The sequence below is a fragment of the Triticum aestivum genome, chromosome 3A (assembly GCF_018294505.1).
Source record: "Triticum aestivum cultivar Chinese Spring chromosome 3A, IWGSC CS RefSeq v2.1, whole genome shotgun sequence".
NCBI lineage: Eukaryota > Viridiplantae > Streptophyta > Magnoliopsida > Poales > Poaceae > Triticum > Triticum aestivum.
This window is the reverse complement of record NC_057800.1, coordinates 636,974,458-637,046,546: the sequence shown is the minus strand read 5'-3', so window position 1 is coordinate 637,046,546 and position 72,089 is coordinate 636,974,458.

Genomic DNA, 72,089 nt, shown 5'->3' with positions numbered 1-72,089 from the left:
TGTCACGGCTTATATTGAAGCGGACAACGAGACAGCACGACAAGATGCTTTGGACCAGTTGGATGAAAAGCGTGACATCGCAGCCACCCGATCGGTGATTTACCAGCAGGATCTTCATCGTTATCACAGTCGCCGAGTCAGAACCAGAGCCTTCCAGGAAGGAGATTTGGTGCTTTGGCTCATCCAAGATCAGATTGATATGCATAAGCTATCCCCACCTTGGGAGGGGCCTTTCATGGTCAGCAAGAATCTGCATAACGGGTCGTACTATCTGATCGATATTCGAGAGCATAAGGACTCACGTACATCAGAGGAAGAGACTAACATGCCGTGGAATATAGCTCATCTTCGGCCTTACTATACCTGAGCCATTGGCTATGCTTATGTACATACAATGTATATATTATGATTAAGTATAATAAACCGGAACCTCAGCTAAAGCGGGGTATCTGTTCTTTTACATCATGTGAGGTTACACGGAGTTGCTCTAAAGCGGCCTCTGGTTTACCCTTTGAGTTCGCTTTGCTAAAAGCATCGTGTTATATCACTTGGAGGATTGGTCATGTCCGAACCAATACCATGCCTCTTGATAGGCGAAAGCCACCATATCACTTGGGGACTTGGTCATGTCTGAACCAGTCATGCCTCTTGATCGGCCTAAGGCCACAGAATCACTTGGGGGCTTGGTCGAACCCAAACCATGACCACGCCATTTGGTCGGCATAAATGCCACAATAATCACTTGGGGACCTGGCTAACTAGAACCATAGTTACACCTAACGGGAGCTTGGTCGTGTTTGGCCATGGTTACGCCATTTGATCAGCTTAAATAAATCTTTTTTGGCAAACATTTTTGTCATTGCTTTTACTTTTCTTTGAAGGTTTTTTTTGCTTTTTATTGTGTTCTTTAAACCGACAAAGTTTTTTAACCAATCAATTGACGGAACACAGTTCACGTCAATCCGGAGACTATTTGTCCGGTTTGATCCTTGTAGTTAACATCCTCTTATGGAGTAACACGGTGTTCATTATAACCCGGCACGGTTTACATGGTAACCAGTGTCATATACATATACAGGAGTTGTTATTTCCTCCAAACAGTGTGGGTTTGCAAAAGCTCCGCTTCAAGGTTGGCCAAGCCAACTTCACACTCAATGGTGGCAGGTATTATGTATCTCATTTTTTTTGATCATATACTTAAAATTTTGTTTTGGATGTTTTGATTTTATATATACAAACATCATATTCCGCCTGACGGTACAACTGCGGTGGCACTTAATGAATTTCTTATTTCAGAAAGTATTTTGGAAAGTTCATTACCACAGGAAGAACAAGTTATGCGCGAAGGCATATCAACATCAAAGGTATCAGCTAGCCTATTACAAGGCAACATGGTGCCCATAATAACATAATTGTTTTTCACAAAGGAGAGACAGTTTTAAAACCGGCTTCCGGTTTAAGCTTGGCCACCAGCCTGGCCTGATGGTTGTGGGTCATCCTGCGCCGCTTCAGCTTCCGTTTCTCTACCCAGTGGCTGAAAATCCACAGTTGTCCAGTCGATTCCCATCAATGCTTGAAAAACAACTTCGTCATGGATTAGCGAAGACGGGTCAATATCGGGAGCGTAAGTATGCTTACGGATTGGAGGGATCAGGTTTTCCGATTCATGGATTGGTGCAGCTATTCGCTTGTTCTGGCTGTCATATTGGGCTTGATAATGAGACAAATCTGCTTCCTCAGCCAGTTGATAAGCTAGCAGACGTACCTCCCGGTTTATGGCTCGCAGATCCGCTTCACCAAATTCTGACCCGTCTTCCTTCAAACTGGGATAACCCTGAGCCGCTTCAATAGGATCAAAATCTGGCACCCAGGCTTTTGCCCGGATTAAAGCATTGATTGCACCGGTTCGAGCAGCAGATTTCTTCAGCTCTTCAACCCGGGCAGGAAGCACTGACAATTTCACCAAAGTATCTTGAATCAGAGTGGGCGCCGGTTTGTTATGAGACGCGGTACAGATGATCCGCTGGGCACCAGTATACAATTGTTCAACCAAGGTATAGGCGGCTTTAAATTTCTTCCGCACATCTGACCCCAAGTGACCAATGCGTGTCCCTGAAATACCATAAAAGGTTAATAAACCGGCGACTCGGTAAGAAGGCAGAACCAATTCAGAAGGCAAGCTGGCTTACCAAAGATAGCTGTGGTCATGGCATGAACGTGCCGCTTTATGCTGGCCAGTTCATCCGTCACTGGTTTCAGTGCAGCCTCAGCATCCTCTGCTCGTTTGATCAAAGCGGATTTTTCAGTGGCCCAATCCGCCCGTTTCTTCTTGAAGTTCTCCTTAAGTTGTTCCATGGCGCTTAAGGCACTGGCCAATTCCTCTTTTGCCTTGGAGGTTTCAGCCTGTTGGGTTTTCAGGTTTTCTCACAGATCGATGACTTGGCTTTCTTTCGCCTTCAGCTCCGCCTGCAGGCATACAGATATATGTTTCAACAAATCGGTAGAAGGATTCAAGTACCAACCACATAACAAGTTATGCGCTTGGCACTTGGGGGCTAATGCATATTCGATCTTCATCTTTCAATTGTTTACAAAGTCCCAAGCTCAATACAAGTATTCAACTTGGCACTTGGGGGCTAATGGCTATTTGATCATATGTATTCTGATGCGGCAGTTTCAATTACTTAAAGTACCGGTTTAACTACGCTATGTTGAACCGGCCCTTGGGGGCTACATCAGCAAATTTCAATGCATCAAGATTTATATTATTAAGTCCCGGTTTGAAAGAATAGTTCAAACCGGCCCTTGGGGGCTAGGAGAGTCAGCAAGAATAAAAGCATACAAGCAAGAAGGACCATATGGAAGTTACCTCATATTTATCTTTCATCATATTAACCAGACCGGCTTCGTAGTCACGGCTGGTATACAGCCGGTTCAGATAGCCGGAATGGATATCTTAGGCGTTCAGAGCAGAGTAAGCCGTCAGATCAGCGTTCCACGTGCCTTTGCCAAAAGCAGCAAATTCTTCCTTGGCAGAATGTTTGGATAAAGCGACAGGATTGCTTGGTTCAGTATGACCAGTGCCAGTAATGACAACCTCATCATCCTTGGTACCGCCGGTTTGCACTGGAGCTGTTAGCTTCTCAGTAGATTTTGCTGGACCGGTGGAGCTTTCAATCCGGATGGAACCTGTGGGCTGTTGGATAGGGCCTGAGGTATCAACAGGTCTCTCTTTAGCAATAAGATCATCATTTGGCCGCGGTGGATTGTTGGGAATATCCTCAGAGATAGCCGCTTCAGGAATGACATCTTCTTCGGCCGCTTTGTCCAGGCGGGCCTTCTTGCTTGGCCTAGGTTTGGCCCTGAGAAGAGTAACCAAATTAAATACAACATGTGTTCTAAGGCAATGTACTGCAAACATCACAATAAATATGGCTTACCCAAGCACCGTTTTGAGCGGCGGGAGCTGAGTGGCCGTTGATACGCCAGAAGATGAGTGGGAGATAACCTGGTAATCGGAGTCAGACGGATTAAGAGGTTGACAAAAGCAGCCCGCTTTAGGACAACACTGATAGGCGAGTTAGAGGCCTCGGAATGACGTTTCCGAACCGGACTGTTCGGTAAACTGGCGGAGGTAACTACCTGGCCGCTGTGCCGGGTGGTGCGGCGAGCCTCGTGTTATTGAGTCTTCATAAGAAGTTTAGGATCCAAATAAGCAAGAGGATGAGAAAATTTAACTTTCTGGTTTGCCTGACGGATTTTTTGTGAAGGCAAAGTTTCTGAATCGGAAGAGAGAATAATTACCTCTGCAACATCCGCGTGGCTGGCTTCAGCATCATCCTGACAAATATCATCATCAATAAGACGCATGAAAAATAAACCAAGTGAGTCAAGCTCTACCTCAAAGTCCAGGTTATCCACCTCATCATCAGGGGCCGGATTAGAAGGTGCAGTGGTTCTTTTCCTATGGACAGTCTTCTTCACAGCTTTAGTTTTTTGCCGGATTGCTCTTTCCGGTTTGTCTGCCTTCTCTGGTTTCTCCTGCGGCAGCTTTTTGCTCCAAAACGGATCATCGCCCTGATTATACAAACACTGATATTACAAACAATGACCAGACATGTCAATAACAGATTCAGCAAAGAGAAAAATCAAAGTCTTACAGCTGGCGGTTTGTTGGTGACACAGAAGGGAAGCAGGCCGGTTCTAGCGCAGATGTGCTCCAGTTCATTCAGTATCTTACGCACAGCCTCTGTGATTTCTTCACTGGAGAGCTGGAGTCTTGAATGTCGTAGTGGGTCATCCACACTATCAGTATATTCGCACATCAAACCGAAGCGCTGACTAAGGGGCAGTATGCTCCATGATATCCAACAGCGAGCAAGGTCAACCCCTGTTAAACCGTTGGCCATAAAGGCTCTGAGCTTTGACAGCTGAGGAGCATATTTGCTTCTCTCCTGGGTAGTCAATCGTTGAGGAAAAGGATGGGTATTGCTGAGCCGCTCCAGACGAAAACCAGGCAAGGGATTCTCGCCAGCAGGGGAGGTGTCTTTGCAGTAGAACCATGTCTGATTCCACTCCTTGGGGTGACTGTGCAGCTTGGCGTGAGGGTATGTGACCTCTTTCCTTTTTTGAATCGCCATGCCACCCAACTCCGTATTAGAGCCATCAGTAAACTCAGTACGGCGGTTTAGATGGAAAAGATCTCTGAATAATTCCACTGTGGGCTCCTCTTGAAAGAACACCTCACAGAGCACTTGGAAGTGGCACATATTTGTAACAGAGTTGGGGCCAGTGTCTTGCGGATGGAGTTGGAAATCAGCTAGAACATCCCGGTAGAATTTAGAACCGGGCGGTTTAAAACCCCGGGCTAAGTGGTCTACGAAAATAACAACCTCTCCTTCTCGAGGTGTGGGGGGCATTCTTTGCCAGGAGCCCTCCAATGGATGGTATCTTTGCTGCCCAAGGCGCCAATCAGGACTAAATCGTCCAGTTGATCCTCTGTGATGCGAGAAGGGACCCAATTGCACTCATACACTTGCTTGGCCATGATGGAATCTACAAGGTAGAAGATCCCGGTTCAAAAAGGCATTTGATCAAGATACGTTGGTATGGACACTTGTTAAACCGGAGACAACACTATCTGAACCGGAGTTTCATGAAGCAACCAACATCTGGCGGTTCAACAAGGGGACTAATGGTATATACCGGTTTGTAAAAAATTTCTACAAAGTTAAACCGCCTGATCTGAGCATTGAACAGTCAAGACTGCGTATGAGTAAGTACACAAAAACAGATTTCACAAGATTATACTATAGCTTTGGATCTGGAACATGTTTATGAAGGAGATAAATATTCAAGGCCCTAAAGGAGCAGTGCCGAATCAATAAGCGAAGGTACGGATAAGATCTATGGTCTTAATATGCGAAAGTGAAAACGGAGGATAAAAACTACTGCTACACAGAGCGAAGATTCACAGACTCGTCTAAGGATCTATCATATGAACAAGAAGCAAGCCATGAACAGTCGAGAACATGGAAACCCTAGAACAGATCTATGATGAAAGGGATAGAAGACTTACCGGAGCTGAGGAAGAAGCGGAAGGTCGCCGCGGTGCTCTGGTGCGCTCAGGGTGATGCAGTGGCCAAAGTTGGTGCAGAGGTCGACGACGGCGGCGAAGCTCCGAAGACTGGGTGAAGCGAGGAAGAAGAAGCAGAAGGGCAAGCAGGGGAAAAAGAAATGACCCTTCGGTCCTATTTATAAAGCAAGGGACATGGGTCAGGCGCGAAAATCAAGGAGCTGCAAGTTTGGAAACAGAGCAGTCGCCTCGATTATCGTAGATCTATTAAACAAGAAGGTATCACGGATAGTTTCTTTATGATAGATGACGTCACGCCGATTTACAGCAATCAGAGAAGATGACATCACGGCAGTTCACCAAACTACAAGAAGACGTTGAAGATGAAGTTTTGCTAAGGATTGACATGAACCTGTTCAAATCAATCTGGGGCCTAATGTTGGGGATATTACTACTGGGCGTAAACTAGCCTATCTGGGCCGGATTAACTTCATCAGTAGTTAAGCATGTTAAAGCCCATGAAGATAGATGAGAGCACGACACCCTATGGTTTGAAGATCGTGTCTACATGCCCAATGACCCGGAGATCAGGAAGTTGATTTTGCAAGAGGCACACGACTCACCGTATTCAATTCACCCAGGAAATACCAAGATGTATTTGGATTTGAAGGATATTTTCTGGTGGACAGGAATGAAGAAGGATATTGCGGAGTATGTAGCAGTTTGTGATGTATGCCAGAGAGTAAAGGCAGAGCATCAGAAGCCAGCAGGATTGTTACAACCATTGCCGATACCCGAATGGAAGTGGGATAAGTTAGGCATGGATTTTATCACGGGATTGCCCAGGACTCCTTCAGGCTATGACTCGATTTGGGTTGTAGTTGATCGATTGACGAAATTAGCTCATTTCATCCCAGTAAAGACCACTTACACCAGTGCTAAGTTGGCAAAGATATACATGACCAGGATCATATGTCTGCATGGAGTTCCGAGGAGTATCGTATCAGATAGAGGAACCCAGTTTACCTCAAAGTTCTGGAAGCAGTTGCATGAAACTTTGGGTACCAGGCTAGAATTAAGTACAGCTTTTCATCCATAGACAGATGGACAGACCGAGAAAGTCAATCAGATTTTGGAGGATATGCTGAGAGCTTGTGCGCTAGATTACGGATCTAGTTGGGACGATAATTTGCCATATGCAGAGTTCTCTTACAACAACAGTTATCAAACCAGTTTAAAGATGGCCCCTTTCGAAGCTTTGTACGGAAGGAGGTGCAGGACACCGCTGTCATGGGACGAAGTTGGAGACCACCAGTTGTTTGGACCTGACTTGATTAAAGAGTCTGAACAGAAGGTGAAGTTGACTCGCTATAGGCTCAAGGTAGCCCAGTCCAGACAGAAGAGTTATGAGGATTCTAAACGCAACAAGACAGTTTACGAAGTTGGAGATAGAGCTTATCTTCGAGTATCTCCACTTCGGGGAACAAAGCGTTTTGTAGTTAAAGGGAAGTTAGCACCACGATTTGTAGGACCATATCGAGTTTTGGATCGTATGGGAGAAGTGGCCTACAAGTTGGAATTGCCCGAAGGATTGTGAGGAGTACATGATGTGTTCCACGTTTCTCAGTTAAAGAAATGTCACGCGGAGATGGCTGACATACCGTTGAGAGATACAGTGCCTTTGGAAACTATTCAGTTGGATAACGATTTGACATACAAGGAGAAACCAATTAAGATCCTCGAGTTTGCCAGTCGAGTCACTCGCAACAAGGTTATCAAGTTTTGCAAGGTTCAGTGGAGCCACCACACGGAGGATGAAGCTACCTGGGAACGAGAGGAAGATTTGCTCAAAGACCACCCTCACCTATTTTCTAGCCAACCCGAATCTCGAGGGCGAGATTCATCTTAAGGGGGTAGGTTTGTAACATCCCAAATTTTCAATTTGGAATGTTATACATTAGATCATCATGCATATCATATTTTATTTTGCATTTTGGTTGATCCTAGAAATTCTACGCAACTCAATGACTCACGGAGAGAGTTGGGGATTTCGTTATTTTCATATTTGAGTTTTGTCAAATTTTGAGAATAGGATCATTTGGTTTTATTTATTTTATCATCGATTATTTCTAATACAAAAATATAAGAGAGGAAATAAAATGACTTTCCCAAAATAAAGAAATATTGAGGATTTAATAATAAAATCAAATAAGATTTTATTTCGGAGTTTTTTCGTGTTTTATTTGAATTTAGGAAAAAAGTGCGTTTTTCAAAATTGCATTTAGGGCCCAAATAAATGTTCACCTTGTGCGGCTTGATTTTAGAAGCCCGTGAAAATTTATTTCGGAATTTTTGGAGTCCGTTTAGTATTTCTTTTTACTTTTCTTCCGAGCGGAATAATTAAAAAAAATGAACCGACTTCAGGCCGTACCCGAGCGGGGCACTGCCCAGGGGCAGCCTTTAAATAGCGCCGCCCCGAGCCGCCCCAGCCCATCAGCCCCGCCTCGATCCGCGCGCGCCGCCGGAGCCGCCGCCGCCGATGACGATCCCGCCGCCCGAGGTTCGTCGCGCCTCATTTTTCGTGCCGAAAAAAAGAAAGAGAGAAAAAAAATTCGGCGTTCGTCGTTTTTCTTTTTCTCGGATTAAATCCATGATTTTTTTGATCGCGATTCCTGATCCAATTTTCGTTTTAGTTTAACTTTTCGCTCGTTTATCGGAATCAGGCGATTCAAGCGCCTAGAGTTTCGTCTCGAAACCCTCTATCCGTTTAACCAACTTAAACAAGTTTTTGTTACTGTAAAATTTTCCCTAGATCCAAATTACTAGAACGAATTTGTTTTCTTTCGCCGTTTGTCTTTCCTTGCTTCGTTCGATTTGATTCTTTTTGCCAACCGGAGTTCTTAAGTTGAACCTTCTGGTTAGATCTCTTATTTGAGTATTACCTATGCATTAGATGAGTACTTATTGTATGCTTGTTTGTTTGTCTATGATAGAATACCCGGAGTGCGCCGCCTGTTACTTCGAATCGTTAGGTTTCGCGGATCACCAGCAAGGCAAGTAACACTTTGATCATACCTTTTCTACTACCCAGTTTTATTGCATTAGATCAATCCTCACACATTGCATGATTAGGATCTAATTAAATTGTGGGATGGGAAGTAGATGAGGTAGTACCTATTACCTGTTTATTATCAAACCTTTGGGAGTTACTTCTACGTTTGCTTATTATGCCATGCTATGCTAGTAGACGTGGATTGGGTGAGTGAAATCCATGACAGATGTGAAATTGTTAATTAATGGTTTATCTAAGGTGGCAACTTAAACACACATCTGGGTGGATTGAGGCACCTGGGTATTCCAGGACTTGCCTGTTTTCTTTTGGACCGCCACCCAGGCTCAAAGGGATCATGAGACTATTCATACTAGAAACTTCCGTGTGCAGCCACAAGCTATTATGGGCTCTAGCATAGTTGACTAAGTCATGCGAACTCTTACAGTGGTAGACTAGCAGATGTAGGGGATGTAGGTGGTACGATCTACCCATCATAAGGTGCTAGCGTTTCTGAAAGACTATGTCTCGGTCATCCGTCTTCTCAAACACCATGTAGTGCGAGAAACCAAACAGAGTCGATCGAGTCTTGTGGGGAAAAGTGCGCAAACCTCTGCAGAGTGTAATAAACTAATCATGGTTAGTCGTGTCCCCGGTTATGGACATCTTGAGTATCTAGTACCTGGATTTTCATGTGAATCTCAACATGTTACTCTAAATAAATTTTGTTAGGTTTTGTTAATGATGATGCTTAATTGGGATTGAGAATGCTGTCAACCATTCTCAATGTTTAACAACCACCATGATAGTAATTAAATTTTATTTCTTTGAAGTAGGGAAAAATTGGCTTTACGCAAAACTGTAACCATAGAGCTTTCAACCAGCCAAATATGCATATAGTATAGCCGTTTCATTCCATTATTCTCTATGTGTTACCTTGCCAACATATTCCATGTGCTGACCCGTTTTCGGGCTGCAACGTTAATGTTGCAGACTTTTCAGACGACGATTAAGGAGTTTTTAGGTCGTGGTTCTATACTCAGTGATGCCGTTGGAGTTGATGGACTCACTTATCTTCCAAGCCTTCCGCTGTTATCGTTATTAGATGGCCTTAAGCCATATTTATTGTAATAAGTTCTCTATTGAGACACTTGATGTAATAAGTGTGTGATTGCTACTCTGCTATAAATCCTCCAAGTACTGTGTGGTGTCAGCATTACTGATCCAGGGATGACACCGGAGCACAGAGATCAGACTGTTTGAGGTCTGGTCGCTACATAGTGGCGCACCCTTGTGATCCGTAAATCGATCTTGCATGTTTTGCTTTGTCCTCCAATACATCTCGCAGGTCTGGCGTATTTCCCCATGCCTTGGCATTTTTATTTGAGTGGCGTTGGAGTGCGGGCTGGGCTTTTGGCTGAAATGCCTCTCTGTCGCGGCCACGAGGTGGCCGATCAGCCGCATCATATGCTTCCTCCTCCAGTCGGGGTAGCAACTTACGCTTTGGGTAACTCTTGGAGGGGCGTTTGAGTTTATATTCCTCGGCTGCAAGGACTTCAGTCCATCAGTCGGCTAGCAAATCTTGATCAGCTTGGAGCTGTTGTTGCTTTTTCTTAAGGCTATTTGTCGTGGCTATAAGCCGGCGCTTGAAGCGTTCTTGTTCGACGGGATCCCCAGGCATGACGAATTCATCATCGTCGAGGCTTGCCTCGTCTTCGGAGGGAGGCATGTAATCATCATTCTCCGCCTCTCCATCTGTTGCTCTCTCGGGAGGGCTGGTTTCTCCATCCTCCTACTCTAAATCTTGCTGGAGGGGATTATTGTTATCTTCGGCACTATCCGGAGTGCTGTTATCTCCTGTGCCGGTATCACCACTTTTGCCTTGGCGGGACTTAGAGCGGCGCCGCTGACGTTGGCGCTTGGGTTGCTTCTTGGAGGGGTCATCCTCCGCTGTCTCATCGCCATTGCCTTCTTTGGGTGTGTCCACCATGTATATATCATATGATGAGGTGGCTGTCCAGTGCCCTGTGGGCAGTGGTTCTTCTTCGCCTCCCGCATCGTCGTCCACACCGTTGATGTCTTCGGAGTCAAAGTCGAGCATGATCGTTGATAGTGGCTAATAAGTGGGTGGTGGGTGGGCGGTGAATTTCTTTGTCATCTGCATCCCAATCCTGCCAGACATAGTTCGGCCAGGACTCTCCTGACAGGGAGAGAGACCTTAATGAGTTCAGTATGTCGCCGAAGGGCGAGTGCTGAAAAATATCGGCGGAGGTAAACTCCATGACCGGCGCCCAATCGGATTCGATAAGCATAGGCGCAGGCGGGTCGGAGTCCGTGGTCGAGGAGGAATCCAGTAGTTCGGCGTCACGTCTCTCGTGAAGAGTAAGGTCGATACTCGGCTCAATCACCGATGAGAATGCGGCCTCCGTGGCGGGGTCTATCCACCCGCCCATGGAAGGCGCAGCTGGCTCCGAATTAAAGGTCGGAGCGGTTGCCGGTGCGATCTCCTGGACACTGTCCGATGGCAGAGCTAGATCATGCTCATCATGGCCGTGTGGCGCACTAGGCAGGGGCTCGAATCCGTCGAAGATCAAGTCTCCATGGATATCGGCCGTGTAGTTTAAGCTTCCAAACTTGACCTGATGGCCAGGGGCGTAACTCTCGATCTGCTCCAGATGGCCAAGCGAGTTGGCCCGCAGTGCGAAGCCGCCGAATACAAAGATCTGTCCGGGGAGAAAAGTCTCACCCTGGACTGCATTGTTGTTGATGATCGAAGGAGCCATCAAGCCTAACGGCGACGACACAGAGGAACTCTCAATGAAAGCACCAATGTCGGTGTCCAAACCGGCGGATCTCGGGTAGGGGGTCCCGAACTGTGCGTCTAAGGCGGATGGTAACGGGAGGCAGGGGACACGATGTTTTACCCAGGTTCGGGCCCTCTTGATGGAGGTAAAACCCTACGTCCTGCTTGATTTATTCTTGATGATATGAGTATTACAAGAGTTGATCTACCACGATATCGGAGAGGCTAAACCCTAAAAGCTAGCCTATGGTATGATTGTATGTTGTCCTATAGACTAAAACCCTCTAGTTTATATAGACACCGGAGGGGGCTAGGGTTACACAAGGTCGGTTACAAAGGAGGAGATATACATATCCGTATTGCCTAGCTTGCCTTCCACGCCAAGTAGAGTCCCATCCGGACACGAGACGAAGTCTTCAATCTTGTATCTTCATAGTCCAACAGTCCGGCCAAAGGATACAGTCCGGCTGTTCGGAGACCCCCTAATCCCGGACTCCCTCAGTAGCCCTTGAACCAGGCTTCAACGACGATGAGTCCGACGCGCAGTGTTGTCTTCGGCATTGCAAGGCGGGTTCCTCCTCCGAATACACCAGGGAAGAATTTCAATACAAGGATAGTGTCTGACCCTGCAAAATAAGTTCCACATACCACCGTAGAGAGAATAATATTTCCACAAATCTATTCTGCTGACACATTGTGGCAAAATGACATTATGCCATGGCCCGATGATTATTCGAACCCTTTCCTTTAACTAGACCCGCACATAACGCGAGGTAGTTCATTGACACGTCTTATCAAAGTAGAGATCGTGTCCTCCTTATTACGGGATTCTCATCAATACGGGCGTGGGTAACCCAACCGCACCATCGATTAAGATGCTTGGGGGATAAGCGAGTTTTACCAGGCTAGTGGGGGCGCATAGTTTCGGCCGCCCTTATAAAGGGATAAGGTTTAACCTTTTTCTACCCACACCTTCTTCCTCCTTGCTCATCCATTCTTGCGCACTCGAGCTCCAACGCCCAAGTCCACATCCTTCTCCTCAACCTTCTCCAAACATGTCCGGAGCGGGAGGCAAGTGTATGGCGTCCTCCGTCACGGAGGGACACATCAAAAAGCTGCGCGGGGCCGGATACCTGGCCGCGAATATCGCGCATCGGCTGCCCGCTGCGGGGCAGATCGTCCCTATTGGGGAACGTTGCAGAAAACAAAAATTTTCCTACGGTTTCACCAAGAGCCATCTATGAGTTCATCTAGCAACGAGTGATCGGATTGCATCTACATACCTTTGTAGATCACGCGCGGAAGCGTTCAAAGAACGGGGATGAGGAAGTCATACTCGACGTGATCCAAATCACCGGAGATCCTAGCGCCGAACGGACACATTATGATGATGCATTACCGAGTGGGCCCAGAGATACCTCTCCGTCATACAGAGTGACAAATCCCAGTCTCGATTCATGCCAACCCAACAGACACTTTCGGAGATACCTGTAATGTACCTTTATAGTCACCCAGTTACGTTGTGATGTTTGGCACACCCAAGGCACTCCTACGGTATCCGGGCGTTGCACAATCTCAAGGTCTAAGGAAATGATACTTGACATCCAGAAAAGCTACAGCAAACGAACTACACGATCTTTGTGCTATGCTTAGGTTTGGGTCTTGTCCATCACATCATTCTCCTAATGATGTGATCCCGTTATCAATGACATCCCCATGTCCATAGCCAGGAAACCATGACTATCTGTTGATCAACGAGCTAGTCAACTAGAGGCTCACTAGGGACACATTATGGTCTATGTATTCACACATGTATTACGATTTCCGGACAATACAATTATAGCATGAATAATAGACAATTATCATGAACAAGGAAATATAATAATCATTTTATTATTGCCTCTAGGGCATATTTCCAACAGTCTCCCACTTGCACTAGAGTCAATCATCTAGTTACATTGTGATGAATCGAACACCCATGGAATTCTGATGTTGATCATGTTTTGCTCTAGGGAGAGGTTTAGTCAACAGATCTGCTACATTCAGGTCCGTATGTACTTTACAAATCTCTATGTCTCCATTTTGAACACTTTCACGAATGGAGTTGAAGTGACGCTTGATATGCCTGGTCTTCCTGTGAAACCTGGGCTCCTTGGCAAGGGCAATAGCTCCAATGTCACAGAAGAGAGTCATCGGGCCCGATGCATTGGGTATGACTCCTAGGTCGGTAATGAACTCCTTCACCCAGACTGCTTCGTGTGCTGCCTCCGAGGCTGCCATGTACTCCGCTTCACATGTAGATCCCGCCATAATGCTTTGCTTGCAACTTCACCAGCTTACTGCCCCACCATTCAAAATATACACGTATCCAGTTTGTGACTTAGAGTCATCCAGATCTGTGTCGAAGCTAGCATCGACGTAACCCTTTACGACAAGCTCTTCGTCACCTCCATAAACGAGAAACATTTCCTTAGTCCTTTTCAGGTACTTCAGGATATTTTTAACCGCTGTCCAGTGTTCCATGCCGGGATTACTTTGGTACCTTCCTACCAAACTCACGGCAAGGTTTACATCAGGTTTGGTACACAGCATAGCATACATGATAGACCCTATGGCCGAGGCATAGGGGACGACACTCATCTTTTCTCTATCTTCTGCCGTGGTCGGGCATTGAGCCAAGCTCAATATCGTACCTTGCAATACAGGCAAGAACCCCTTCTTTAACTGATCCATTTTGAACTTCTTCAATATCTTGTCAAGGTACGTACTCTGTGAAAGACCAATGAGGCGTCTCGATCTATCTCTATAGATCTTGATGCCTAATATATAAGCAGCTTCTCCAAGGTCCCTCATTGAAAAACACTTGTTCAAATAGGCCTTTATGCTTTCAAAGAATTCTATATCATTTCCCATCAACAGTATGTCATCCACATACAATATGAGAAATTCTACAGAGCTCCCACTCACTTTCTTGTAAATGCAGGCTTCTCCATAAGTCTGCATAAACCCAAACGCTTTGATCATCTCATCAAAGCGAATGTTCCAACTCTGAGATGCTTGCACCAGCCCATAAATCGAGCGTTCGAGCTTGCACACCTTGTCAGCATTCTTAGGATCGACAAAACCTTCCGGCTGCATCATATACAGTTCTTCCTTAAGATAACCGTTAAGGAATGCCGTTTTGACGTCCATTTGCCATATCTCATAATCATAGTATGCGGCAATTGCTAACATGATTCGGACGGACTTCAGCTTTGCTACGGGAGAGAATGTCTCATCGTAGTCAACCCCTTGAACTTGTCGATAACCCTTAGCAACAAGCCTAGCTTTATAGATGGTCACATTAGCATCTGCGTCTGTCTTCTTCTTAAAGATCCATTTATTTTCTATGGCTCGGCAATCATCGGGCAAGTCAGTCAAAGTCCATACTTCGTTTTCATACATGGATCCTATCTCGGATTTCATGGCTTCCAGCCATTTGTCAAAATCCGGGCCCGCCGTCGCTTCTTCATAGTTCGAAGGTTCACCGTTTTCTAACAACATGATTTCCAAGACAGGGTTGCCGTACCACTCTGGTGCGAACGTGTCCTTGTGGACCTTCAAAGTTCAGTAGGAGCTTGATCAGAAGTATCTTGATCATCATCATTAACTTCCTCTCTAATTGGTGCAGGCACCACAGGAACATTTTCCTGAGTTGCGCCACTTTCCGGTTCAAGAGGCAATACTTCATCAAGTTCTACTTTCCTCCCACTTACTTCTTTCGAGAGAAACTCTTTCTCTAGAAAGGATCCATTCTTGGCAACAAATATCTTGCCTTCGGATCTGAGGTAGAAGGTATACCCAATAGTTTCTTTAGGGTATCCTATGAAGACGCATTTTTCCGACATGGGTTCGAGATTTTCAGGTTGAAGTTTCTTGATATAAGCATCGCATCCCCAAACTTTTAGAAACGGCAGCTTAGGCTTCTTCCCAAACCATAATTCATACGGTGTCGTCTCAACGGATTTCGACGGAGCCCTATTTAAAGTGAATGCGGCAGTCTCTAAAGCATAGCCCCAAAATGACAGCGGTAAATCGGTAAGAGACATCATAGATCGCACCATATCTAATAGAGTGCGATTATGATGTTCGGATATACCATTACGCTGAGGTGTTCCAGGCGGCGTGAGTTGTGAAACTATTCCACATTTTCTTAAGTGTGTACCAAATTCGTGACTCAAGTATTCTCCTCCACGATCTGATCGCAAAAACTTGATTTTTCTGTCACGTTGATTCTCAACCTCACTCTGAAATTCCTTGAACTTTTCAAAGGTTTCAGACTTGTGTTTCATTAAGTAGATATACCCATATCTACTCAAGTCATCAGTGAGGGTGAGAACATAACGATAGCCACCACGAGCCTCAACACTCATTGGACCGCACACATCAGTATGTATGATTTCCAATAGGTTGGTTGCTCGCTCCATTGTTCCTGAGAACGGAGTCTTGGTCATCATACCCATGAGGCATGGTTCACATGTGTCAAATGATTCATAATCAAGAGACTCTAAAAGTCCATCTGTATGGAGCTTCTTCATGCGTTTGACACCTATGTGACCAAGGCGGCAGTGCCACAAGTATGTGGGACTATCATTATCAACCTTACATCTTTTGGCATTCACACTATGAATATGTGTAGCATTATGCTCGAGATTCATTAAGAATAAACTATTCACCATAGGAGCATGACCATAAAACATATCTCTCATATAAATAGAACAACCATTATTCTCGGATTTAAATGAGTAGCCATCTCGTATTAAACGAGATCCTGATACAATGTTCATGCTCAAACTTGGCACTAAATAACAATTATTGAGGTTCAAAACTAATCCCGTAGGTAAATGTAGAGGTAGCGTGCCGACGGCGATCACATCGACCTTGGAACCATTCCCGACGCACATCGTCACCTCGTACTTCACCAATCTCCGCTTATTCCGCAGCTCCTGCTTTGAGTTACAAATGTGAGCAACTGCACCGGTATCAAATACCCAAGAGCTACTACGAGTATTGGTAAGGTACACATCAATTACATGTATATCACATATACCTTTCGTTTTGCCGGCCTTCTTGTCCGCTAAGTATTTGGGGCAGTTCCGCTTCCAGTGACCACTTCCCTTGCAATAAAAACACTCAGTCTCGGGCTTGGGTCCATTCTTTGGCTTCTTCCCGGCAGCTTGCTTACCAGGCGCGGCAACTCCTTTGTCGTCCTTCTTGAAGTTCTTCTTACCCTTGCCTTTCTTGAACTTAGTGGTTTTATTCACCATCAACACTTGATGGTCCTTTTTGACTTCTACCTCTGCTGATTTCACCATTGCAAATACTTCAGGAATGGTATTTTCCATCCCCTGCATATTGAAGTTCATCACAAAGCTCTTGTAGCTTGGTGGAAGCGACTGGAGGATTATGTCAATGACCGCGTCATCCGGGAGATTAACTCCCAGCTGAGTCAAGCGGTTATGTAACCCAGACATAGTGAGTATGTGCTCACTGACAGAACTATTTTCCTCCATCTTACAGCTGAAGAACTTGTCGGAGACTTCATATCTCTCGACCCGGGCATGAGCTTGGAAAACCATTTTCAGCTCTTCGAACATCTCATATGCTCCGTGTCGCTCAAAACGCTTTTGGAGCCCCGGTTCTAAGCTGTAAAGCATGCCGCACTGAACGAGGGAGTAATCATCAGCACGTGTTTGCCAAGCGTTCATAACGTCTTGGTTCTGTGGGACGGGTGCGTCACCTAGCGGTGCTTCTAGGACATAATCTTTCTTGGCAGCTATGAGGATGATCCTCAGGTTCCGGACCCAGTCCGTATAGTTGTTGCCATCGTCTTTCAGCTTGGTTTTCTCTAGGAATGCATTGAAGTTGAGGACAACGTTGGCCACTTGATCTACAAGACATATTGTAAACATTTTAGACTAAGTTCATGATACTTAAGTTCATCTATTCAAATTATTCAATGAACTCCCACTTAGATAGACATCCCTCCAGTCATCTAAGTATAACATGATCCGAGTTGACTAGGCCATGTCCGATCATCACGTGAGACGGAATAGTCAACATCGGTGAACATCTTCATGTTGATCGTATCTTCTATACGACTCATGCTCGACCTTTCGGTCTTCTGTGTTCCGAGGCCATGTCTGTACATGCTAGGCTCGTCAAGTCAACCTAAGTGTATTGCGTGTGTAAATCTGTCTTACACCCGTTGTATGTGAACGTTGGAATATATCACACCCGATCATCATGTGGTGCTTCGAAACAACGAACTGTCGCAATGGTGCACAGTTAGGGGGAACACTTTCTTGAAATTATTATGAGGGATCATCTTATTTACTACCGCCGTTCTAAGTAAACAAGATGCAAAAACATGATAAACATCACATGCAATCAAATAATAATAGTGACATGATATGGCCAATATCACATAGCTCCTTTGATCTCCATCTTGGGGCTCCATGATCATCGTGTCACCGGCATGACACCATGATCTCCATCATCATGATCTCCATCATCGTGTCTCCATGAATTTGCTCGCCAACTATTACTTCTACTACTATGGCTAACGCGTTTAGCAATAAAGTAAAGTAATTTACATGGCGTTTCTCAATGACACGCAGGTCATACAAAAAATAAAGATAACTCCTATGGCTCCTGCCGGTTGTCATACTCATCGACATGCAAGTCGTGATTCCTATTACAAGAACATGATCTCATACATCACATATATATCATTCATCATTCATCACAACTTTGGCCATATCACATCACAAATCACTTGCTGCAAAAACAAGTTAGACGTCCTCTAATTGTTGTTGCAAGTTTTATGTGGCTACAAAAGGGTTCTAGCAAGAATGTTTTCTTACCTACGTAATAGCCACAACATGATTTGTCAACTTCTATTTACCCTTCATAAGGACCCTTTTCATCGAATCCGCTCCAACTAAAGTGGGAGAGACAGACACCCGCTAGCCACCTTATGCAACTAGTGCATGTCAGTCGGTGGAACCAGTCTCACGTAAGCGTACGTGTAAGGTCGGTCCGGGCCGCTTCATCCCACAATACCGCTGAAGCAAGATAAGACTAGTAGCGGCAAGAAAGTTGACAACATCTACGCCCACAACAAATTGTGTTCTACTCGTGCAAGGAGAACTACGCATAGACCTAGCTCTGATACCACTGTTGGGGAACGTTGCAGAAAACAAAAAATTTCCTACGGTTTCACCAAGATCCATCTATGAGTTCATCTAGCAATGAGTGATCGGATTGCATCTACATACCTTTGTAGATCATGCGCGGAAGCGTTCAAAGAACGGGGATGAGGAAGTCGTACTCGACGTGATCCAAATCACCGGAGATCCTAGCGCCGAACGGACGACACCTCCGCGTTCAACACACGTACGGTCAGCATGACGTCTCCTCCTTCTTGATCCAGCAAGGGGGAAGGAGAGGTTGAGGAAGATGGCTCCAGTAGCAGCACGACGGCGTGGTGGTGGTGGAGCAGCAGTATTCGGGCAGGGCTTCGCCAAGCTCGTGACGGAGGAGGAGATATGTTGGGGGGGAGGGGCTGCGCCTTGGATGTGTCTTGCAGCCCTCCCCTCACCCCTCTATTTATAGGGGAAGGGGGAAGGGGTCATGCCCCCTCTAGATGAGATCTAGAGGGGGGGCGGCAGCCAAGGGGAGGGGGGCTTGCCCCCCAAGCAAGGGGGCGCCCCCCTTTAGGGTTTCCCCCAACCCTAGGCGCATGGGCCCTAGGGGGAGTGGCGCCCCAGCCCACTTTGGGCTGGATCCCTTCCTCATACAGCCCATAAGGCCCTCCGGGAGAGGTGGCCCCTCCCGGTGGACCCCCGGAACCCCTCCGATGGCCCCGGTACAATACCGATATGCCCCCGAACCTTTCCGGTGACCGTATGACAACTTCCCATATATAATTCTTTACCTCCGGACTATTTCGGAAATCCTCGTGACGTCCAGGATCTCATCCGGGACTCCGAACAACTTTCGGATTACTGCATATACATATCTCTACAACCCTAGCATCACCGAACCTTAAGTGTGTAGACCCTACGGGTTCGGGAGACATGCAGACATGACCGAGACGACTCTCCGATCAATAACCAATAGCGGGATCTGGATACCAATGTTGGCTCGCACATGCTCCTCGATGATCTCATCAGATGAACCACGATGTCGAGGACCTAATCAATCCCGTACTCAATTCCCTTTGTCAATCGGTACGTTACTTGCCCGAGACTCAAACAAGGTATCCCAATACCTTGTTCAGTCTCGTTACCGGCAAGTCACTTTACTCATACCGTAATGCATGATCCCGTGATCAACCACTTGATCACATTGAGCTCATTATGATGATGCATTACCGAGTGGGCCAGAGATACCTCTCCGTCATACAGAGTGACAAATCCCAGTCTCGATTCGTGCCAACCCAACAGACACTTTCGGAGATACCTGTAATGTACCTTTATAGTCACCCAGTTACGTTGTGACGTTTGGCACACCCAAGGCACTCCTACGGTATCCGGGTGTTGCACAATCTCATGGTCTAAGGAAATGATACTTGACATCCAGAAAAGCTACAGCAAACGAACTACACGATCTTTGTGCTATGCTTAGGTTTGGGTCTTGTCCATCACATAATTCTCCTAATGATGTGATCCCGTTATCAATGACATCCCCATGTCCAAAGCCAGGAAACCATGACTATCTGTTGATCAACGAGCTAGTCAACTAGAGGCTCACTAGGGACAAATTATGGTCTATGTATTCACACATGTATTAAGATTTCCGGATAATACAATTATAGCATGAATAATAGACAATTATCATGAACAAGGAAATATAATAATCATTTTATTATTGCCTCTAGGGCATATTTCCAACAGTCCCTACCCCGAAACCTCACGAGAGGGTAGTTTTCCTCCACCACTTCTTCCGCGGACTGGGGTTTCCCCTCCATCCATTCGTCCGCGGTCTCATGTTCTACTACGGGCTGGACTTTCATGATCTGGCCCCGAACTTCATCCTCAACATTTCGGCGTTCATCGTCGTGTGTGAGGCTTTCCTCCGCATCCGGCCCCACTTTGGCCTGCGGCTGAAGACCTTCAGTATTGAGCCGAAGGTGGTGGGAGGCCAACAAGCAGAATGCGGCGGAGCCATGGTGGGCAAGATGCCCAATGTTATATGGCTTGAAGGCTCCTTCGTGGAGACCATAAAGGGGTGGCAATCGGTGTGGTTCTACATCAGCGAGCCGCGCGACACCAACTGGGTGGCTGCCCCCGAGTTTCGATCCGGTATCCCCACGCGGCTCACCTCCTGGAAAGAGAAGGGCCTATCCTGGGGTTCATTGGTGGAGCTGGACAGACTCCAGGAATGTATCCGGAATATGGCAAGCAAGAAGCTCAAGCTTGTCAACATAATCCAGGTCATGCTCATCCGCCGGATCCTCCCGTGTCAACAACAGGATTTCAACTTGTGGGAGTTCGACCCAGCCCAGCACCAGACTCTGAGCGAGCTCTTCGACACGACGCACAAGGACGTCTGGAGGGTGATGTTCAAGGGCGCCGAGGTCCCTCCCTCTCTCACCGAGGACCGCGGGCTAAGCACGAAGCGTCGAGCGCATTCGGTGAGTTCTATACATCCGGTAGGATATTTATTTCCCCTAGCTTAACCATGTGCGGGGTCTGAGTGTAACGCCCCGTGACCGATGTGCCAGGTGTCGTGCAGTTATTCGTTGTTGTTGCCTTGTCATTGCTTGTGTGTCATGTATTGCATATCATGTCATCATGTGCTTTTCATTTGCATACATGTTTGTCTCATGCATCCGAGCATTTTCCCCGTTGTCCGTTTTGCATTCCGGCGCTCCGTTCTCCTCCGGTGGTCATTTCTACCTTCTTCTCGTGTGTGGGGATTAAACATTTCGGGATTGGACCGAGACTTGCCAAGCAGCCTTGGTTTACTACCAGTAGACCGCCTGTCAAGTTTCGTACCATTTGGACTTCGTTTGATACTCCAACGGTTAACCGAGGGACCGAAAATGCCTCATGTGTGTTGCAGCCCAACACCCCTCCATTTTGGCCCAAAACCCACCTAAACCTTCTCCATCATCTCGGTTGTTCGATCACGATCGCGTGGCCGAAAACCGCACCTCATTTGGACTCTCCTAGCTCCCTCTACCTATAAATATGTGCTCCCCTCCCGAAATTCGCGGATGAACCCTAACCTTCGTCCTCCTTGCGCCGCCGGACACGTCCGCCCGGCGGCCGGACATGTCCACCCCGCCCGGCCACCTCACTCCGACCTATCAGCTTCCGCCATGTCACTCTAGCGTCGATTCCACCAACCAGGCGCCGCCACCTCATCCGCGCCGACCCCCCCCTCTCTCCTCCCCGCGCCAGGCCCGCCGCGGCCCATCGCGGACCCGCCCGGGCCCGAGCCGTCCGCCGCCACGCCCGAGGTGCCCGAGCCCCACGTGCCGCCCACGGACCCTGCCGCGCGGTCGCTCGCCGCCCACCCTCTCCGCCGGCGACCATCGCCGCCCGCGCCGGCTCCGCCTCACAGCGCCTCCGCCGCCGCCATGGGCACCCCCGCCGCCGCTCGTCGCGGATCCGATCGGGCCGGACCGGATCCGGCCGCCCCCACTTCTCCGGAGCCGCCCCGCGCCTCCCTGCCTTCTTTCCCATCTCCAGCGAGTCTCTCCGGCGAGATCCGTGCTGCATCGAAATCCGTGTCCCCGAGTTTCCCACGTTTCAAATGCACATGTTCGTCGCATCATAACTTTGCATCCATAGCTCCGATTCATGCATATAGCATATCAAAATGTTCATCTCAGAGAGTACATCATTTCATTCCATTGCATCATTTTCATTTGAGTTCATCTTGATGCCCGAAATGCTGTTAGAAGAGGGCTACTTGAGTTAATTGTCAGATCTGCTACTCCATTTGCATATTTGTCATTTTTGCCATGATTATTGTGTGCATGTTATGCCCATGAGCTCTACATATGTTTTGTTAAGGGTTTTGCCATCTTTCCAGATGTGCAGCCCATGTATTTTTATGATGTGTGTGGTGACTAGCACAAGCTTGCAAAGTGGTGCACTTGGTAATTCTGTTTTCAGGGACTTAGCATTTCCACTAAGTCCTTGAGCTGTTTATCTCATACGGCCATATGTTCATGTTGTTTCCTAGTGATCCGTGCCTCTTTTGAGGATGATCAGTAAGGATGTTTTGTTAATCTTATAGTGCTCTGTCCATCCATGTCTTTGTTTGAAATTATGGAGCACCCTAGCTTGAGTCAATCGAGCTCTACTTTTGCTATTTCGTGAATCTGGGCAGATTGTCTACTTGTTAGCGATTTTGCCGAGGATGTTGTAGTTGATCCGTGCATGCTATGTTATTGTTCTTACCATGTCTAGCTTGCATTTTGTGTATTCTTGATGGGTGTATGCTTAGATTGCCATGCCTTGTTCTGTAGTGAGTGCATCGAGCTCGTAAACATGCCTACTTGATATCTGTTTTAGCATGCTCCAGTTTTCACCAAGTCTGAGAACTGATTGTGTTTTTGCCATGTTCACATGCTTGCAATTGTATTTTCTGATCCCTTTTGGCTCAAGGTCACTAAGGGACTTTTGTTAAGCTCTTTGAGTAGCTCCATGACATGCTTTACTTTGCCATGTTCAGGTCCTGTAGCATATAGTTTTGATACTCTGAAGAGTGCTACCTGATCTAAAATTCCAGACAAGTGTTAATTTCACCAAGTCTGAGATCTGTTTACCATATGCATTTTTGCCATGCTTGTTTGAACCTGTTAATGGATGAATTGGCCGTAGCTTAGTGCTAGACTTTTGTTAAGAATCTTGAATGGATCCCTGCCATGTATTTTGATGCCATGTTTGGGTGCTGTAGCATGTTCATCTCATTGCATTTAGATGGCTACTTGCTGTAAATCGCAGAACGTGGCCATATTTGAATTGCTTGCCATTTCCAAACCGTAACTCCGAATCCGGCGTTCTTTATATCGTTTTCAAGTGATTTCATCTCATCTTTCCAGTGGAACACTTGGATTTCCAAGTTGAGGCCAGGTTCATGCATCCCTTGTCAAATCTTGCATATGCATCCCGCATCGCATCCCGCATAGCATACCATCTTTGCATCATATTGTTTGAGCTTTGCACGTGGTTGATTGTGTTCCGTTTGCTTGTTTCTCTTGTTTGGGTAGAGCCGGGATACGAGTTCACTAACGAGGAGCCTGTTGAGTTTGCTTTCGAGGATCCAGTCAACTCTGACAACTTTGCAGGCAAGATGACCATACCCTCAAAATCACTTCTATCTTTGCTTGCTTAGTTGCTCGCTCTTTTGCTATGCCTATGCTGCGATACCTACCACTTGCTTATCATGCCTCCCATATTGTTGAACCAAGCCTCTAACCCACCTTGTCCTAGCAAACCGTTGTTTGGCTATGTTACCGCTTTGCTCAGCCCCTCTTATAGCGTTGTTAGTTGCAGGTGAAGATTGAAGTTTGTTCCTTGTTGGAACATGGAGATGTTGTTCCTTGTTGAAACATGTTTACTTGTTGGGATATCACAATATCTCTTATTTAATTAATGCGAGCTTGCAGGTGCCGATGAGTCCGTGCAGATGACGCAACCAAGCTCAAGGAGGAGCTCGATGAAGATCTTGTCCTTTGTGTTGTTTCGTTCTAGTTGATCAGTAGTGGAGCCCAATTGGGGTCGATCGGGGACCTTGTCGCATTTGGGGTTCTTCTTTTATTTTGGCTCCGTAGTCGGGCCTTGATTGTATTTGGATGATGTAATGCTTTATTCAGGTATTTGGGTGAAGTGGCGATTGTAAGCCAACTATGTATCTCTTTCCCTTATGTATTACATGGGTTGTGTGAAGATTACCTCACTTGCGACATTGCTTTCAATGCGGTTATGCCTCTAAGTCATGCTTCGACACGTGGGAGATATAGCCGCATCGAGGGCGTTACACTGAGCTCCATGCCTTTGACAGGACTGGGTGGAGACGTCGGGGCAGATTAACTGTCTGGCCCCTCTGCCCGAAGACACTGCGGATGCTCTCCTGATGGAGATGCTGACTCTGGATCCTTACAAGGTGCCGGAGAAGACCAAGAAGGCCAAGGGAACCGGAAAGAGTTCCCGACGCCAGGTGTTATCGGACTCATCGTCCGATAACTCCGCGACACACTCCTCCCCCGAAGACGAGGAGGATGATGAAGATGCTCCCCCTTCAGTCGGGGGAGACAAGAAAAGGAAGGTCGCCCCGACCGGGGGCGGGGGGGGGGGGGGGGGGGCGAAGGGTCCAAGAAGGGGAGGACCCTCCTTCCAGACTATTCCACCACCACCGCTGAAGGCGAAGACGAGTGGCTGCCTAGAGCCGAGCCCCTGGCGAAGTCGTAAGTATTCGAATACTAGAGTAACTCATAGCATACCTTTGTCACACTGCTTCTCCTAACGCCGAATCATGATTATGTAGACCGCCACGAGCCCGTATCGACGTATCCTTGTCGGACGGCTCCCTGGGCTCGTCGGATATGGATAGCGATCCACTTCCGACCGCCACCTCCCCTTGCCCTACGGACAATGCCGAGGTATTGTCTCAAGAGGCACCGGGTCGAGGGGAGACAGTCCCGGAGGCGCCTCAAGGCGACCTTCCGGACTCCGGGAGCAGAGGGAGCAAGGCTCCCGAGGGCTCGATTTCGGCCCTCAGCCGAACACCGCGCCGGAACCCCCGGTGGTTCCGGACTCGGGCAGGCGGCCTCCTTCCAAAAGGGGCAAGACGCCTGTGCCGGTGACCTCTGTCCATCCAGAGGCATCGGACAATCTGCTAGGAGCGCTTCGCAGCGCTTCCATCAATGAAGAGCACCACACTATTATGAGTGCGGTGGTCCAGAAGGTTCAGTCTGCCAAGAGCGAACTGACTGAAGCCTGTGCCAGCCTTCTAACAGGTTTTGAGGTAGGTTTTTGAAATATAGGAAAATATTACCGCATAGACAGTAGCCCCTGATGCTCTGTTAGGTGTTCACAAAGAAAAGCCAAACAGAGGATCAAACAATATTGCAGGAGTCTAATATAAGTATGTCTATATGCGTATGCAGGCTTCGCTGCTGGCCTCTGCCGCACTGACTGCGGAGGTCGCCGCACTAAACCAGGACCTCAAAGGGTCCAAGGAAGAGCTATGGATATGTATAAAAAGAATGCGATTGCAAAATGACAGGATCATCATAAATTTGCCAGGGGCCACGACCGAGGTGGCGACCCTGAAGCAAGCGCTATCCAAGGCCGAAAACAAAGCGGCCAAGGAGCGCACTGAGCGGGAAAGGCAGGAGGCTCGGGTGGGCGAGGTGCAGCAAGAGCTCCATGCTCTCGTAACGAAGCACGAGGAGTTGGAGCTTGACTTGAAGACGCGAGAGTCCGAGCTTGCCGCGGCCCTCGAGAGCGCAAAGAATGCCAAGGCCGAAGCCCAAAAGACCCTCCAGGAGATTGGTGCGATGAAGAAGATAGCGGCGGGTAAGGCATTCTATATGCAAAGCAAGCATGTGAAAGTAAATTACTTGTTACTTACCCGAATCCGGAGCTCTCCAGGAGCATTCGCAGATTTTCCCTGCAGCGTGTCGGATGCCGCACAGTTTACCAGGCCGAGGAGGGAAGCTCAACGAAGAAGCTATTCTGGTCTCAGTATACTGGGACCGAACACCCGATGCCTCTGAGCGACCAGCTGAAGTAACTGGTTGAGCTGCACAAGGCGGCCGAACAGGCCATGAAGGGCTTTATAGTCCGGATGTGGCCTGGCGACGCCCTTCCCAACAGCTACTTCGGCCTGGTGAGGCAGCTTATGGATGCCTGCTCATGGCTGGAAGTCATGAAGCGGTCCTTCGAGGGAGGTGCTCAGGACAACGAACAAGGCAATCGGACTATAATGCGTTATCACTCTCACTTAGCCATAGAATTCTATGATTTTAAATTTCGGCGAAGCCCCTAGTATTCGGAAGGCCGAATTTGGGGCGCGATACACGCCTTAAGCCGGACAGGGCCGACTCCTCGCTCTAAGCGGCATAAGTCTTTAGGGACTCGAAACCTCTTGAACAGCGACCAGTCTCTCGCCTTATCATGACAGTCAGTTTTAGCTTTCTCTACTGAGGTGCTTAGCCCAGCAGAACTGGGGCACAATCACAGTAGTTCTCCCAGTGCTACCTTAGTCGATATAGCGGAACGTAAGGTACCAAAACATGGGAGCCAGGCAAACCCAACTATTGACCCAAGACATGATTCGCAACTGATGCACATAATGCTATAAGTTCGGGGTGCCGCACTGTCGAAAGTGTTCGGACTTCTCATGCCGTATTATGGGGTATGCTTAAGCCCCTAGAGTATTGGCCGTACCAGAGTGTACGGGTGCTAGATGTCGTGAATGAACATATATATAAAAAGGAAGAATGCAATAATTGTCTTAATGCTATGCATTGTTTATTCAAAAAGGTGCGTTAAAGCGGAATGATACAAGTAGTGCGATAAGCAAAAAGTAGGACTGTTTGACATGTCCCTTCCAAGGGCAAGCTGAGGAATAGTATTAAAGCAAATATTTCACTCGTTATTGTAATCCACCTGGGAGTTTCGTGGTGTGACGTCGCTTTCTGCCTCCTTGGTTGCTGCATCATGTGTTCGGCAACCATGCTGCCGGACAGGGTTTCCAGAGATTAAAGTCCTGAAAGAGAAAAATAACAAAGTGGGAAGCCCCTAGTGCGGTTTAAGCCGCGACATGGAGTGTGCCGCAGTCGTGCCCCCTCCCTGCCTGTGCCCATGGTATTTTTAATGCGTAATTATGTATGTGTGGCACGGATTTCACCGTCTGGCTGGGACCGGGGTGGGGGCCGCATTGTTGTGCGAGCTCGGAACGTGCCAGGCGGTCCTGTTGCTGATTACTCCGGGCGTGCTTGAAGGTGTCCGGGTCCTTAATCGCCGACCTAGTGGATTGCCTTAAGAGGCTGATTTGTGCTTCTGCTGCGAGGGCCGCAGTGTGCTCCTCTATGCAGAGAGAGCTCTCTGTGTTTCCATTGACTGTGATGACCCCCCGAGGTCCTGGCATCTTGAGCTTCAGATATGCATAATGCGGTACCGCATTGAATCTCGCAAATGTGGTTCGCCCGAGGAGTGCATGGTAGCCACTGCGGAACGAGACTATGCCGAAGATTAACTCTTCGCTTCGGAAGTTATCCGGAGAGCCAAAGACCACTTCCGGTGTTACTGAGTCTGTGCAATGGGCCTCTACACCTGGTATGACGCCTTTAAAGGTCGTTTTAGTGGGTTTGATCCTGGAGGGGTCTATACCCATTTTGCGCACTGTGTCCTGATAAAGGTTCAGGCTGCTGCCGCCATCCATAAGGACTCGAGTGAGGTGAAATCCGTCAATGATTGGGTCTAAGACCAATACGGCGAATCCGCCATGATGGATACTAGTCGGGTGGTCCTTGCGGTCGAAGGTGATCGGGCACGAAGACCATGGGTTGAACTTTGGGGCGACTGGCTCCAACGCATATACGTTCCTGAGCGCACGCTTCCGCTCCCTCTTAGGGATGTGGGTTGCGTATACCATGTTCACCGTCTGCACTTGTGGGGGGAACCTCTTCTGTCCTCCGGTGTTCGGCTGCCGGGGCTCCTCATCATCATCACTATGTGACCCCTTATCTTTGTTTTCGGCATTTATCTTGCCGGCCTGCTTGAACACCCAACAATCCCTGTTGGTGTGGTTGGCTGGCTTGTCGGGGGTGCCGTGTATTTGGCATGAGCAATCGAGTATACAGTCCAAACTGGATGGGCCTGGAGTGCTTCTTTTGAATGGATTTTTCCGCTCACCGGGTTTAGAGCCTTTGAATCTGGCATTGACTACCGTATCCTCGATATTGTCGTTGTTAATGCGGCGCTTTTGTTTGTTGCGTCGTGATCTACCATTCCCATCCTTGGTATCCGAAGTACCATGGTTCTTTGATATGTTATTGCTGCGAGCCAGCCAGCTGTCTTCTCCCGCACAAAAGCGGGTCATGAGTGTCGTGAGGGCTGCCATAGATTTCGGCTTTTCCTGGCCAAGGTGCCGGGCGAGCCATTCGTCGCGGATGTTGTGCTTGAAAGCTACTAGGGCCTATGCATCCGGACAGTCGATGATTTGATTTTTCTTTGTTAGGAACCGTGTCCAGAATTGCCTGGCCGATTCCTCTGGCTCCTGAATTATGTGGCTCAAGTCATCGACATCTGGTGGTCGCACATAAGTGCCCTGAAAGTTGTCGAGGAATGCGGCTTCCAGATCTTCCCAACAGCCGATGGACTCTGCTGGCAAGCTGTTGGGCCAATGCCGAGCTGGTCCTTTGAGTTTGAGTGGGAGGTATTTGATGGCGTGTAGGTCATCACCGCTGGCCATGTGGATGTGCAGGAGGAAATCCTCGATCCATGCCATGGGATCTGTTGTGCCGTCATATGATTCTATATTTACGGGTTTGAAACCCTTTGGGATTTGATGATCCATTACTTCGTCTGTGAAGCATAAGGGGTGTGCGGCACCTCTGTACTGGGCTATGTCGTGACGCAGCTCAAATGAGTCTTGCCCGCTGTGTTCGGCCTGGCCCGGCTTACTTTTACTGTACCCAGCGTGACGATTATCGTCTCGCATAGTGGTGCGCCCTCGTGATCCGTAGATCGATCTTGCATGTTTTGCTTTGTCCTCAAATACATCTCACAGGTCTGGCGTATATCCCCATGCCTTTTTATTTGAATGGCGTTGGGGTGCGGGCTGAGCTTTTGGCTGGAATGTCTCTCTGTCGCGGCCACGAGGTGGCTGATCAGCCGCGTCATATGCTAGGGATGTAGGTTTTGGTGCTTCCTCCTCCAGTCGGGGTAGCAACCTGCACTTTGGGTAACTCTTGGAGGGGCGTTCGAGTTTGTATTCCTCGGCCGCCAGGACTTCAGTCCATCTGTCAGCTAGCAAATCTTGATCAGCTTGAAGCTGCTGCTACTTTTTCTTAAGGCTATTTGCTGTGGCTATAAGCCGGCGCTTGAAGCGCTCTTGTTTGACGGGATCCTCAGGCACGACGAATTCGTCATCGTCGAGGCTTGCCTCGTTTTCGGAGGGAGGCATGTAATTATCATCCTCCGCCTCTCCATCTGCCGCTCTCTCTGGAGGGCTGGCTTCTCCATCCTCCTGCCCTAAATCTTGCTGGAGGGGTTTGTTGTTGTCTTTGGCACTCTCCGGAGTGCTATTATCTCCGGTGTCGATATCACCACTTTTGCCTTGGCGGGACTTAGAGCGGCGCCGTTGACGCCGGTGCTTGGGTTGCTTCTTGGAGGGGTCATCCTCCGTTGTCTCGTCGCCATTGCCTTCTTTGGGTGTTTCATATGATGAGGTGGCTGTCCGGTGCCCTGTGGGCAGTGGTTCCTCTTCGTCTCCCGCATCATCGTCCATACCGTCGATGTCTTCAGAGTCGAAGCCGAGCATGTCAGTTAAGTCGTCGACAATGGCTACTAAGTGGGTGGTGGGTGGGCGGCGAATTTCTTTGTCATCCGCATCCCAATCCTGCCGGACATAGTTCAGCCAGGATCCTCCTCACAAGGAGAGAGACCTTAATGAGTTCAGTATGTCGCCGAAGGGCGAGTGCTGAAAAATATCCGCGGAGGTAAACCCCATGATCGGCGCCCAATTGGATTCGATAGGAATGGGCGCAGGCGGTTCGGAGCCCGTGGACGGAGAAGGATCTGGCAGTTTGGCAACACGGCTCTCGTGAAGGGTAAGGTCGATATTCGGCTCGATCGCCGCAGAGGATACGGCCTCCGTGGCGGGGTCTATCCACCCGTCCATGGATGGCGCAACTGGGTGCGATCTCCTGAATACGGTCCGATGGTAGAGCTAAATCGTACTTATCGTGACCGCGTGGCGCACAAGGTAGGGGCTCGAATCCGTCGAAGATCAAGTCTCCGCGGATATTAGCCATGTAATTTAAGCTTCCAAACCTGACTTGGTGGCCAGGGGCGTAACTTTCAATCTGCTCCAGATGGCCAAGCGAGTTGGCCCGCAGTGCAAAGCCGTTGAACACAAATATCTGTTCGGGGAGAAAAGTCTCACCCTGGACTGCATCGCTATCGATGATAGTAGGAGCCATCAAGCCAGACGGCGACGACACAGAGGAACTCTCAATGAAAGCACCAATGTCGGTGTCAAAATCGGCGGATCTCGGGTAGGGGGTTCCGAACTGTGCGTCTAAGGCAGATGGTAACAGGAGGCAGGGGACATGATGTTTTACCCAGGTTCGGACCCTCTTGATGGAGGTAAAACCTTACGTCCTGCTTGATTTATTCTTGATGATATGAGTATTACAAGAGTTGATCTACCACGAGATCGGAGAGGCTAAACCCTAGAAGCTAGCCTATGGTATGATTGTATGTTGTCCTACGGACTAAAACCCTCCGGTTTATATAGACACCGGAGGGGGCTAGGGATACACAAGGTCGGTTACAAAGGAGGAGATATACATATCCGTATTGCCTAGCTTGCCTTCCATGCCAAGTAGAGTCCCATCCGGACACGAGACGAAGTCTTCAATCTTGTATCTTCATAGTCCAACAGTCCGGCCAAAGGATACAGTCCAGCTGTACGGAGACCCCCTAATCCAGGACTCCCTCACCCCATCTTCAGCATCTTCACGGGCTTTGTATTTTATGAACCGCGAGCGGTATGACCCAGCCCCTCCTGGGGGGGTCATACCTAATACTTATATCCCCAACACACGGCACCTCCGCGACCTACACATGTTCAGCTCGGTGACGTTCTTCGTACTCTTGATCCAGCTGAGGCCAAGGGTGAGTTCCGTCAGCACGACGGCGTGTTGATGTGTTGATGAAGTTACCGACGCAGGGCTTCGCCTAAGCACTACGACATATGACCGAGGTGTAAAACTGTGGAGGGGGGCACTACACATGGCTAAAGATCAACTTGTGTGTCTATGAGGTGCCCCCTCCCCCGTATATAAAGGAGGGAAGGAGGAGGAGGGCCGGCCACAAGGGGCGCGCCCAGGGGGGGATCCTACTCCTAGTAGGAGTAGGTTTCCGCCTTTCCTAGTCCTAGTAGGAGAAGAAGGAAGGAGAGGAAGAAGAGAAGGAAAGGGGGGCGCCCCCCTAGCCCTAGTCCAATTTGGTTTGGGCTAGGGGGCGCGCGCCACACCTTGGCCTGCCTCCTCTCTTCCACCATTAGGCCTGTGAGGCCCAATAACTTCCAGGGGGGTCCAGTAACCCCCGGTACTCCGAAACTTATTGGAAACGACCCGAACCATTCTGATGTCCGAATGTAGCCTTCCAATATATGAATCTTTATGTCTCGACCATTTCGAGACTCTTCATCATGTCCGTGATCTCATCCGGGACTCCAAAAAACCTTCGGTGCATCAAATCACATAACTCATAATACATATCGTCATCGAATGTTAAGCGTGCGGACCCTACGGGTTTGAGAACTATGTAGACATGACCGAGACACATCTCCGGTCAATAACAAATAGCGGAACCTGGATGCTCATATTGGTTCCTACATATTCTACAAAGATCTTTATCGGTCAAACCGCACAACAACATACGTTGTTCCCTTTGTCATCGGTATGTTACTTGCCCGAGATCCGATCATCGGTATCATCATACCTAGTTCAATCTTGTCACCGGCAAGTCTCTTTACTCGTTCTGTAATGCATCATCCCACAACTAACTCATAGTCACATTGCTTGCAAGGCTTATAGTGATGTGCATTACCGAGATGGCCCGGGATACCTCTCCGACAATCGAAGTGACAAATCCTAATCTCGATCTATGCCAACTCAACAAACACCATCGGAGACACCTGTAGAGCATCTTTATAATCACCCAGTTACGTTGTGACATTTGATAGCACACTAAGTGTTCCTCCAGTATTCGGGAGTTGCCTAATCTCATAGTCATAGGAACATGTATAAGTCATGAAGAAAGCAATAACAATAAACTAAACGATCATAGAGCTAAGCTAACGGATGGCTCTAGTCCATCACATCATTCTCTAATGATGTGATCTCATTCATCAAATGACAACACATGTCCATGGCTAGGAAACTTAACCATCTTTGATTAACGAGCTAGTCAAGTAGAGGCATACTAGGGACACTCTGTTTGTCTATGTATTCACACATGCACTAAGTTTCCGGTTAATACAATTCTAGCATGAATAATAAACATTTATCATGATATAAGTAAATATAAATAACAACTTTATTTATGCCTCTAGGGCATATTTCCTTCAATTATTGAGTCAGATTGCTTCAACCATGCAAAAGGAGGAAGATAAATTTGGCCCTGATAGGGCTTGTGATAACGGAGTGCAAACAGTTAGCCAACAATTTAGTTAGATGATCATTAATGCTACTATTAGGAAGCTTAAATGAGGTGAAAATTGTTTAGCTAATACTTCTCTTAATTCTAGGTCTTCTTCCTATTTGGATTCTTCTTTCCCGGACTTTATTTTATCTTTGCTATTAAAAGATCTATCGATCATATGATGACTAAAGTTCTGTTACACTAAAAAACAAAGTAAGTACATGTGTGGCTGACTACAAAGTAGCAAAGAAAATTTGTATGTGTCAAAATGCACGATGCCCCACTAATGTTCTTTCTGAGAAACACATGTAATTGTATTCATACTCGAAATCATTAGAGGTACAATGTTCTGGATACAAATCCAAGAAATTACATAGTAATTCCTACAACTAAAAATAAAAATATTTTTTTGGAGATATCTTCTCTACGATATATATCTTTGCAAGATGAATTAATTCTAACACATCAGTAAAGAGACATAAATTGGATCGAAGCAGCAAGATTGCCACTCGTTCACAAGCACAAACTTGATTACTAATAAAGGTTTATGAAAGCCCCTTTAGTATCCCATCCAAATGTATGGGAAGCCAATATCGATTACAGACTTGGGTCGGGGACAATCCCCTACAAGTGCAGGCTGTCTAATCACAAGATCTTTACTATATCGTTGAGGAAAGATTCCAATTTCACAAAGAATTAACCTGAGAGAGGAAATATGTCACAATAACATAAACTCATCATATGTGAATAAACAGATCTGTGAGGACACAAACCTCTCTGGTTTCATGGTATCACCATGGTACAGAGAGAAATGTATTCTTAAAAACACCACCACATAAATGTTGTCGAAGACCGTAAAACTCTCAAACCCGAGGTCCCTGGCCTCTCAAGACCAAGATGGGAGCTAAAGGCGAGGGGACTGGGTAAATATCCAGTTGTGAGCTCTCTCCTTCCCTCTATAATTTTATTTTAGGGGCTTTCCCCTCTATCTTATGGCATCTAGAGTCCAAATGGGCTTGGCCCAGTCCATTTGGGTCTCGAGGTGAACGCGAAAATACATAGAGTGATTTTAATGTGGTAGCAGTTTTAGCCTAGTCCACTGCCTACCTGAGTTCATGCGACCTGAGGTGAAGAGTGATTTGTGTCTTTTGGTGTGTATTTAATTCTGGTCAGGAATTGAGCATAACTTAGATGGTTAGAGCCCTTGGATAGAACCAATACATTTAGTCAAGACTTAGATTTAACATGATGCTAGTATATTTTTCTAGATTCAGTTCATTCTTTCTTTTGCTATTATTTCCATGGTAGGCCCGTCCATGAACAAGGCGTGTTAGATCATCTCCAACCAGGCCTCCTATTTCACCTTTTATGTTTGGGTGGATGGTCCATATAATGATCGTAAGTCAGGGAGAACGAAAAAGTGCCACCCACACAAGCCCTCCAAATTGCCCCGCCCATATTCCTGGGTTGTCCACAAACCCCCAAAACCTAGCCATATGCGGAAGGAACTGGGAGTGTCCGGACGTGTCTGGACAAGACGACACATCGGATCTGGCCCACCCCGGACAACTTTCTCTTCTTCTTTTTTCTTTATCCATCATCACCATTCATATGCATTTGTCCAGACAACTGATGGATCAAATGGGGGGGTGTGGTTGTGTCACTTCATGCACGGTCAAATGAGGTTTCCCTGGGACATATGTCGTTGTGTGCTCACGGCAGATGCCATGGGTAGGCTTATCGAACGTGGTTGGGGTCAGAGGACGTCGGGGGGTTCCGGAAGCGAGATTGGGGACAAGTGCTGCGAGACACACGATGTACCCAGGTTTGGGGCCCTCCGTGGGAGGTAACACCCCTAGTCCTGCCGGAACTGCTATATGGATCACAAGAAGGATACAATGGTGCTCCTGGAGCTGTGTTGGGTGCAGGAGGAAGAAGGATCTAGAGCATAATTGGTTTGATGCCAAAAATTGGCATGCCAAATTTTGGCAACTGCCAAATATTGGCTAGAGATTGGTTGCTTGCCAATTCTTGTTGCCAATCTCACAAAAAGTTGCCAAATGTTGGCAACTTTTGTTTTTGCCAAATGTTGGCTTACCAAATATTGGCAATGCCAAATGTTGGTAGCAAACCAATTATGCTACTAGCCCTCCTCTTCCCCTTGCGTATGAGTGTGTGTGTGGAACGAACTAGCCGAAGGAGTCAAAGACCCTTTGCATGGAGGGCCCCTGGGGGGTTTTATAGGCTGGCTCCCCAGGGTACAAGGGTAAATCTACACGGGCGCAGGGCCCTGGTGTCATTGCCTGATGCCAGACAGTGGGGCCCGTCGGCTGCTCGCCACTGTGGTGTGTCGTTGCCTTCGTCATGGAGTGGTTGGCACTTTGAGCATAATTGGTTTGATGCCAAAAATTGGCATGCCAAATTTTGGCAACTGCCAAATATTGGCTAGAGATTGGTTGCTTGCCAATTCTTGTTGCCAATCTCACAAAAAGTTGCCAAATGTTGGCAACTTTTGTTTTTGCCAAATGTTGGCTTACCAAATATTGGCAATGCCAAATGTTGGTAGCAAACCAATTGTAGCTACAGGACTGCGCCGAACCATCGCCGCCCGCCCCGGTCAGTGGTAACGGGGTGAACAGTTCCCACGAACCTCCTGGTCAGCGATGTGATGTGCACTGTAGCAACACTCTCCCCGTTGTGGGGAGAGTCGTCTCGTCGTACGGCTGGATGGGCTGGGCGCTGACCCGCTGTCCGCCGGTTGTGGTCAGCCGGCCCGTGGCGTCCTGCCACGCCCAGCCGGACTGCCCGAGCCGGCGGGCCGGCTGGAGAGCTTAGCCGGATTGAGGGGCTCTTACCGCTCCAATGTTTTTGAAAACTGGTAAGTGTTGATGCACCTACCCGAGGGTCATCCCTCCGACAACATATGCCCATCTTGATGGCCCACCAAGTAAAATGAAATGTATATTATATCTTAACTGAAAAATGGAAAAGAAGACATGACCCAGGGAGACGAAATGTTGTGTACTAATCTTCTTCGGCCGAGGTATGCTCACCGCCCCCTTCATGCTTCATTATCAGTTAATAAAAACACCTTTTCATATATAAAAGGCATGGTTACCGTGTCCCCGACCAACTTCTTTGGATGAACCCTTGATAGTTCTGCAAGTAAATGAAGTATACTAATCCTCTTGAGTTCTGACCATCTTCCTTCTTTGAGATGTGTTGATTTTTTCTTCTAATGGTGATGGTATGTGGCGGCGAAGAATCAGAGATTGGAAGATTGTTTCAAGATTCGCGAGAACTTTTTGTGTATAAATTAACAAATGATTTGTTGTGTAGTACAAATAGTGGTGCATGGGAATACAACTAGTACATGTCAGGTTATGTAACTTTAGGTACGAGAGAGAGTGAGGGAGTGGGAAAAGGGCGGTTTCATGGAGTAGGGCATTTTGGAGACCGAGCCCCATGGAGCCCTTTATTTTGAAAAATTCAAATTTCATAAATTTCACTTTCAAAAAATTATGAAAAAAATTTACATGTATGCAAGGATGTAAAGTGTATGTGTCAGAAATGACAGGATGAAATTCCTTGAACCATGAGCTGCACAAAACAAACCAAAATCAGGGACTTTAAAGATGAACAGTACATATGTTAATAAGCCTCAGATTTGTCTTTTTTGTGTAGCTCACATTTTTATGCATTTCGACTTGAAATTTTGCACACATGTACATTATGTATCTAGGTATATGTGTATTTATTTTCAGAATTTTTTGAAACTGAAAAGTTTGAATTTTGAAGTTTTCAAATAAAGGCCTCCATGGAGCTCGGTCTCCGTTTGGCATTTTCGGGTTTCATGCCTTCTCTCCCCCAAACAAAAAATATGTATTTTATTTCATTGTCACATTTTTTAATGATTCATAACTTTTGAACCAGATATCCATTTTTGAATTTTTTATATTTCTGAATTCAGGTCGATAAGACCTTTAAAACAATACCGATCTTGGATACACTTTGTCTAGTTTGAATTTCATTGTTTTAGTTAGTTTCACATTTCAAGTAAAAAATTCATTTTGGAAAACTGATTTCATTTTTTTTCACAAAGATGATTTCACTTAGTTTAAAACACTGATTTCACTCATGAAAAACACATACTTCAGTTGTTTCAAAGAATTGGTTTCACTAGTTTTCAAAAAACCAATTTCACTCATTTTAAAAAATAAATTTCACTCGTTATAGAAAATATATTTTTTGATAATTAAGAGATAATGTTCCACTTATTTAAAATATATATTTAACCTATTTAAAATATATATTTCGCTCATTCCGAAAAACTAATTTCACTCACTTTAAAACATCAATTTCACTCAAAAAAAGATAGGTTCAGATATTTTCTAAAGAAACTCAACAAAAAACTCACTAAAATAAGAAACTTCACAAAAACTCATTTCAATTATTGGCTACCCCGAATTTCCCTTCTTCAACTAGTTTCACATTTAAAAAATTGGACACTCATTTCAAAATATTAATTCACCCATTCCATAAAAATCCCTCATTTCAAAACCGATTTCACTCATTTCAACCGACTGCACTCATTTTAGAAAACAGATTTCACTCATTTCATTTGAAAGATATGTTTTAATAATTTTCAAAAGCCAATTCCACTCATTTTATAAAATTAATTTCACTCAATTGAAGAATTTGATTTCACTCGTTTGGAAAAAAATATAATTTCACTTATTAAAATATATTTCACTCAATTTCAGAATACATATTTCACCAATTTTAAAAAAACCGACCACAATCATTTGAAATAAATAATTTCACTCACTTGAATTGTTTCACATGAAATCTGCTTCACATATATGAAAAATGATTTCAGTCATTTTATAAACTTATTTCACTCATTTCAAAAACAGATTTTACTCATTTTTAAAAAATGAATTCACTCATTTCAAAACACTGATTTCACACAATTTCAAGAGATAAATTTGCTCATGTCAAAAACGAATTTCACTTGTTTCAGAAAATAAATTTCACTTGTTTCAAAAAACAGAGTTCACTATTCAAAATATAACTGAAATGGAAATATGATTTCTCGAATGGGCACAAGCATGTGTATCATTCATGAAAGAAGGGTGGGAAAGATTCCAAGGTGTGCCAAAACATTATTTACAAGTAGTTACAATTGGGCTTTGCCCAACTCCACCCTAAGGAACTAGAGAGGCTACTCCTGATCCATCCACACAGGCTCTCAACCTCACTCATTAGGCTAGCCTTGGCCCAGAGTCTACCCTCATGCTCGATTTGGTCTATACATGTCGACACCGAGGGCACTGCCCCATTGAAGACCACGTCATTTCGGTGTTTCCAAATGGACCACATTCCCAGAATGCACTTGGCTCGGGTGTCCCATCGACGTGCTGGCTCCTGATCCTGCCTGATGCACCAGTCCAGAAGTGATTCATTCGCTCTTGGCTCGAATCCGGCCCTGCCTGAGTCTACCTGAAACCAGTGCCAGATCTGCTTGGCGAACACACAATGGACCAACAGGTGTGTCATGGTCTCCTCCTGCTGATCGCACAGCGGGCACGCGTCCTGATGGGGCATTCCATGTCTCGCCAGTCTGTCGAACGTCCAACATCGGTCTTTGATGGCAAACCAAGTGAAGAAACGGCATCTGAGCAGTGCATTTGATTGCCAAGTGAATTCTGCCGTTGGGGATTTCTCCATACCCATGAACCTCGCAGCGTAGGCAGTCTTAACAGAGAAACGGTTATCTCCCTCCCATGCCCAGCGTATTTTGTCCTCGAGGTCGTCCTGGAGATGGACCAAGGCTAATCGCTGCCAGAGGCGAAGGAACTGCTGGAGGGTGTCAGTCATGAGGTCGGGTCCAATATCTCTCACCCAAGCATGGTACCTCATAGCATCCGAGACGAGCCTAATTCTCCTCAGCCTCCTTGGTATCCTGCCGTACACTTCTGGAGCGAGCTCACGTATACAGAAGCCATCAATCCACCGGTCTTCCCAGAATAAGGTGCTCTTTCCATCTCCCACCGTGGTATGTGCCACCGCCTGATAAAGTGCCAGTGATTCCACGTGAACTAAGATCTGGAACTCGGACCATGGCCTGTCAAGGTCTGCGCGTTGAAGCCATGGCCAGCGCGCTCGCAGCGCCTTGTTCATCCAGCGAAGGTTCGGGATGCCATGCCCTCCAGCCCATTTGGGCCGACATACAATGTCCCAAGCCACGTTGCAGTTGCCTCCCTTCGCTTCCTTCTTGCCACACCACAGAAATCCTCTACAAATCTTGTTCATGGCTGTCAATGTCTTCGGGGGGAGATCCAAGGCCAGCATAGAGTGAATTGGTACTGCACATAAGACCGACAAAACTAGGATGAGCCGGCCACTCTTTGGCATCATAGCTGCTTTCCAGTTGGGTAGGTACCCAGCAAGTTGATCGACCAAATATTAAGTTGTTCAGCCGTGTGTTTCCGCAAGGTGAGAGGGAGCCCCAAGTAGGTGCACGGGAAGCTCGCAGCCGTGCAACCAAGGGCCTAAAATGCCATTTTTGTTTCCTCTTGAGAGCATCTAATTGGCACAACTGCACTCTTGTTCATGTTCACTGCCAGTCCAGAGGCTTGACCAAAAAGGTCAAGGATTGCTGCACAAGCCCGCACCTCCGTCTCTGTTGGTTTGAAGAACAACATGACATCATCCGCAAATAGAGAAATCCTCTCCTTCAGCCCGGATCTAGCCAGCGGGGCAAACATTCCTTTGTAGGTAGCATACTTGAAGAGGGCGTGCAGGGGTTCCATGCAAAGGATGAAGATCATGGGCGATAGGGGAGCACCTTGCCTCATACCTCGGCAACTCAATATAGGCCTGCCGGCCACGCCATTTGTCATCACCCTGGTGGTGGAGATCGCCAAGAGCCCACATATCCATGCAAATCCACCTCTCTCTGAATCCCATTCTTAAGTACTTCAAGCACGGATGGAGTCGAATGCCTTGGAAATGTCTAGCTTTAGCATAATTGTGGGGATTTTCAGCGCGTGCAGCCTTCTAGCGGTGCATTGGACGAGCATGAAATTATCATGTAATGATCTCCCTCGAATAAAAGCACTCTGGTGTGGCCCCACCAGTTTTGGAAGATCCTCCGCAAGCCTAACTGCCATTGCTTTGTCAAAGATCTTGATCGCGCTGTGCACAAGACTCACCGACCTGTAATCCTTGATATCTGTCGCACCCACTTTCTTTGGTAAAAGTGTCACAATGGCTTTGTTGATCGCCGCCATACCTCTCATATCTCCACTGTAGAATTGATCGAGAGCTCTCATGAAATCATGCTTGATTATATGCCAGCATGCCACATAAAAACGGCCATTAAATCCATCCGGCCCAGGGGCCTTATCCAGAGGCATGTCCTTGACTATCCTCTCAATTTCCTCCATTGAGAACGGTCTCTCGAGATCTGATAGATCGAGAGTGGGTATGTCCAAAGCATCCAAGTTCAGGGAGCATGCCCTCGTAGGAGCAGATCCAAGCAATCCGGTGTGGTAGTCATCCACAGTGTCAGTGATGCTATCATGGCCAGAAAACACCTCATCATTGTGTTTCAGAGTGGTGATGATGTTTTTCCTTTGTCGATGGCGAGTCTGCTGATGAAAGAACTCTGTGTTTGCATCTCCCTCGCGCAAATGCAGCAGTCGGGATCTCTGTCTAGCAATCGATATGTCGAGGGAGCTGAGACCTAGCAATTTCTTCTTCAAAAGCTTCCTGAGGTTATGCTCTTGGTCTGATAGGGATCTAGACTCTGCGGCCACATCCAAGCGGCTAATGACCTCCATGGGGATGCTCAGCTGCAGGCGCACATTGCCTATCCACCTATCACTCCAGCGCTGTAGAGCAAGTGTCGTTGCATGCAACTTGTTATCCAGTACGAGGAAATGATTCCCTATCGAGGGAATGGAGCTCCAAGCTTGCTCCACCGTGTCATCGAAACCTTTCGCCTTCGCCCAAAAGCTCTCAAAGCGGAATCGTTGTCCAATGTGGAACTACACATCGAGATCGAGGAGGAGAGGGCAATGATCTAAGATGGCCGAGCCAAGTGCCTCGAGCATGCTTGAGGGGTATATGTCTTCCCAAGAGTTTGTTATGAATATGTGATCAATCTTCTCCATAGTGGGCTGGCGCCGCTCATTGGACCAAGTGTATCGTCTCCCGTTGAGGTATAATTCCTTTAGCTCGAGCCTGTTGAGGAGTGCCTTAAATTTGGCCATCATCTGCCTATTTAGATTGGTATTGCTCTTGTCCTCCAGATTGACAAGGAGGTTGAAATCACCAACTAGCGCCCAAGGGCCCGCGTGCAAGTCCCTCACATCACTTATCTTGGTCATAAACTCCACCTTCTCCGCATCGCCTTGGGGGCCGTACACCCCAGTGAGCCACCACATTGGGCCCTCATCTTGCCTCACAAGTGTCGTGATCATATTAGGTGTTGAGTGTGGATTGGACAGAGACACCACCAAGCTATCCCAAGCCAAGAGCACACCTCCTCGAGTGCCAACCGCGGGAACATAGAAAAACTTGTCAAATTTATTCCCAAGACAGTGCCTTACAATGTCACTTGACAACACCTCCATCTTCGTTTCTTGGAGGCACACAATGCCAACTGAGGGAGTCCTGGATAAGGGGGTCTCTGGACAGCCGGACTATATCCTTTGGCCGGACTGTTGGACTATGAAGATACAAGATTGAAGACTTCGTCTCGTGTCCGGATGGGACTCTACTTGGCGTGGAAGGCAAGCTAGGCAATACGAATATGTATATCTCCTCCTTTGTAACCGACCTTGTGTAACCCTAGCCCTTTCCAGTGTCTATATAAATCGGAGGGTTTTAGTCCGTAGGACAACATACAATCATACCATAGGCTAGCTTCTAGGGTTTAGCCTCTCCGATATCGTGGTAGATCAACTCTTGTAATACTCATATCATCAAGAATAAATCAAGCAGGACGTAGGGTTTTACCTCCATCAAGAGGGCCCGAACCTGGGTAAAACATCATGTTCCCTGCATCCTGTTACCATCCGCCTTAGACGCACAGTTCGGGACCCCCTACCCGAGATCCGCCGGTTTTGACACCAACATTGGTGCTTTCATTGAGAGTTCCTCTATGTCATCGTTGTTAGGCTTGATGGCTCCTACTATCATCGATAGCGATGCAGTCCAGGGTGAGACTTTTCTCCCCAGACAGATCTTTGTGTTCGGCAGCTTCGCACTGCGGGCCAACACGCTTGGCCATCTGGAGCAGATCGAAAGTTACGCCCCTGGCCACCAGGTCAGGTTTGGAAGCTTAAATTACACGGCCGATATCCGCGGAGACTTGATCTTTGACGGATTCGAGCCCCTGCCGTGTGCGCCACGCGGTCATGATAAGTACGATTTAGCTCTATCATCGGACCGTATTCAGGATATCGCACCGGCAGCCGCTCCGAGTCTCAATTCGGAGCCAGTTGCGCCATCCATGGATGGGTGGATAGACCCCGCCATGGAGGCCGTATCCTCTACGGTGATCGAGCCGAATATCGACCTTACCCTTCACCAAGCTTTTAAATCTAGGCCGATACGACCGATATATAGGCCGATATATCACTTTTGGGGCTCTACCGATATAAACATAACATATCATTTGGTAAATATCATTTTCCAACATATCATCCGGTAAGGACCGAAATATCGATTGGTATGTCCGATATGTCCACCGATATTGAACGATACGTAGATGGCAACAATTTTTTTATTAGAAAACAGTGAAATAACATTATGCATTTACAACTTCATTATACATAATCAAAGTCATGCACAATGTTTTGTACAAATGCATATATATCATGTTGTTTTTAGTCATGGAGTAAGGATTTTGTGAGTCCTTCCTTATTAGTTTCTATATCAACAACTTACTAAACTAGGAATCTAAAAGTGTTATGTTAAAGCATTGAGATCATACATTTTCTTTTACTAAAAGTAAATGTTTTGAGCAAGAATAATGAAAAAAACTAGACTTGGTTTCTCCGATATATCTACATATCGTCCCATATATCACCCGATGTCCGATATCCGATATGTCGAAGCCAAACCGATACGAACCCGATATCCGATATTTTGAAGCTTGCCCTTCATGAGAGACGTGTTGCCAAACTGCCAGATCCTTCTCCGGCCACGGGCTCCGAACCGCCTGCGCCCGTTCCTATCGAATCCAATTGGGCGCTGATCATGGAGTAGATCCGTGGATATTTTTTAGCACTCTCCCTTCGGCGACATACTGAACTCATTAAGGTCTCTCTCCTTTGTCAGGAGGATCTTGGCCGAACTATGTCCGGCAGGATTGGGATGCAGATGACGAAGAAATTCACCGCCCACCCACCACCCACTTAGTAGCCATTGTCGACGACTTAACCGACATGCTCGACTTCAACTCCGAAGACATCGACGGTATGGACGACGACGCGGGAGACGAAGAGGAACCACTGCCCACAGGGCACTAGACAGCCACCTCATCATACGATATATACATGGTGGACACACCCAAAGGAGGCAATGGCGACGAGACAACGGAGGATGACCCCTCCAAGAAGCAACCCAAGCACCGGCGTCAGCGGCGCCGCTCTAAGTCCCGTCAAGGCAAAAGTGGTGATACCGGCACCGGAGATAATAGCACTCCGGACAGTGCCGAAGACAATAACAATCCCCTCCAACAAGATTTAGGGCAGGAGGATGGAGAAGCCATCCCTCCAGAGAGAGCGGCAGATGGAGAGGCGGAGAATGATAATTACATGCCTCCCTTCGAAGACGAGGCAAGCCTCGATGATGACGAATTCGTCGTGCCTGAGGATCCCATCGAACAAGAGCGCTTCAAGCGCCGGCTTATAGCTGCGGCAAATAGCCTTAACAAAAAGCAGCAACAGCTTTAAGCTGATCAAGATTTGCTAGCTGACAGATGGACTGAAGTCCTGGCGGCCGAGGAATACAAACTCGAATGCCCCTCTAAGAGTTACCCAAAGTGCAGGTTGCTACCCCGACTGGAGGAGGAAGCACCAAAACATACATCCCCGGCGTATGACGCGGCTGATCGGCCACCTCGTGGCCACGACAGAGAGACATTCCAGCCAAAAGCTCAGCCCGCACCCCGACGCCATTCAAGTAGACATGCGAGACGTATTGGAGGACAAAGCAAAACATGCAAGATCGATCTACGGATTATGAGGGTGCGCCACTATGTGAGACGATAATCGTCACGTCGGATACAGTAAAAGTAAGCCCAGCCAGGCCGAACACAGCGGGCAAGACCCATTCGAGCTGCGTCGCGACATAGCCCAGTACAAAGGCGCCGCACACCCCTTATGCTTCACAGATGAAGTAATGGATCATCAAATCCCAGAGGGTTTCAAACCCGTAAATATAGAATCATATGATGGCACAGCAGATCCCGCGGTATGGATCGAGGATTTCCTCCTGCACATCCACATGGCCCGCGGTGATGACGTACACGCCATCAAATACCTCCCACTCAAACTCAAAGGACCAGCTCGGGATTGGCTAAACAGCTTGCCAGCAGAGTCCATCGGTTGTTGGGAAGATCTGAAAGCCGCATTCCTCGACAACTTTCAGGGAACTTATGTGCGACCACCAAATGCCGATGACTTGATCCACATAATTCAGCAGCCAGAGGAATCGGCCAGGCAATTCTGGACACGGTTCCTAACAAAGAAAAATCAAATCATCGACTGTCCGGATGCAGAGGCCCTAGTAGCTTTCAAGCACAACATCCGCGACGAATAGCTCGCCCAGCACCTTGGCCAGGAAAAGCCGAAATCTATGGCAGCCCTCACGACACTCATGACCCGCTTTTTTGCGGGAGAAGACAGCTGGCTGGCTCGCAGTAATAACATATCAAAGAACCATGGTACTTCGGATACCAAGGATGGCAATGGCAAATCACATCGCAACAAACATAAGCGCCGCATTAAGAACGACAAATACCGAGGATACGACAGTCAATGCCGGATTCAAAGGCTCTAAACCCGGTCAGCGGAAAACGCCATTCAAAAGAAGCACTCCGGGCCCATCCAGTTTGGACCGTATACTCGATCGTTCGTGCCAAATACACGGCACCCCCGACAAGCCAGCCAACCACACCAACAGGGATTGTTGGGTGTTCAAGCAGACCGGCAAGATAAATGTTGAAAACAAAGATAAGGGGTCACATAGCAATGACGAGGAGGAGCCCCGGCAGCCGAACACTGGAGGACAGAAGAGGTTCCCCCCACAAGTACGGACGGTGAACATGATATACGCAACCCACATCCCCAAGAGGGAGCGGAAGCGTGCGCTCAGGGACGTATATGCGTTGGAGCCAGTCGCCCCAAAGTTCAACCCATGGTCTTCCTTCCCGATCACCTTCGACCGCAGGGACCACCCGACTAGTATCCGTCATGCCGGATTCGCCGCATTGGTCTTAGACCCAATCATTGACGGATTTCACCTCACTCGAGTCCTTATGGATGGCGGCAGCAGCCTGAACCTGCTTTATCAGGACACAGTGCGCAAAATGGGTATAGACCCCTTAAGGATCAAACCCACTAAAACGACCTTTAAAGGCGTCATACCAGGTGTAGAGGCCCATTGCATGGGCTCAGTAACACTGGAAGTGGTCTTTGGATCTTCGAATAACTTCTGAAGTGAAGAGTTAATCTTCGACATAGTCCCATTCCGCGGTGGCTACCATGCACTGCTCGGGCGAACCGCATTTGCGAGATTCAATGCGGTACCGCATTATGCATATCTCAAGCTCAAGATGCTAGGACCTCGGGGGGTCATCACAGTCAATGGAAACACAGAGCGCTCTCTCCGCACGGAGGAGCACACTGCGGCCCTCGCAGCAGAAGCGCAAAGCAGCCTCTTAAGGCAATCCACTAGTTCGGCGATTAAGGACCCGGACATCTTCAAGCGCGCCCGGAGTAATCGGCAACAGGACCGCCTGGCACGTTCCGAGCTCGCATAGCAATGTGGCCCCCACCTTGGTCCCAGCCAAACAGCGAAATCTGTGCCACGCGTACATAATTACGCATTAAAAATACCATGGGCACAGGCGGGGAGGGGGGCACGACTGCGGCACGCTCCAAGTCACGGCTTAAACCGCACTAGGGGCTTCCCGCTTTGTTATTTTTCTCTTTCAGGACTTTAATCTCTAGAAACCCTGTCCGGCAGCATGATTGCCGAACACATGAGGCAGCAACCAAGGAGGCAGAAAGCTACGTCACACCACGGAACTCCCAGGTGGATTACGCTAACAAGTGAGTTTTTGCTTTAATACTATTCCTGATCTTGCCCTTGGAAGGGACATGTCAAACAGTCCTACTTTTTGCTTATCGCACTACTTGTATCATTCCGCTTTAACGCACCTTTTTGAATAAACAATGCATAGCATTAAGACTATTATTGCATTCTTCCTTTTTATATATATGTTCGTTCACGACATCTAGCACCCGTACACTCTGGTACGGCCAATACGCTAGGGGCTTACGCATACCCCATAATACGGCGTGAGAAGTCCAAACACTTTCGACAGTGCGGCACCCGAACTTATAGCATTATATGCATCAGCTCCGAATCATGTCTTGGGTCAATAGTTGGGTTTGCCCGGCTCCCATGTTTTGGTACCTTACGTTCCGCTATATCGGCTAAGGTAGCACTGGGATAACTACTGCGATTGTGCCCCGGTTCTGCTCGGCTAAGCACCTTAGTAGAGAAAGCTAAAGCTGACTGTCATGATAAGGCGAGAGACTGGTCGCTGTTCGAGAGGTTTTGAGTCCCTAAAGACTTATGCCGCTTAGAGCGAGGAGTCGGCCCTGTCCGGCTTAAGGCGTGTATCGCGCCCCAAATTCGTCCTTCCGAATACTAGGGGCTTCGCTGAAATTTAAAATTATAGAATTCTATGGCTAAGTGAGAGTGATAGCGCATTATAGTCTGATTGCCTTGTTCGTTGTGCTGAGCACCTCCCTCGAAGGACCCAACAATGGGAACAAGAGTGCTTAGGTTTATCCCAAACACCCCAGCACTCGTGGCGTGGGGGCAGAAGCCGACGACTAGCCATCTCTTAGATTTGATAAACAGCCGAACAGAAGGCAATATTTTAAATTCAGACAAGCGTTGCATAATACAGGATTACACGAGCAAGTTCATTCAAAAATTACATCTTTTGCACACTCGTCCGCTACAAGACGGGCACCCTTCAGGACACCCTCATAGTACATCTCGGGGTGGCGATGCTCCTTGCCCTCCGGCGGCCCTTCCTTTACCAGCTTTACGGCGTCCATCTTGGCCCATTGCACCTTCACACGAGCGAAAACCCGGCGTGCACCTTCGATGCAGATGGACCACTTGATGACTTCCAGCCGTGGGCAGGCATCCATAAGTCGCCTCACCAGGCCGAAGTAGCTGTTGGCAAGGGCGTCACCAGGCCACATCCGGACTATAAAGCCCTTCATGGCCTGTTCGGCCGCCTTGTGCAGCTCGACCAGTTGCTTCAGCTGGTCGCCCAGAGGCATCGAGTGTTCGGTCCCAGTATACTGAGACCAGAACAACTTCTCTGTTGAGCTTCCCTCCTCGGCCCAGTAAAACTGTGCGGCATCCGACACGCTGCGGGGCAAATCTGCGAATGCTCCTAGAGAGCTCCGGATTCGGGTAAGTAACAAGTAATTTACTTTCACATGCTTGCTTTGCATATAGAATGCCTTACCCGCCGCTATCTTCTTCATCGCATCAATCTCCTGGAGGGCCTTTTGGGCTTCGGCCTTGGCATTCTTTGCGCTCTCGAGGGCCGCGGCAAGCTCAGACTCTCGCGTCTTCAAGTCAAGCTCCAACGCCTCGTGCTTCGTTACGAGAGCGTGGAGCTCTTGCTGCACCTCGCCCACCCGAGTCTCCTGCCTTTCCCGCTCGGTGCGCTCCTTGGCCGCTTTGTTTTCGGCCTCGGATAGCGCTAGCTTCAGGGTCGCCACCTCGGTCGTCGCCCCTGGCAAATTTACGATGATCCTGTAATTTTGCAATCGCATTCTTTTTATATATATTCATAGACTAGGTACTACTTACCTTTGTTCTCCTCGAGCTGCCTCTTGGCAAGGCCGAGCTCTTCCTTGGACCCTTTGAGGTCCTGCTTCAGTGCGGCGACCTCCGCAGTCAGTGCGGCAGAGGCCAGCAGCGAAGCCTGCATACGCATATAGACATACTTATATTAGACTCCTGCGATATTGTTTGATCCTCTGTTCGGCTTTTCTTTGTAAACACCGAACAGAGCATCATGGGCTACTGTCTATGTGGTAATATTTTTCCTATATTTCAAAAACTTACCTCAAAGCCTATTAGAAGGCTGGCACAGGCTTCAGTCAGTCTGCTCTTGGCGGACTGAACCTTCTGGACCACTGCACTCATAATAGTGTGATGCTCTTCGTCGATGGAAGCGATGTGAAGCGCTCCCAGCAGATTGTCCGGTGCCTCTGGATGGACAGAGGTCACCGGCACAGGCGTCTTGCCCCTTTTGGAAGGAGGCCGCCTGCCCGAGTCCGGAACCACCGGGGGTTCCGGCACGGTGTTCGGCTGAGGGCCGAAATCGGAGCCCTCGGGAGCCTTGCTCCCTCTGCTCCCGGAGTCTGGAAGGTCGCCTTGAGGCGCCTCCGGGACTGTCTCCCCTCGACCCGGTGCCTCTTGAGACAATACCTCGGCGTTGTCTGTAGGGCAAGGGGAGGTGGCGGTCGGAAGTGGATCACTATCCATATTCGACGAGCCCAGGGAGCCGTCCAACGAGGATACGTCGATATGGGCTTGTGGCGGTCTACATAATCATGATTCGGTGTTAGGAGAAGCAGTGCGACAATGGTATGCTATGAGTTACTCTAGTATTCGAATACTTACGACTTTGCCAGGGGCTTGGCCCTAAGCAGCCACTTGTCTTCGCCTTCAGCGGCGATGGTGGAGTAGTCCGGAAGGAGGGTCCTCCCCTTCTTGGACCCTTCGGCCCCCCCGGTCGGGGCAGCCTTCCTTTTCTTGTCTCCCCCGACTGAAGGGGGAGCATCTTCATCTTCCTCCTCGTCTTCGGGGGAGGAGTGCGTTGCGGAGTTATCGGACGATGAGTCCGATAACACCTGGCATCGGGAACTCTTTCGGGTTCCCTTGGCCTTCCTGGTCTTCTCCGGCACCTTGTAAGGAGCCGGAGTGAGCATCTCCGTCAGGAGAGCGTCCGCAGTGTCTTCGGGCAGAGGGGCCGGACAGTTAATCTGTCCCGACGTCTCCACCCAGTCATGTCAAAGGCATGGAGCTCAGACCCCGCACATGGTTAAGCTAGGGGAAATAAATATCCTACCGGATGTATAGAACTCACCGAATGCACTCGGCGCTTCGCGCTTAGCCCGCGGTCCTCGATGAGAGAGGGAGGGACCTCGGCACCCTTGAATAGCACCCTCCAGACGTCCTTGTGCGTCGTGTCGAAGAGCTTGCTCAGAGTCTGGTGTTGGGCCGGGTCGAACTCCCACAAGTTGAAATCTCGTTGTTGACATGGAAGGATACGGCGGATAAGACCTGGACTATGTTGACAAGCTTGAGCTTCTTGCTTGCCATATTCCGGATACATTTCTGGAGTCCGTCCAGCTCCACCGATGAACCCCAGGATAGGCCCTTCTCTTTCCAGGAGGTGAGCCGCGTGGGGATTCCGGATCGAAACTCGGGGGCCGCCACCCAGTTGGTGTCGCGCGGCTCGGTGATGTCGAACCACGCCGATTGCCACCCCTTTATGGTCTCCACGAAGGAGCCTTCAAGCCATATAACATTGGGCATCTTGCCCACCATGGCTCCGCTGCATTCTGCTTGTTGGCCTCCCACCATCTTCGGCTTGATATTGAAGGTCTTCAGCCACAGGCCGAAATGGGGCCGGATGCGGAGGAAAGCCTCACACATGACGATGAACGCCAAAATGTTGAGGATGAAGTTCAGGGCCAGATCATGAAAGTCCAGCCCATAGTAGAACATGAGACCGCAGACGAATGGATGGAGGGGAAACCCCAGTCCGCGGAGGAAGTGGTGAAGGAAAACTACCCTCTCGTGAAGTTCCGGGGTAGGGACGATCTGCCCCGCAGTGGGCAGCCGATGCGCGATATTCGCGGCTAGGTATCCGGCCCCGCGCAGCTTTTTGATGTGTCCCTCCGTGATGGAGGACGCCATCCACTTGCCTCCCGCTCCGGACATGTTTGGAGAAGGTTGAGGAGAAGGATGTGTACTTGGGCGTTGGAGCTCGAGTGCGCAAGAATGGATGAGCAAGGAGGAAGAAGGCGTGGGTAGAAAAAGGTTAAACCTTATCCCTTTATAAGGGCAGCCAAAACTATGCGCCCCCACTAGCCTGGTAAAACTCTCTTATCCCCCAAGCGCCGTAATCGATGGCGCGGTTGGGTTACCCATGCCCGTATTGATGAGAATCCTGTAATAAGGGGGACCCGATCTCTACTTTGAAAAGGCATGTCAAGGAACTGCCTCGCGTTATGTGCGGGGCTAGTTAATGGAAACAGTTCGAATAATCACCGGGCCATGGCATAATGTCATGTTGCCAAAACGTGTCAGCAGATTAGATTTGTGGAAATATTATTCTCTCTACGGTGGTATGTGGAACTTATTTTGCAGGGTCGGACACTATCCTTGTATTCAAATTCTTCCGTGGTGTATTTGGAGGAGGAACCCGCCTTGCAATGCCGAAGACAACACTGCGCGCCGGACTCATCGTCATTGAAGCCTGGTTCAGGGGCTACTGAGGGAGTCCTGGATTAGGGGGTCTCCGGATAGCCGGACTATATCCTTTGGCCAGACTGTTGGAATATGAAGATACAAGATTGAAGACTTCGTCTCGTGTTCGGATGGGACTCTACTTGGCGTGGAAGGCAAGCTAGGCAATACGGATATGTATATCTCCTCCTTTGTAACCGACCTTGTGTAACCCTAGCCCCTTCCGGTGTCTATATAAACCGGAGGGTTTTAGTCCGTAGGACAACATACAATCATACCATAGGCTAGCTTCTAGGGTTTAGCCTCTCCGATCTCGTGGTAGATCAACTCTTGCAATACTCATATCATCAAGAATAAATCAAGTAGGACGTAGGGTTTTACCTCCATCAAGAGGGCCCAAACCTGGGTAAAACATCGTGTTCCCTGCCTCCTGTTACCATCCGCCTTAGACGCACAGTTCAGGACCCCCTACCCGAGATCCGCCGGTTTTGACACCGACACCAACCTTTGCCGCTGAGACCACTTGGTATATGGCATTCCGCCGCGCCGGAGAGTTCAAGCCTCGGACGTTGCACACAAGAACTTTAGGTGGTTGCATAGACATGTTGCAAGCCCACCGGTCCACCAAGGAGAGAGGCGATCAGCCCTCCACTTCTATCTCCACTGAGTCCTCTACTAGCAAAATAGATTCATCCCAGCCGAAGAGAGCCAAAATTGCCTTCACGTAACAGTCCGTGAGTGGGCAATCAAAGACTGCCGCATATGCTTTTAGAGCTTCATCCCCAATGATCTCACCCTCATTGGCCAAGCACAGTTTTCGGATGAGGACGACTTGCTGCTTGGACACCTTACTGCCGCGAGCTCCCTTGGCCAGCCTAACACTACGCCTCGGGGTGTTTACTTGCAGCCTCTTTTGGTGCGGCCGCCTCTACTTTTTGGGGAGCTCCCTGGCCCGCGGCTGGCTCGGCAGTGGGGAGAGAGCAAGGCAGATCTCAGAGCAGAGCATGCTGACTTGGGAACGGGGGAGGGAGTGGCCCTTGGAGTTGCAGCAGCGGCCGTAGCAGTTGCAGCAGGGGGAGCGTTCGCCTCGCCAGAAGCATTAGAGAGGCTCACGAGGAACCAATCCTCCGTACGTGTGCATGGGGGCGTCCCATCCCCATGCATGTGGGCCACGGGGGGAGTGGTGGGGTCCTCCGAATCCACCAGGCGAGAAAACTACAGGGAACCCAGCTGGTTCAAGCTGGCTGGGCTCGAGAAGAAATCTTCCTCGAGAGTCGCGTCTGGCTGTCCAGGCCTATCTTCCTCGGGGAGGAAGATCCCCCAATCGCCAATCCGCACTGCCCCACGCGAACTGATCTATCGGCTTGTCGTATGCAGTAGGAGGGTTTGATACGTCTCCAACGTATCTATAATATTTGATTGCTCCATGCTATATTATTTACTGTTTTGAATGTTTATGGGCTTTATTATACACTTTTATATCATTTTTGGGACTAACCTATTAACCCAGAGCCCAGTGCCAGTTTCTATTTTTACCCTGTTTTAGGGTTTCGAAGAAAAGGAAAATCAAACGGAGTCCAATTGACCTGAAACTTCACGGAACTCATTTTTGGAAGGAAAGAAGCCCAGAAGACTTGGAGTGCACGTCGGGGGATCTGCGAGGAGGTCACGAGGCAGGGGGGGCGCCCACCCCCCTGGGCGCACCCTCCACCCTCGTGAGCCTCTCGTGGCCCACCTGACGTACTTCTTCCGCCTATATATCTCCATATACCCTAAAAACATCAGGGAGCACAATAGATCGGGAGTTCCGCCGCCAGAAGCCTCCGTAGCCACTGAAAGCCAATCTAGACCCGTTCCGGCACCCTGCCGGAGGGGGCAATCCCTCTCCGGTGCCCATCTTCATCATCCCGGTGCTCTCCATGACGAGGAGGGAGTAGTTCTCCCTCGGGGATGAGGGTATGTACCAGTAGCTATGTGTTTGATCTCTCTCTCTCTCGTGTTCTTGAGGTGATACGATCTTGATGTATCGCGAGCTTTGCTATTATATTTGGATCCTATGATGTTTCTTCCCCCCTCTACTCTCTTGTAATGAATTGAGTTTCCCCTTTTGAGTTATCTTATCGGATTGAGTCTTTAAAGATTTGAGAACACTTGATGTATGTCTTGCCGTGGATATCTGTGGTGACAATGGGATATCACGTGATTCACTTGATGTATGTTTTGGTGATCAACTTGCGGGTTCCGCCCATGAACCTATGCATAGGGGTTGGCACACGTTTTCGTCGTGATTCTCCGGTAGGAACTTTGGGGCACTCTTTGAGGTCCTTTGTGTTGGTTGAATAGATGAATCTGAGATTGTGTGATGCATAACGTATAATCATACCCACGGATACTTGAGATGACATTGAAGTATCTAGGTGACATTAGGGTTTTGATTGATTTTTGTCTTAAGGTGTTATTCTAGTACGAACTCTAGGGCTGTTTGTGACAATTATAGGAATAGCCCAACGGATTGATTGGAAAGAATAACTTTGAGGTGGTTTCGTACCCTACCATAATCTCTTTGTTTGCTCTCCGCTATTAGTGACTTTGGAGTGACTCTTTGTTGCATGTTGAGGGATAGTTATGTGATCCAATTATGTTAGTATTGTTGAGGGAACTTGCACTAGAGAAAGTATGAAGCCTAGGCCTTATTTCCTATCATTGCAATACCGTTTACGCTCACTTTTATCATTAGTTACCTTGCTGTTTTTGTATTTTCAGATTACAAATACCTTTATCTACCATCCATATACCACTTGTTTCACCATCTCTTCGCCGAACTAGTGCACCTATACAATTTACCATTGTATTGGGTGTGTTGGGGACACAAGAGACTCTTTGTTATTTGGTTGCAGGGTTGCTTGAGAGAGACCATCTTCATCCTACGCCTCCTACGGATTGATACGTCTCTGTCGTATCTACTTTTCCAAACACTTTTGCCCTTGTTTTGGACTCTAACTTGTATGATTTGAATGGAACTAACCCGGACTTACGTTGTTTTCAGGAGAATTGCCATGGTGTTGTTTTATGTGCAGAAAACAAATATTCTCGGAATGACCTGAAACTCCACGGAACATCTTAGAAAAAATAATAATAAATCCTCGCCAAAGATGAAGACCAGGGGGCCCACACCCTATCCACGAGGGTGGGCCCCCCCCCTCTAGGGCGCGCCCCCTACCTCGTGGGCCCCTTGGATGCCCTCCGACGCCAACTCCAACTCTATATATTTGCTTTCGGAGAGAAAAAAATAAGAGAAAAGAAATCATCATGTTTTATGATACAGAGCCGCCGCCAAGCCCTAAAACCTCTCGGGAGGGCTGATCTGGAGTCCGTTCGGGGCTCCGGAGAGGGGGATTCATCGCCGTCGTCATCATCAACCATCCTCCATCACCAATTTCATGATGCTCACTACCGTGTGTGAGTAATTCCATCATAGGCTTGCTGGACGGTGATGGGTTGGATGAGATTTATCATGTAATCGAGTTAGTTTTGTTAGTGTTTGATCCCTAGTATCCACTATGTTCTGAGATTGATGTTGCTATGACTTTGCTATGCTTAATGCTTGTCACTAGGGCCCGAGTGCCATGATTTCAGATCTGAACCTATTATGTTTTCATGAATATATGTGAGTTCTTGATCCTATCTTGCAAGTCTATAGTCACCTACTATGTGTTATGATCCGGCAACCCCGAAGTGACAATAATCGGGACCACTCCCGGTGATGACCATAGTTTGAGAAGTTCATGTATTCACTATGTGCTAATGCTTTGTTCCGGTTCTCTATTAAAAGGAGACCTTAATATCCCTTAGTTTCCAATAGGACCCCGCTGCCACGGGAGGGTAGGACAAAAGATGTCATGCAAGTTCTTTCCCATAAGCACGTATGACTATATACGGAATACATGCCTACATTACATTGATGAATTGGAGCTAGTTTTTTGTCACCCTATGTTATGACTGTTACATGATGAACCGCATCCGGCATAATTATCCATCACTGATCCGGTGCCTACGAGTTTTCCATATACTGGTTTACGCTTATTTACTTTCCTGTTGCTACTGTTACAATAACTACTAAATACCAAAAACATTACTATTGATGTCTTTACTTTTGTTGCTGCTACCACCACTATCATATTACTTTACTACTAAACACTTTGCTACAGATACTAAGTTTCCAGGTGTGGTTGAATTAACAACTCAGCTGCTAATACTTGAGAATATTCTTTGGCTCCCCTTGTGTCGAATCAATAAATTTGGGTTGAATACTCTACCCACGAAAGTTGTTGCGATCCCCTATACTTGTGGGTTATCAAGACAAATTTCTAGCGCCGTTGCCGGGGAGCATAGCTCTATTCTTTGAGTCACTTGGGATTTATATCTGCTGGACACTATGAAGAACTTGAAAGACGCTAAGACAACAATTTATCCCTCAACTACGAGGGGAGGTAAGGAACTGCCATCTAGCTCTGCACTTGATTCACCTTCTATTATGAGTAGGCTAGCGACACCTAAACCTAGTTCTGCTATTCGTTCTGATATGTCGCATGTTATTGATGATGCCACTTCTGCTATGCATGATACTTATGATGAAACTGCTTCTATGCCTGATACTGCTATGCCCCTTGGTGAATTTCTTGATGAACAAATTGCTAGGGCTAGAGAAAAATAAATTATTGAATCTAAATACGATGATGATAGTGATGATGAAAATATGCTTGTTATTCCTGAGGGTTATCTTTTTGATATGGAATCTTCTGCCGCTATTTTAGCTTGCAAAGATAGATATGAGCTCAAGAGGTTATTAGTTAAATGGAACAAAGAATCACTTAGAGATAAAATGAAACCCAACACTGCTTTTGCCACTTCACCTATATGTGTTCCTGATAAGGATTATGAATTCTCTGTTGATCCTGATATAATTACTTTGGTTGAATCTGATCTGTTTTATGGCTATGAATCTGAAACTGTTGTGGCACATCTTACTAAGTTAAATCATATAGCCGCCCTGTTCACTAATGATGAGAGATCGCGTTACTTTTATATACTCAAAATATTTACGTTCTCATTAAAGGGTGATGCTAAGATATGGTTTAATTCTCTTGATCCTGGTTGTGTGCGTAGTCCCCAAGATATGATTTATTACTTCTCTGCTAAATATTTCCCTGCTCATAAGAAACAAGCTGCTTTGAGGGAAATATACAACTTTGTGCAAATTAAAGAAGAGAGTCTCCCACAAGCTTGGGGGAGGCTTCTCAAGTTACTTAATGCTTTGCCTGATCATCCTCTTAAGAAACCTGAAATACTTGATATCTTTTATAATGGACTAACCGATGCTTCCAGAGATTACCTGGATAGTTGTGCTGGTTCTCTTTTCAGGGAAAGAACACCGGATGAAGCTGAAATTCTATTGAATAATATGTTGACAAATGAAAATAATTGGGCACCTCCTGAGCCAGCTCCTAGCAGCTCCTGCTCCAATTACTGAGCCTATTCCTAAACCAACTCCGAAGAAGAGAGGTGTTCTATTCCTCAGTCCCGAAGATATGCAAGAGGCAAAGAAATCTATGAAAGAAAAAGGTATTAAAGCTGAAGATGTTAAGAATTTACCTCCTATTGAAGAAATACATGGTCTTAATATACCGCCTGTTGAAGAAACATATGATCTCAATTCTTTATTTATTGAAGAACCTCCTGATCCCGATATCCCGACACAGGTAGTAAAGGTAAATTCTCTCTATAGATATGATAAAGCTGAAGTCCCTCCTACTAAAATTGCTAGTCAGTGCTTGGATGAGTTTGATAACTTTATGTTTAAGCAAGACGACTTCAATGCTTATTTTGGTAGACAATTAAAAGAAAATGCTTATATGATTAGACGCTTGGGTGATTATATGGCTAATATTAAAGGTGAACTTAAACTTGTTAGCAAACATGCTTCTATGGTTACCACTCAAGTAGAACAAGTACTTAAGGCTCAAAAAGAAGTGCTTGATGAAATGAATAGTAAGAAAAATGATTATGCTGTTAGAGTGGCTACTAGAACTGGTAGAATGACTCAGGAACCTTTGTATCCTGAAGGCCACCCTAAGAGAATCGAGCAAGATTCTCAGAGAAATAATATTGATGTTCCTAGTTCTTCTAAAAAGAAGAAGAAGAAAAATGATAGAACTGTGCAAACTTCTAGTGAACCTATTGCTGAACCACCTGATAATCCAAATGATATATCTATGTCTGATGCTGAAACACAATCTGGTAATGAACATGAACCTAATGAAAATATTAATGATGATGTTCATGATGATGCTCAACCTAGTAATGACAATGATGTAGAAATTGAACCTGCTGTTGATCTTGATAACCCACAATCAAAGAATCAACGTTATGATAAAAGAGACTTTGTTGCTAGGAAACATGGTAAAGAAAGGGAACCTTGGGTTCAGAAACCCATGCCTTTTCCTCCAAAACCATCCAAGAAAAAGGATGATGAGGATTTTGAGCGCTTTGCTGAAATGATTAGGCCTATCTTTTTGCGTATGCGATTAACTGATGTGCTCAAAACAAATCCTTATGCTAAATATATGAAGGATATCATTACTAATAAAAGAAAGATACCGGAAGCTGAGATTTCCACCATGCTTGCTAATTATACTTTTAAGGGTGGAATACCAAAGAAACTTGGAGATCCCGGAGTACCTACTATACCTTGCTCCATTAAAAGAAATTATATTAAAACTGCTTTATGTGATCTTGGAGCCGGTGTTAGTGTTATGCCTCTCTCTTTATATCGTAGACTTGACTTGAATAAGCTGACACCTACTGAAATATCTTTGCAAATGGCTGATAAATCAACTGCTATACCTGTCGGTATTTGTGAGGATGTGCCTGTTGTGGTTGCAAACGTTACTATTTTAACGGACTTTGTTATTCTTGATATTCCCGAGGATGATAGTATGTCTATTATTCTTGGAAGACCTTTTCTTAATACTGCAGGGGCTGTTATTGATTGCAACAAAGGCAATGTCACTTTTCATGTTAATGGTAATGAGCATACGGTACACTTTCCGAGGAAACAACCTCAAGTTCATAGTATCAACTCCATTGGAAAAATTCCATCGATTATAATTGGAGGTTTTGAATTTCCTCTTCCTACTGTCAAAAAGAAATATGATATACTTATTATAGGGGATGTGCATATCCCCGTTGAGGTAACTTAGTGTTATTCGAAATTTCTCCGGTTTCATGATTATCGGAATGAGTTTGTTAACAAGACTTGATCAACCTTGTTAGTGGATTCTTTTTGATGAGCATGAGATGGATGAAACTAGAAGCACAAACTTCTGTACCCTCTCTATATTTTCTGTTAATTAGTAGAAATAAAGTAAAAATAGTATTTTTCTGTCTGTTTCCTGACTTATCCGTGCAATATAAAAATATCCCGAAAATAAAAGTCCTCAGAATGACATGCCAATTTAATATGATTTTTTCGGGAATATTTGAGGATTTACTGTGCAAAAATTACCGCGGGAGGAGCTGCCACCTGGCCACGAGGGTGGTGGGCGCCCCCCCCCTAGGGCGCGCCCCCTGCCTCGTGGGCCCACGGTGGCCCTCCTCCACTTATCCCAGCACCCATCTTCTTCCTCTGTCTCACACAAACCCGAAAAACCAACTCAAGCACGAGTTCCAGCCACTTTTGCTGTGATTTTCGATCTCCTTGCTCAAAGCACCTCTCGCAAAACTGCTTGGGGAGATTGTTCCTTGGTATGTGACTCCTCCATTGGTCCAATTAGTTTTTGTTCTAGTGCTTTATTCTTTGCAAATTTGTGCTGCATAGGTGACCATGTTCTTGAGCTTGCATGTCAAATTTATATGGTTCCAAGTAGTTCTAATGCTTGATATAGGCTCTAGGCACTTGTAGGAGTAGTTGCTATCAGTTTTATTGAAGTTGGTTCACTTTTGTTTGAAGTTACTAAAAATTTCAGAATTTTTCAGAGAAAAACAATATGCTTAGGAAGATGTTCCAAGGTGGTTCCTCTAAGAAGCAAGGACCCAGGATTGCTATGCGCGATGCTGACGAGGATCCACCAAGAGACGCTCCAGTACGGCCTTGCGAATGGCCGTCGGAAAATTTTATGGACCGTGCGGGAATTAAAGAAGAATTCAAAGCATATTTGCGCAATGCCGGTCTTGAGGATTTTGAGGCTAACAAATGCCCCCAGTATCATGATCTCACAAGTTCATTTGTGAGGAGGTTTGAGTATTCATCTTCGCGTAATTCTCCTTCAGTCATGTTTGATCTCTATGACAAATCTTATACCATGGACTTAGAGGATTTCACTTCTGCTTGCAAACTTCCATCATGGGGTAGTGTTAGGGATCCCCCTAAATCTGAATTTAGAAACTTTCTTGCTAGTATAACTGTGGGGGAATCTAGAGATATAACGCAGGCTACCATAGGGAGCATTCACTTTCCTGCTATACATTATTTTGCTCTCTTCATCGGTAGATGCATAAATGCTAAGGATGAAGCATGTCACATGTGTGTCCCTGATCTTAGCATTCTTAGGAGTGCTGTGTTAGGAGACCAATCTTATCATATGGGAGCCATTGTAGCTCGTAGGTTGCATCATAATAGACATAATGGAGATTTCTTTGGAGGAATTTATGCAACCCGCTTAGCTCATTTTCTTGAGATAGACATTCGTGAGGGTGATACGGAGTTGCCTCCTGCATATTTAGATTATAACTCTATGGCTTCGCACCAGTTTGTCGAGAGGCCTGAATCACCTCTCTTATATCGTTTAATTTTTGATAAACGACGTGTTTTCCGTATTACTCTCCCTGCTCCTGCCTTCTTTGATTCACAGACAAAAAGAAGATATGTTATTACCAGAGAGGAGGCAGAAGAGTACGAGAGGAGAGCGGAGGCAGCTCGACTCCACGCTGCAGCTCAGCAGGCGATAACCGCTGCACATCAGTATGATCCCAACTATTCTTCATCACAGTACGACCCCAACAACTATATTATGGATATCCGCCAGGCCATCCGTGGCATAGACCAACTTAGGCCAAAAGCCTAAGCTTGGGGGAGTACGTATTTCTCACCGACATTACATTTATGTTCACACACACTCATTGCTAGATGTCGGTGCTCATACTTTTTCACTGTAATATCCATGCTAGTTTATTTTCTTTTTTCTGCTTTCTTCTTGTGTGTTTGTTAAACCTTAAGAAAAACCAAAAAAATAGTAGTAGTTTATTTTTCTGCTGTAGTAGTGATAATTAAAAATAAAACCCAAAAATATTTCTCATTCTTCTTTTGCTTGTTGGGAGCTTTCCCGTGTAAATAGTTTTATTTCTTTCCTTTTCTTTGGGGGTCAGTAGGAGAAGACCATAATTAAATTGTTGAAGTGGCTCTTATATGCATTATTGTTGATTTAACCAAGAGCCCATATTGCCTTGTCTTCTCCTGTTTATTGAATGCTCGCAGATTCCAGCTTAGTCCAATGCACGTACACTCTTATTATTATTCACACCGTTCGGTCGTGCAAGTGAAAGGCAATTATGATGATATATGATGGACTGACTGAGATGAGAAAAGCTGGTATGAACTCAACCTCTTTTGTTTTCGTAAATATGATGAGCACCTCGTTCTTGATTCAGCTTATTATGAATAAACATGTTTGCAATGACAATTAGAGATCATAGTTGCTTGTGCCATGCTTGATTAGCTATGAGTTATAATGATTTACCTTGTGCACCAACATGCTATTGAGATTATTATGATGTGGTATGATGGGGTGGTATCCTCCTTTGAATGATTTAAGTGACTTGACTTGGCACATGTTCACGCATGTAGTTGAAACAAATCAACATAGCCTTCACAATATTTATGTTCATGGTGGATTATATCCTACTCATGTTTGCATCCAATGTTTATTAATTTTAATGCATGTACATGGCTGTTGTCGCTCTCTAGTTGGTCGCTTCCCAGTCTTTTGCTAGCCTTCACTTGTACTAAGCGGGAATACTTCTTGTGCATCCAATCCCTTAAACCCCAAAGTTATTCCAGATGAGTCCACCATACCTTCCTATATGCGGTATCTACCTGCCGTTCCAAGTAAATTTGTATGTGCCAAATTCTAAACCTTCAAATAAACATTCTGTTTTGTATGCTCGAATAGCTCATGTATCAACCAAGGTTGTCCTTATCTTCCGTGTTAGGCGGGTTATTCTCAAGAGGAGTGGACTCCGCTCCTCACTCACAACAAAATGGCTGGTCACCGAGATGCCCAGTCCCATGCTTTATGCAAACTAAATCAAAATTGATTGCAAACAAAACTCCCCCTGGGACCTGATGTATGTTAGAGACACTCATTGTTTCGAGGAAGTCATGGATTGATGCTTGTTGGTGGAGGGGGAGTACAAACTTTACCATTCTATTTGGGAACCGCCTATAATGTGCTTAGCATGGAAGATATCGCCATCTCTTAGTTGTTACGTTGACAATGAAAGTATACCGCTCAAAATACAATTTATCTCTACTTCAAAACCGAGCTCTGGCACCTCTACAAATCCTTGCTTCCCTCTACGAAGGGCCAATCCATTTACTTTTATGTTGAGTCATCACCCTCTTATTAAAAAGCACTAGCTAGAGAGCACAGTTGTCATTTGCATTCATCACTATTAATTTATATTGGGTGTGACTATGATTGGATCTCTTTTACCATGAATTACAATGTCTAGTCAGTCCTTGATCTTTAAAGGTGCTCTGCATTTTCGTTTTGCGGTCTCAGAAAGGGCTAGCGAGATACCATCTTGTTATATCATATTATGATTGTTTTGAGAAAGTGTTGTCATCTGAGATTTATTATTATGACTTGCTAGTTGATTATGCTATTGATATGAGTAATTATGAGACCTGAGAATTATTGCAAATGTGGTTAGCTATGATCTATGCTGAAAACTTGAATGCTGGCTTGACATAGTTACAACAACAAGAGCAAACAGAGTTTGTAGAAGTTTTTCTTTCTTTCAGATTGTCAACTGAATTGCTTGAGGACAAGCAAGGGTTTAAACTTGGGGGAGTTGATACATCTCTGTTGTGTCTACTTTTCCAAACACTTTTGCCCTTGTTTTGGACTCTAACTTGTATGATTTGAATGAAACTAACCCAGACTGACGTTTTCTTCAGCAGAATTGCCATGGTGTTATTTTATGTGCAGAAAACAAATATTCTCGGAATGACCTGAAACTCCACGGAACATCTTAGAAAAAATAATAAAAAATCCTCGCCAAAGATGAAGACCAGGGGGCCCACACCCTGTCCACAAGGGTGCCCCCCCCCCTCTAGGGCGCGCCCCCTACCTCGTGGGCCCCTTGGATGCCCTCCGACGCCAACTCCAACTCTATATATTTGCTTTCGGAGAGAAAAAAACAAGAGAAAAGAAATCATTGCGTTTTACGATACAGAGCCGCTGCCAAGCCCTAAAACCTCTCAGGAGGGCTGATCTGGAGTCCGTTCGGGGCTCCAGAGAGGGGGATTCGTCGCCGTCGTCATCGTCAACCATCCTCCATCACCAATTTCATAATGCTCACCGCCATGCGTGAGTAATTCCATCGTAGGCTTGCTGGACGGTGATGGGTTGGATGAGATTTATCATGTAATCGAGTTAGTTTTGTTAGGGTTTGATCCCTAGTATTCACTATGTTCTGAGATTGATGTTGCTATGACTTTGCTATGCTTAATGCTTGTCACTAGGGCCCAAGTGCCATGATTTCAGATCTGAACCTATTATGTTTTCATGAATATATGTGAGTTCTTGATCCTATCTTGCAAGTCTATAGTCACCTGCTATGTGTTATGATCCGGCAACCCCGAAGTGACAATAATCGGGACCACTCCCGGTGATGACCATAGTTTGAGGAGTTCATGTATTCACTATGTGCTAATGCTTTGTTCCGGTTCTCTATTAAAAGGAGACCTTAATATCCCTTAGTTTCCAATAGGACCCCACTGCCACGGGAGGGTAGGACAAAAGATGTCATGCAAGTTCTTTTCTATAAGCACGTATGACTATATACGGAATACATGCCTACATTACATTGATGAATTGGAGCTAGTTCTATGTCACCCTATGTTATGACTGTTACATGATGAACCACATCCAGCATAACTATCCATCACTGATCCGGTGCCTACGAGTTTTCCATATATTGGTTTACGCTTATTTACTTTCCTGCTGCTACTGTTACAATCACTACAAAATACCAAAAACATTACTTTTGCTGTCTATACTTTTGTTGCCGCTAGCACCACTATCATATTACTTTGCTACTAAACACTTTGCTGCAGATACTAAGTTTCCAGGTGTGGTTGAATTGACAACTCAGCTGCTAATACTTGAGGATATTCTTTGGCTCCCCTTGTGTCGAATCAATAAATTTGGGTTGAATACTCTACCCTCGAAATCTGTTGCGATCCCCTATACTTGTGGGTTATCACGGATTGATAAACCTTAGGTCATCCACTTGAGGGAAATTTGCTACTGTCCTACAAACCTCTGCACTTGGAGGCCCAACAATGTCTACAAGAAGAAGGTTTTGTAGTAGACATCAAGCTCTTTTCTGTCGCCGTTGCCGGGGAGGTGAGTGCTTGAAGGTATATCTTTAGATCTTGCAATCGAGTCTTTTAGTTTCTTGTTTTATCACTAGTTTAGTTTATAAAATAAAACTATAAAAATAGAATTAAGTTTGCCTCATACGCTTCATCTTTTTAATATCTTTCGTGAGTATGATGGAAAGGATAATTGTGCTCAAGTGCTAGAAGAAGAAATCTATAAAATGTTTGGCACTAAATATTTGAATGATGAGCATGATTGCAATGTTGTTAGTACGAATTCCTTGAATATCCATGATGCTAATTATATGCAAAGCCACAAGCTTGGGGAAGCTATGTTTGATGAAGCTGATATTTTTTGTCCCCCAAGTTTTTATGAGCAAATTTATTATGATGAAAGCATGCCTCCTATTTATGATGATTATATTGATGAAAGTGGATTTGGAGAGGTCATGACTTTATTTTATGATGAATTCACTATTCCGGAAGAGGTTCCAATTGATTATGAGAACAAGGTTGCTATCTATGATGATTATTGTGATGACTTGTATGCTATAAAAAATAATGATATCCATGAAACTTGTCATCATGATTTTAGCTTTCAATTGGATTATGCCTCACATGATAATTATTTTGTTGAGTTAGCTCCCACTATTATTCATGGGAAGAATTTTGCTTATGTGGAGAGTAGTAAATTTTCTATGCTTGTATATCATGATAAGAATGCTTTATGTGCTGGTTATATTGTTGAATTCATTCATGATTCTACTGAAAACTATTATGAGGGAGGAATATATGCTTGTAGGAATTGCAATAATATCAAGTTTACTCTCTATGTGCTTAAAATTTTGAAGTTATGCTTGTTTTGCCCTCCTATGCTAGTTGATTATTGTTCTCATAAGTTGTTTGCTCACAAAATCCCTATGCATAGGAAGTGGGTTAGACTTAAATGTGCTAGTCATATTCTTCATGATGCTCTCTTTATATTTCAATTCTTATCTTTTATGTGAGCATCATTGAAATCATCATGCCTAGCTAGGGGCGTTAAACGATAGCACTTGTTGGGAGGCAAGCCAATTTTATTTTTGTTCTTGTTTAGTAATAAATAATTCATCTAGCCTCTGTTTAGATGTGGTTTCATGTCTTTAATTAGTGTTTGTGCCAAGTAGAACCTTTGGGAAGACTTGGGGAAAGTCTTTGCGATCTTGCTGTAAAAAACAGAAACTTTAGCGCTCATGAGAATTGCTGCCATTTTTATTTGGAGAGTGATATTTAGTTAATTATTTTTGAAGATGATTAATAGATAAATTCCTCAGGTACATAAATTTATTTTAGAATTTTATGAGTTCCAGAAGTATACGTTTGATCCATATTACTACAGACTGTTCTGTTTTTGACAGATTCTGTTTTTCATGTGTTGTTTACTTATTTTGATGAATCTATGGATAGTAAAATAGTTTATAAACCATAGAGAAGTTGGAATACAGTAGGTTTAACAACAATATAAATAAAGAATGAGTTCATTACATAACCTTGAAGTGGTGATTTATTTTCTTATACTAACGGAGCTTATGAGTTTTTTGTTAAGTTTTGTGTTGTGAAGTTTTCAAGTTTTGGGTAAGGATTCGATGGACTATGGAATAAGGAGTGGCAAGAGCCTAAGCTTGGGAATGCTAGAGACACCCCAAGGTAATATTCAAGGATAGCCAAGAGCCTAAGCTTGGGGATGCCCCGGAAGGCATCCCCTCTTTCGTCCACTTCCATCGGTAACTTTACTTGGAGCTATATTTTTATTCACCACATGATATGTGTTTTGCTTGGAGCGTCAATTTATTTTGTTTGCATTTGCTTGAAGTTATTTAGAACAATGTATTGCATCTTTTATTTCAATAAAAGTGGAATTGATAGCCTTTACTATGCCTATTTTAGAAGTCCACATGTTGCTGTTTGAAAACAGAAAGTTTACCGCTGTTGCAATAATTCCCTAGAAAATTCAGAATGTGATAAAATGTTGAAACCTTTTGCATATTAAGATCTGATAAATTTACTACAGTGGGAATTTTCTTTCATAATTTTTGGAGCTAGGGAAGTATGGATGTTGCAGCATTCTTTACAGACTATCCTGTTTAGGCAGATTGCTGTTATGTTTGCATTGTTTGCATATGTTTGCTTCTTTAATGATTCTATTTGAGTATAGGACTATTAAATATGCAGAGGAATTTAGTATGCAATGTTGAATAATAATTTTAGTGATTTTCTACAGTAGAGTATGATAAGGTTTTTGCAATGGTTTATACTAACTTATCTCACGAGTCCTTGTTGAGTTTTGTGTGGATGAAGCTTTTGAGATTTAGGGAGACCGTGATATGAGAGGAATTAAGGAGACACAAAAGCTCAAGCTTGGGGATGCCCAAGGCACCCCAAGATAATATTTCAAGAAGTCTCAAGCGTCTAAGCTTGGGGATGCCCTGGTTGGCATCCCACCTTTCTTCTTCAACAACTATCGGTTAGTATCGGTTGATCCTAAGTTTTTGCTTCTTCACATGATGTTTGCTATTCTTAGATGTCATTTTATTTAGTTTTGCTTGCTGTTTGAATAAAATACCAAGATCTGAAATTATTAAATGTTAGAGAGTCTTCACATAGTTGCATAATTATTCGACTACTCATTGATCTTCACTTATATCTTTTGGAGTAGTTTGTCATTTGCTCTAGTGCTTCACTTATATCTTTTTAGAGCACGGCGGTGGTTTTATTTTGAAGAAATAGATGAACTCTCATGCTTCACTTAGATTATTTTGAGAGTCTTAAATAGCATGGTAATTTGCTTAAAATCCCAATATGCTTGGTATGCAAGATTAATAAAAATATATTCTCTTATGAGTGTGTTGAATACTAAGAGAAGTTTGATGCTTAATGATTGTTTTGAGATATGGAGGTAATAATATCAAAGTCATGCTAGTTGAGTAGTTGTGAATTTGAGAAATGCTTGTGTTGAAGTTTGCAAGTCACGTAGCATGCACGTATGGTAAACGTTGTGTAACAAATTTGAAACATGAGGTGTTATTTGATTGTCTTCCTTATGAGTGGCGGTCGGGGACGAGCGATGGTCTTTTCCTACCAATCTATCCCCCTAGGAGCATGCGCGTAGTACCAAGGCTTTTGATGACTTGTAGATTTTTGCAATAAGTATGTGAGTTCTTTATGACTAATGTTGAGTCCATCGATTATACGCACTCTCACCCTTCCATCCTTGGTAGCCTCTTCGGTACCATGCATTGCCCTTTTCTCACATTGAGAGTTGGTGCAAACTTCGCCGGTGCATCCAAACCCCGTGATATGATACACTCTTTAACACATAAACCTCCTTATATCTTCCTTTAAACAGACACCATACCTACCTATTATGGCATTTCCATAGCCATTCCGAGATATATTGCCATGCAACTTTCCATCATTCCGTTCATCATGACACAATCATCATTGTCATATTGCTTTGCATGATCATGTAGTTGACATAGTATTTGTGGCAAAGACACCGTTCATAATTCTTTCATACATGTCACTCTTGGTTCATTGCATATCCCGGTACACCGCCGGAGGCATTCATATAGAGTCATCTTTGTTCTAGTATCGAGTTGTAATCATTGAGTTGTAAATAAATAGAAGTGTGATGATCATCATTATTAGAGCATTGTCCCAAGTGAGGAATAAAAAAAGAGAAAGGCCAAAAAAAGAGAAGGCCCAAAAAAAGAGAAAGGCCATAAAAAAAGAGAAGGCCCAAAAAAATGAAAGGCCATAAAAAAAGAGAAGGCCCAAAAAATGAGAGAAAAAGAGAGAAGGGACAATGTTACTATCATTTTACCACACGTGTGCTTCAAAGTAGCACCATGATCTTCATAGTAGAGAGTATCTCATGTTATCACTTTCATATACTAGTGGGAATTTTTCATTATAGAACTTGGATTGTATATTCCAACAACGGGCCTCCTCAAGTGCCCTAGGTCTTTGTGAGCAAGCAAGTTGGATGCACACTCCCTAGTTTCTTTTGTTGAGCTTTCATACATTTATAGCTCTAGTGCATCCGTTGCATGGCAATCCCCACTCCTTGCATTAACATCAATCGGTGGGCATCTCCATAGCCCATTGATTAGCCTCGTTGATGTGAGAATTTCTCCTTTTTTGTCTTCTCCACATAACCCCCTCATTATATTCTATTCCACCCATAGTGCTATGTCCATGGCTCGCGCTCATGTATTGCGTGAAAGTTTATAGGTTTGAGATTACTAAAGTATGAAACAATTGCTTGGCTTGTCATCGGGGTTGTGCATGATGAGAGCATTCTTGTGTGACGAAAATGAAACATGACTAAACTATATGATTTGTAGGGATGAACTTTCTTTGGCCATGTTATTTTGAGAAGACATAATTGCTTAGTTAGTATGCTTGAAGTATTATCATTTTTATGTCAATATGAACTTTTGTCTTAAATCTTATGGATATGAATATTCATACCACAATTAAGAATAATCACATTGAAATTATGCCAAGTAGCACTCCGCATCAAAAATTCTGTTTTTATCATTTACCTACTCGAGGACGAGCAGGAATTAAGCTTGGGGATGCTGATACGTCTCCAACGTATCTATAATTTTTGATTGCTCCATGCTATATTATTTACTGTTTTGAATGTTTATGGGCTTTATTATACACTTTTATATCATTTTTGGGACTAACCTATTAACCCAGAGCCTAGTGCCAGTTTCTTTTTTACCCTGCTTTAGGGTTTCGAAGAAAAGGAAAATCAAACGGAGTCCAATTGACCTGAAACTTCACGGAACTCATTTTTGGAAGGAAAGAAGCCCAGAAGACTTGGAGTGCATGTCGGGGGATCTGCGAGGAGGTCACGCCGCAGGGGGGCGCGCCCTCCACCCTTGTGAGCCCCTCGTGGCCCCCCTGGCATACTTCTTCCGCCTATATATCTCCATATACCCTAAAAACATCAGGGAGCACAATAGATCGGGAGTTCCGCCGCCAGAAGCGTCCATAGCCACCGAAAGCCAATCTAGACCCGTTCTGGCACCCTGCCGGAGGGGGCAATCCCTCTCCGGTGCCCATCTTCATCATCCCGGTGCTCTCCATGATGAGGAGGGAGTAGTTCTCCCTCGGGGATGAGGGTATGTACCAGTAGCTATGTGTTTGATCTCTCTCTCTCTCTCTCTCGTGTTCTTGAGGTGATACGATCTTGATGTATCGCGAGCTTTGCTATTATATTTGGATCCTATGATGTTTCTTCCCCCCTCTACTCTCTTGTAATGAATTGAGTTTCTCCTTTTGAGTTATCTTATCAGATTGAGTCTTTAAAGATTTGAGAACACTTGATGTATGTCTTGTCGTGGATATCTGTGGTGACAATGGGATATCACGTGATTCACTTGATGTATGTTTTGGTGATCAACTTGCGGGTTCCGCTCATGAACCTATGCATAGGGGTTGGCACACATTTTCGTCGTGATTCTCCGGTAGGAACTTTGGGGCACTCTTTGAGGTCCTTTGTGTTGGTTGAATAGATGAATCTGAGATTGTGTAATGCATATCGTATAATCATACCCATGGATACTTGAGGTGACATTGGAGTATCTAGGTGACATTAGGGTTTTGATTGATTTGTGTCGTAAGGTGTTATTCTAGTACGAACTCTAGGGCTGTTTGTGACAATTATAGGAATAGACCAACGGATTGATTGGAAAGAATAACTTTGAGGTGGTTTCATACCCTGCCATAATCTCTTCGTTTGTTCTCCACTATTAGTGACTTTGGAGTAACTCTTTGTTGCATGTTGAGGGATAGTTATGTGATCCAATTATGTTAGTATTGTTGAGGGAACTTGCACTAGTGAAAGTATGAACCCTAGGCCTTATTTCCTATCATTGCAATACCGTTTACGCTCACTTTTATCATTAGTTACCTTGCTGTTTTTATATTTTCAGATTACAAATACCTTTATCTACCATCCATATACCACTTGTTTCACCATCTCTTCGCCGAACTAGTGCACCTATACAATTTACCATTGTATTGGGTGTGTTGGGGACACAAGAGACTCTTTGTTATTTGGTTGCAGGGTTGCTTGAGAGAGACCATCTTCATCCTATGCCTCCTACGGATTGATAAACCTTAGGTCATCCACTTGAGGGAAATTTGCTACTGTCCAACAAACATCTGCACTTGGAGGCCCAACAACGTCTACAAGAAGAAGGTTGTGTAGTAGACATCAGGGGTGGCGGGTCTTGTCTTTCGGACCGTTGGTCGTGGCTGGCACGCAGCGGCGGGTCCCGTGGCGGCTGGCGGTTAGTGGAGGCAGGTGAGTCTTCTGGAACCTCGTGGCTGTCGCCCGCGCGGCTGGAGCCACACGACCGCCGAGGTACAAGGCAGGTAGCCCCCACCTCATCCATGCTTTTCGTAGGGATCAGCCGTCTCTCCGCATAAACCGCCTCGTGCCGAGATCTGATAGGCCCATCCACGCTATCCTCTTCCATGCAGCAGAAAGCAGCTGCAGCTGGCGCCAGGTTCGCAACAGCGACGTTGGAGGGACCAGGGCCCGCGTGACGTGGCCGAGGCGACCGCAGGGCCTCCGCTTGGAATCCACGCTGATGCTCCGGCGTAGGAGCCGACGCCGAGGAGCTCGCCGGTGGCTCGGGGGAGCGCGGGCCATGGGCCACCGGACCCGCCAGACGCCCAGCGCCATCCTGCTGCCCAGCCTGTGAGCCAAGGGCATCGTCCTGGTCCGCGTTATCCGGCGGCGGCGGCGGTAGGTCCTCAACCGGTGCCAGAACGTGAGCTGCGGCTTCTTGCACGATAGAGATGGGGTACCATAGCACGTCCACCTCACCGACCGGACACGCCGACGGCACGCGACGTCTGCGCGGCTCCTCCACCACCAGAATGCGCTGACTCGAGATGCGCGTGGGGTCGTCTATGCGCAGCCAGACCTTGTAGCCTGCCATGTCGTTTCATGAAGACGTCGCAGCAGCAACCTTGACCACCACCCCCAGGACATGGAGGAGTGTTTCCGCCGTGCGCCTAGTCCAGGCATTGGGCGGGATTCCACGAAGAGCCAGAGGGACGAGGTAGGGCATGGAGATAGTCGTAGCGTGTGTCTGCTTGATCCACGGGCGCAGGAGCAGGTCGAACTGGGGCGTGCCCGCGCGGCCACGGTGCACGAGCGTGTTCCGGAGCTCCACAGACCGGCAGAGAACGAGGTAGTCCTTGGGGTAGAACGCCCAGATGGAGATGTCCATCAGACCAATGCCAAGCTCGGCATGGATGGCAGTCGCCGCCTCCGCAAGATCCACCGCCGGCCGGCGGCCGACGAAAGTGACCACCACCGCACGCTCCAGGTCTTCCTCTAGCAAACGCAAATCCGCACCATCCACCAGAAAGCAGCATTCCACTGGGTCCTCAACCGCCGGCCGTACCGACGCTGGCTCGGGTGCGAAGGGAGCGGCAAAGGTCGGCCCAGCGACGTTGGCCACCAATGACTGGCGCACCACATGGCTCCAGGGGACCTCCAGGCGCACCGCGCCGGCAGGAGGCGGCCCTGGGAGGGGGGCGGCGGCAGCGTGGTCTGGGGCAACAAGGGCCTCCGCGGTAGGGGAGGGGGAGGAGCGTGACCTTGGGTGGCCGGGGGCGGCCCAGCCACAGCAGCTAGGGGCGGGGAGGGCTGGCGTGAGCGCAGGGCCGGTGGCGGTCGAGGTGGGTCAATGGGCGAGGAGCTTCTGGGACGCGGGCGCGCGCAGCCCCTCGAGATGTGGCCGCTTCCGCCGCAACGGACGCAGAGCGTCGGGGCGATGCACATGGCAAAGATCTGTCGCTCGTCGCCGTCGTTGTAGCAACAACCCACCAGCACCGCAGGGATGCGGCTCCTCGACGGTCTGGAGGAGAGGAGGACATTGGGCCAGCGCCCTGGGGGCGACCGCCATCCCGACCCATGCAGCGGAGAGCGCGGCCGCGGAGCAGGGGGGGCGCGCCGGCCAACCACGGTCTGCCATGGCGCAGGCTCCGCCTGGCGCGGGGGGCCGCCGCGGACGATGGGCCTGTGCGCAGAGCCGACCACATCCGGGACGAGGACGAGCGACCGCAGCTAAGGCCGCCGGTCGGGAGGGGAGGACGGAGGAGGTGGCGTCCAAAGACGACGCGGACAGGGAGACCTGCGAGGCCATGGTGAACGCCGGCGCCAGAACGGACCGCCAGCGGGTTTGGTGGGCGACGGGGCCGAAGTGGCCGCCGGCCCAGGGGCGCTCGATCTCGCGCTCGTGCTCGCTCACAGGAACGGAGGACCCGCGGTGTTCTCAAACCGTAGAACAATTGCTCTATGGTTTGCCGAACAATTGGCCCTCTATTATTTCGCGGGACGACGCGAGATGGCTGCGGGGCGGCGAGGTGTTTGGGCGGCGCGGGGACGCGCGCGCACCAGCGTGGTTCACAGCTGCGGCGACGCTCCGTGGGCAGGTGCCGGGCCTGATCTGGGTTCGCCACAAGACCGCAGCCAGATTTGGTTGCCCGAGGGTGGCGTGGGTCCCCTGCAGTGGTTATGCATAATGGAAATATGATTGAATAATAAAATTCATACTAGTCAATAGGTATTTTAAGATTGGACTTCTTCTAAAGGTCTTTGTGCCAGGAGTATGTAGCGAAGCTAGCAACGGATTACGCCTAGGGCTAAACTAGCTTTG